The 72,089-nt window shown below is 41.4% G+C and overlaps 2 protein-coding genes across 2 annotated transcripts; both read right to left on the minus strand.

The window, feature by feature from the left end:
* Window positions 1-1,209: 1,209 nt before the first annotated feature.
* On the minus strand, window positions 1,210-2,229 carry MAGEB17 (MAGE family member B17; the record flags this gene model as incomplete). Its single annotated transcript, XM_084869984.1, has 1 exon — window positions 1,210-2,229. One exon carries the CDS (start codon window positions 2,227-2,229, stop codon window positions 1,210-1,212), a length of 1,020 nt encoding a protein of 339 aa, XP_084726110.1.
* Window positions 2,230-17,945: 15,716 nt separating this feature from the next.
* GRPR (gastrin releasing peptide receptor) lies at window positions 17,946-48,118 on the minus strand (the record flags this gene model as incomplete). Its single annotated transcript, XM_084869870.1, has 3 exons — window positions 17,946-18,335; window positions 20,661-21,012; window positions 47,724-48,118. The coding sequence occupies 3 exons, from the start codon at window positions 48,116-48,118 to the stop codon at window positions 17,946-17,948; spliced, it is 1,137 nt and encodes a 378-aa protein (XP_084725996.1).
* Between the last annotated feature and the right edge of the window lie 23,971 nt (window positions 48,119-72,089).

A 72,089-nucleotide genomic window follows, 5' to 3' on the forward strand; every position in this document is an offset into this window, starting at 1 on the left:
AGTACACAAAACACACAGCGCGCTGTGTCCTTCTGCACGGGAACAGAGCACAGGGGTCCTAATCCTGCCCCGAGTGAGTGAGGATTTCTCTTGGGTTCACCACGTCCCTGAAGAACCGTGAAGACCAGTTTTCCAGTACAGGCATCGTCTCTCCACTCAGACCCACCATCTAAGAGAACTGAGAGCCTGGCCCTTCTCACCATTTTAACCACCTCATCTAACCTCTGCAGCCAAAGCTAAAATTCCCCCCATGGAGGACTGGCAGTTTTCTACCTTCCCAGCCTGCCTTGTATTGGGGCATTGATGCTGGACTGCTCTTGTCTGGAGCCTCCTCCCTCCTCATCCCTTCTGCTCATTGTCCTTCAGGGCTGAGTGTGGATCACATCATGCTCCTTACGTGGCAGCTCCCCCTGGGCTCTCCAGTGTTATTGGCAGGGACTAAGCCTTCTTTGTCCACACATCCCCAGAACTAGCATGGCGCCTTCCAAAGAGCAGACACTCCATTCATGTTTGGGGAACAAAACAGACAGTGCTCAAGATTTCTCATTTATGATGTTTTAATTTCTCCCACACTCTTGACTAAATTAAACAGTACAGGTATATGTCTCTTTTAATTTCACCAGAAGAATAAAAGAAATGAGGACAATGAATTAAACACCTTTTACTTCTATGTTTCACTATATCATGATCCCAGCTATGTAACGGCGTGGTTCTTTCACATTTTAAAGAAAATGCCTATCCAACACTCAGTGTTCTGGTACTGGTTCACAATAAAAGATGCCAGGATTTTTCAAAATACAAAACTATTACTCTCAAACAGCAATACATGTGTGAGCCATGTGATTCTAACCTTAGATTAGGAATGCTCAATTAATATTTGACAAAGGAGGCACAAATATACAATGGAGTCAAGACAGTTTCTTCAATAAATGGTGTTGGGAAAATTGGACAGACACATGCAAAAGAATGAAACTAGATCACCAAACTTACACCATACACAAAAATAAACTCAAAATTGATATAGGAATCTAAATAAGCCTTTTTGAAGGGAACGCATTGGAAAAACAAGGAAAGGTAAATGCGTACGTTACTGAAGAAAACAGAACACAAAGGCCACACTGTGCTCTCTCGAGCTTCTCCTTGCCCCCGCTACTTAGGAGATTGACAGCCCTTTTCAACTTCAAGGTGAAGACTCTGCCTCGGACTTCACTAGCGCTGCTGGCAGGAGCCGCTGGGGGTGGCTCTGGAGTGGGCCCTCGCTGCTGCTTTGACTCGGACTCTCTCTTCATCTTCTCTCAAAGCCTCCTTATACTGGGCCTGGAAGGTGCTGGGGGTTGTATTATTGATTTTAGCCCAAAACTCTAAGACTTTCATCTTGCTGGTTTCAGCGTAGGCTTTGGAGCCCCACAGGAATTCGTAGCGTGGAGGATCACTGTGGGGCACCTGACGATACTCCAGGAACTTTTGCTGCACCAAATCTACGGTGATGAGCTTCCAGGGCTCTCCGAAGATGAAGTGCCTCTTCCCAGCGTAGACCCCCATCGTATTCAGGAATTCCCACATCTCTTCTTCGGTGGCGCGATTGCCATTCAGGAAGATCACGCTCAGGAGAGGCATCAGGAGGCCATTCTTGGGGAGGCTCCTGCCACCATCACTCGGATTCTTGTCGTTGTGAAGATCCATTTGGCTGACGAGAATATAACGGTGACGGCTGGGGTCAACTTCTTTCAGGTCGAGGCCAAAGGTCAGCTCCATGCGCTCAGAGGCTCTCTGGAGGATCTCGGGAAAGTGAGCCTTATACTTCTTGTTGATGACCTTCAGCATTTCCTCCTTTGTGATGGGCTCTTTCACTTCATACTTGTACAGCAGCGCCTTCACTAACATGCCTACTTTACAGGCCATAAGATCTTCCCAATCATTCCCTGAGGAGGGCGGGGCCTGGGAGAAGCTTGACCTTTCCTTCCTTTGGCTCTTGGCACCTTCACCGGAACTGGCACAGGAAACGGTTGCAGCAGGAGAATTGGAGGCCGGGGTGCTCTGAGACTGCTCGGGAGTGCCTGCAGCAGGGGAGCTGGGAGGACTATCCTCCGCCATAAGCGAGGGGGATGAGGGAGACTCTTCTTCTCCTGCTGCGGTGGTGTGAGCAATCCCAGCACCCTGGTCTTCACCCTGGGCCTGGCGGTGGCGTTTCTCACGGGCCCGATGCTTACTCTTCTTACCACGAGGCATGGCTGTGGTTAGGGACAGAAGGCAGGAGCGTGACAGAAAGATACGTCACACAGTCACCTGGAGAAGGAGGATAAGAGGGTGTGAGCACCTTCCACAGGGAGAAGCCCCGGTGGCTTTACGAATGCCCCTCTGGAATAGCCTGTGGAAAGGTGTGGTAAGGAACGGAAAGCTCTCTCTAGCGGGAACATAGTGAGTGAGGCAGAAAGCGCAGGAAGAGAAATGAGGCTGGAGGGGGGGGGTCACTGGGGACCAAACCATGAGGGATTTTGGGTAAATTATATTAAAGAATTTTGATTTTGCTCTAAGCGCTAAGGATACTTGAGAACCAGAAGAAATTGTGAGCAGGACATCGTATAAAGCAGAGGTTCCCAAACTTGTTTGTGCCGTAGACCCCTTGCCATGTTTTTCGGTTTTGGGTAGACCCCCTACTTACCTGATATTGATTTTTTTGTAAATTTCTAACTGTAGTGAAGTTTAGTGTTAAAATTTAATAAAAAATAATGTACCTACTTTTCTCCGGCATTCTCAAACAAAATAACACTGATTCACTATAATTTGTATGATAAACTACCAGTTTATATTTTTTAAAATATTTTCTCAGCACTTTCCTATTCAAGATTCAGGAAACGAATGAACGTATTTTTCTCACATTCATATTTATAGAGTGACAAACTGAACAAGTCGGTGCAAGTTCGCGAAGCTTTGAGACAAAAATTGGCAAGAATGTTTACTGCGCGTATGCTTGTAACAAAATGATACTGGTATATCATTATGTGCAGGTTTTTATCCTACAACTTACACAATTTTATAAACATATATAATAAATTTTTTACTTCATAGGTACTTTTATAAATAATTTATATGTTTTTATATTATAAGATAATATGATGTAAGTAAATAGGTACTATCAGTGTATGTTGAGATCCACTATTGTGGACCCCCATTTTCATTTCATGGACCCCCAAATTTTTTTTTTCGCTGACGTAGACCCCTTGCAGGTTGTCATAGACCCCTGGGGGTCGATATAGACCACTTTGGGAATCACTGGATAAAGATTGGAGAATTAGGGAAATGAATCAGGTGACTGTCATTACAAACCAGGCAATGGACAGTTTTTTTTTGTTTTTTTCAACAATTACATATTTTTTTATATATATTTTATTGATTTTTTTACAGAGAGGAAGGGAGAGAGATAGAGAGTTAGAAACATCGATGAGAAAGAAACATTGATCAGCTGCCTCTTGCACACCCCTTACTGGGGATGTGCCCGCAACCAAGGTACAAGCCCTTGACCGGAATCGAACCTGGGACCTTTCAGTCCGCAGGCTGACGCTCTATCCACTGAGCCAAACCGGTTTCGGCCAATGGACAGTTTTTGATCAGCAAAGTGGAGTGCCAGTGGCATTTCTCCTGGGAGGTAGGACTTTGAGATCATTAGGGGGAGGGAGAAACCCATCCACAATGACATTTGGGAAAACTGAGCAAATGATAGCATCATCTAAGAATTGAAAAGAGCAACAGAGAATTACCTAGGTGATGTGTATAATTTACAGAAAATTATGAAAACAGCAAAAGAGCCAGGACCGGTTTGGCTTAATGGACAGAGCGTCGGCTTGGGGACTGAAGGGCCCCGGGTTCGATTCCGGTCAAGGGCATGTACCTTGGTTGCAGGCATATCCCCAGTAGGGGGTGTGCAAGAGGCAGCTGATCGATGACTCTCTCTCATTAATGTTTCTAACTCTCTATCTCTCTCCCTTCCTCTCTGTACAAAAATCAATAAAAAATATTAAAAAAAAAACAGCAAAAGACCACTAATAATAATAATAATAATAATAATAATAACAACAGCCCTAGCTGGTTAGGCTTGGTGGATAGAGCGTTGGCCTGTGGACTGAAGGGTTCTGGGTTGATTCTGGTCAAGGGCACAGGCCTGGTTGCAGGCTGATCCCCAGGAGGGGGTGTGCAGGAGTCAGCCAAACAATGATTCTCTCATTATTGATGTTTCTAGCTCTCTCTGCTTCTCCCTTCCTCTCTGAAATCAATAAAAAATATATTTTTTTAGAAAAAGGAAGAATGTAAGGGGCAGAGATCAACCAAAAGACTTGTATGCATGCATATAATCATAACCAATGGACAGAGACAGCAGGGGGGTGAGGGCATGCACGGGAGTGGGGTTGGAGGCATTTGGGGGATAGAGGCACATATGTAATACCTTAATTAATAAAAAGGGGGGGGGAGGCATGTATGGGAATGGGGAGGCAATGGAAAGATATGTACACATATAATACCTTAATTAAAAAAATAAAATTAAATTAAAAAACAAAAAAAACAAAAAGAAAGAAAATGAACGTTGCAGGGGGCGGGGGCGAGTTAGAAGGGGTCAGTGGGGAAAAGAGAAAACCTATAACCCTTTCAACAATATACATTTTTAAAAGTTAAAAAAAGAAAAGGAAGAATGTCCCCCTGTAGGTGTCCTGCTTGTCACTGTTGTAGGACCTCACAGGGTCCTGTTCTCCTGGCCAGCCTGTCTCCCGAGGACCACGGAGGTGTCAGAGTGCACCTCAGGCTGGGAACTTACAGGCAGAAGTCCGTCCACAGCTCTGCTGGGATTTCTCAGAGCTGGAAAGAGGGGAGCCCTGGGTGGTTGGTTATGTGTCAGGCCGTATTCGGAGTCTCCCCCTTTATACTTGACTAGTCCTAGAGGTCCACCGTCAACGGACTGGATTTGGGCCCCACAGACCAAGATCGTCACCTTCTGGGTAAGTCAGATCCTGGCCAAGACGGCCCAGGACCTCCAATGGCTACCTGCCGAGGCTGGATAGGGTCTGAGGTTCTAGCAGCAGTGGCGGGACTGTTTGCGACCCCACTGACATGTATCAAAGCGTGGGACTCCTCCTTCTATTGACCTGGGTTCGTCAGCCTCAAACCGAAACTCGTTTCTTTTAGGCACTCGAGAAGAAATACGGAAACACTACAGTTGGCCATCCCTGTCTGCTCCTCAGTCCTGGCCACCCCTTTTGGTGACCTTAACACTCATGGTCTCCTCACCTGGAGTCCAGGTTTCCTCCTTCAACGGAACTACAGCCGCCCCCGACTGACTAAAGGCCTCCCCTCCATGATGCCATCCCCTCGGAAGTAAGCGAAATACTCGTGCTGGGGACTCCCACCGGTAACGGCTGGGCAGGGTTTGGGGGCGCTCACTTGGTGACGGGCAGGATGGTCACTACAGTTCACATTCAGGGTCCTTATCTTGATACTGACCAGTCCTTGAATACCACGCTCCACCAACGAGGGGTTACGTCTGTCAGAGCGAGCTCCCGGGCTTCGGGAAATTTCCAAGGCGGAAGTCAGCGAGCCACATCCGGGTCAAGGTTGCTAGGTGTCTCGAGGGGCGTCAGCGGGGGTCATTCTACGGAATCTCAAATGTACCAATCCAAGCCTGGGAGTCCTCTCTCCACTGACCAGAGTCCACTGATCTCACACCCTCTCTCAGTCCCTAGAAGGGAAAGATAGGGCTCATCGTATCTGACTATTCCTCCATCAGCCTCCCACGCCTGATAGCAAACGCATTAATCAACAGAGAGGCAAACCGCGGCTCGCGAGCCGCATTTTGCCGACCACTGCAGCCGAGAGGTCTTCTCTTTAGTATTATCCGAGTCCTCACCTGAAAGCCAATTAGGGTTTGAACTCCTCCCTCTGCATAACTGGGTTGGTCTCTTTCTACTTAGACCCTCGACAGCTAAGACCCTCCAGGCAGAAATGAGGGGCCCCTGAGCTGAGTACTCTGTCTGCCTTAGGCTAATCACAGAGCGCAGGGAATGCGTGAACCTCTCTGCTGGTGGAGTTCCTTCATGTCACTGGTTCTCCTCACTCTGAAGAATTGGGGCCCACACCCACTAGACCAAGGCTTTCCTCTCCCTGAAACCCTACTGGTGGAAATGAGGGGGCTTCTCAACCTGACAACTGTGCCGTGACCTCCCAGATCAAGAGGAGGGGGCAGAACTTTGTGGCGCCTGCTCTGTTTGATTATTGGTAATTTCTTCATTCTTCCCTAAAAATTCATCACCTTTTCACCTGACTGGTACCAGGATTCCACTCTCAGAGGACCTGAGGCTACACTCTTCAGATCAATGACCTCCTCCCCTGGGACTACAAAATGAAAAGTCTGTGTGAGCCGCATAGAGCCACAACTGTTCCATACATTCCTTGGTGGACAGCCCAGGCAGGACGTTATAGGACCCCATTGTTCTGGCTGGTTCCTTCCCCCATTTTTTTTTTTTTCTAAAACAGATTTTGTTTTCTCACAATTCTGGAGACTAGAAGTCCAAGATCAGGGTGCCGCTCTGGTTCTGTTCTGGTGAGAGCCTTTTCTGATGTCTCTCCCCCTTCTTACCTTTCTTTTTTTTTTTTCTTTTTCTTTTTCTTTTTTTTTTTCTGATCAAGCCTCGAATTTTATTGTTTTTTGTTGTGTGTGTTTTTTTTAATATATTTTATTGATTTTTTTTTTTGCCCCCCTTTCTTACCTTTCTTAAAAGGGCACTATTCCCATCATGAGGGCCCCACCCTCCTGATTTCATTATCTAAATCTAATCACCTCCCAAAATGCTCCATCCAGCTCCACTGGGGTTAGGGTTTAGGGAAAAACATTCATTCCAGAACACCATTTAAACAGGTTATCATCTGGATGACATTTCTCCCTCTTGACCTTAAGGCTGTGAGAGTCTTCATTAAGGTTAACTTTGGTTCTAATAGATTGATTTTCTACCAGGTAGAAGTGGAGACCCATGATTTTTTGAGTCCCTATATTTTTAGGTGATTTGACATTGCATATGTAGGTGATCATGTGGTTACCAAATATTACTATTTTTCTTTATTCATACTCCTGATTTATATTGATATTCATGTTGTTCTATGTATTCCAATCCAGTAATTAATATCCAGTTTTTCTTCTTACTGCTTGAGATACATTTTATCATTTTATCAGAATATGGAGAAGAAAAATGAATTAAGAGATACAAGGCTGGGATGAGTGGGATAGAGTGAGAGTAAACCATTTTGGGAACTGTGCATGAGGAAGTTTACTTTGTGCCTGCATGTCTTTTTTTTTTTTTTTTTTTTTTTAAACAAAACCTTTATTGTTGAGATTATTACAGATGTCTCTCCCCCCCCCCCCCAATTGCCTTCTTCCACCTGGTTTCCACCCTGCCCAAGTCCTTCACCACCCTATTGTCTGTGTCTTTAGGTAATGCATATATGCATATAAGAGCTTTGTTTAATCTCTTCCCACCCCCCTATCCCCTTCTTTCTGAGAATTGTCAGTCTGTTTCATTTCCATGCCTCTGATTCTATTTTATTCACCAGTTTATTCTGTTCATTAGACTTCTTATTCATTTATTTTGATTTTTAGATCCAATTGTTGATAAGTAGGTATTTGTTGCCATTCTGTTGTTCATATATTTTTTTTTTCTTTATCTTTTACTTCTTCCTCTTCTTAAAGAATACCTTTCATACATATGTAATACTAGTTTGGTGGCGATGAACTCCTTTAGCTTTTTCTTATCTGTGAAGCTCTTTATCTGACCTTCAATTCTAAATGATAGCTTTGCTGGGTAGAGTAATCTTGGTTGTAGGTCTTTGATATTCATCACTTTGGATATTTCTTGCCACTCCCTTTTGACTTGTATAGTTTCTGTTGAGAAATCAGCTGACTGTCATATGGGCCTTCCCTTATAAGTAATTAACTGCTTTTCTCTTGCTGCTTTTAAGATTCTCTCTTTGTCTTTTGCCCATGATGTGTCTTGGTATGGTCTTCTTTGGGTTCCTCTTGTTTGGGACTCTGTGCTTCCTAGACTTGTAAGTCTATTTCTTTCACCAGGTAGGGGAAGTTTTCTTTGCTATTTCTTCAAGTAGATTTTCAATATCTTGCTCTCTCTCTTCTGGTACCCCCCTAAAGGAATGTTGGTATGCTTAAAGTTGTCCTGGCTCCTTACATTATCTTTATATTTTTGGATTCTTTTTTTCTTTTTTCTTTTCCTGTTGAGTGTTTTTTGCTTTCTCATATTTCAAATCTTTGATTTGATTCTCACAATCCTCTGCTCTACTATTGAATCCCTGTATATTATTCTTTATTTCAGTCAGTGTATGCTTAATTTCTGATGGTTCCTTTTACATGTGTTTGGCATTCTCACTAAGATCCTTGAAAATCTCACTAAATCCCTTGGAGGGTTCTAGAAGATTCTTGAGTATCCTTATAACTGTGTTTTGAACTCTATATCCAGTAGTTTGCTTTCTTTCATTTCTTTCATTTGTAACATGTTTTTGTTTTTTTCTCTCTCTGCATTTTGGTTGCTTCCTTGTGTTTGTTTATATGTATTGGGTAGAGCTACTATGTCTCTTTGAGTTGATAGAGTGGCCTTGTGTAGTAGGTGTCCTATAGGGCCCTGTGACTCAGCCTTCCCAGTCACCTGATCTGGGAACTTTAGGTGCACCCCTTTGTGGGCTGTGAGCACAGTTTTGTTGTAGTTGGGACTTGATTGCTGTTGGTGTCACAGGGAGGAATTGACCTTCAGGCCAATTGGCTGTGAGGATCAGCTGTGACTACTGTGGGAGACTTGCTATGCAAGAGACACCCCTATGGAGCAAGACTTGCTTCAGTGATACTTTAGTGCTCACCGATTCTGTCACTTGAGTGTGTCACTTATGGATGTGTAGAGTTGTAATCTGGTATGGTCTGACACTTACCATTGGGTACACTGGCTCAAAGTCAGCCACTGCCTGGAGCCACCCAGCAGGAGCTACAGAGAGATCTGAAGATTCCTCCTCTTTGTGTTGGGTTTGGAAGAGGCCAGATGAGGCCCAGCTGTGAAGCAAGGCAGGCTGGTGCTAGGTCTTGGGCCTTTTATTGATAGGTTTGGGGCTTCCTGACCCAGCTGCAGCTTGTTTGAGATTTTTAAGGACAGGCCATTCATATGCAAAATCCACTGCAGGCAGCCTGGTTGGGGTTGCAAATTGGATGAGACAAGGTCTCCGGGAATCACCAGGGCAGAGCAAACAAATGGCTGCCAATGATCATCCCTGCAACCAGGGAGGTCCCAGCAAGAAACAATGATCACTGGGATATCCTACATCTGAGAGAAAGCTGTCTCCAAGTTTCTGCCCTGATGCCAGACAAATGTGTCCTCAAGAGCCTCGACCTTGTGCTGGAGCTTAGAGGAAGCAGGACCTTGTAAGTTCAGTTTGTGTGCTGGCCTTTTAAGAGGAACAGCTGGGTCTCCAGCAGCCTCTGTTTCCCTGAGCTCCTATCTGCACTCATTTTTACAGCCCATAGTTACAGAAACTTCTTTTCTCAGCTCTGAAACCCTGGGCTGGGGTCTAGTATGGGGCTAGGACCCCTTCTTCCTCTGGGTAGCCCCCACAGAGATGATCTCCCTCCCGATTAAAAAAGCAGCACATGTGGGTGCCAGACCAGCCTGTTCCATGCCTCTGCATCTTGTGCCAGTCTCTGCATGCTTTCTTCTTTACTTCTCTAGTTGTAGGACTTCATTCAGCCAGCTTTCTAGCAGTTCTGGATGGTGGTTGTTCTGTATTTTAGTTGTAATTTTGATGTGGTTGTGGGAGGCGATGAGTATAGGCCAGTGGTCAGCAAATTCATTAGTCAGCAGAGCGGTTTGCCGACCACTGGTATAGGCTTTTACCTATACCACCATCATCCATGCCTGCATGTCTTTTAAAAAACATGTATTTATTAATTTTTAGAGAGATAAGAACAATGATGAGAAAGATACATAATTGATCCACTGCCTTCTGCATGCCCACCACTGAAGATCAACCCCAAAACCTGGGCATGTGCCCCAACCAGGAATCAAACTATGGTTTCTGGGTCAATGCTCAACCACTGAGCCATACTGGCTGGGCTCTGCATGTCATATTAGAGCATATTCCCTAATTAAAACGAATCCTTATGCCACAGACTGAATGTTTGTCCTCTCCCTCCCTTATTCATATGTTGAAATCCTAGCTCCCAAGGTGATGGTATTAGGTGGTGGGGCTTTTGGGAGATAATTAGTTCATGAGGGTGGGGGTCCTCATGAATGGGATTAATGTCCTTATAAAAACAGCCCCAAAAAGCTTCCTTGCCCTTTCTACTCTGTGAGACAGAGTGAGAAGGTGCCATCTCTGAACCAGGATGGTCTCTTACCAGATACCAAATCTGCCTGTATCTTTTTTTTCTTTAAATAAATTTCTTTATTGATTAAGGTGTTACATATGTGTCCTTATTCCCCCATTCCCTCCCTATCCCCCCACTCATGCCCTCACCCCCCGTTGTCTGTGTCCATTCGTTAGGCCCATATGCATGCACACAAGTCCTTTGATTGATCTCTCCTCTTTACCCCCACCCTCCCCTACCTTTCCTCCGAGGTTTGATGGTCTGATTGCCTATATCTTAATCTTGGACTTACCAGCATCCAGAAATGTGAGAAATATTTTTGTTTATAAACTACCCAGTTGATGGTATTTTTGTTATACTAGCCTCAACAGACTAAGACACCTTACATGAAGTTTGACCACCACAGTAATGGATGTACATTAAGGAGGTCTCAGAAGGCTCACCTGCCTGTGATTATAGGTCAGGAAGCCATGTCTTTCATTCATGTCTGGAGGAGACATACTTTTAAAATAATGGTGAAATATGTAAACATTAGCCGGTGCTGCTAGTCAGGGTGAGAAAGCAGTTTGGGTTTGCAAATTGGACAGCTGCCTCTTACAAAAACTCACCTCTATTCAGATGCTTGCACCTTATAAACCTTCCCAAGATGCTCACCATCCCACATCATTGTAGAAGGGAATGCATTTCCAGCTGGAAAATTAATGCTGGCACAGAATGCATTTTCATTGTTGCTGAGTGACCCTGTGTACTACAAATAAAATTGTTTGACAATTCTATTCAGAATGACAAGTACAATAAATATTAATAGATGCCTAAAAGGCAGAATTGATAACTTGTCACTGAATACCTTTCTATGATTTCAGTTTTGAACCATGAGAATGGCTTACTTATTCAAAAGTTAAATACATATTTTTAAAGTTTAATTAAACAAAACCAGTGTTCTAAGGAATCACCCGAGGTGCTTGTTTTAAAATGCAGATTTTTAGGCCACACCCTCCAGATGTTCCAAGCCAATAAGGAATTGGGAAATCTGCATTTTTTAATAAGCAGCCTGGGTGATTCTGATGTAAATGGTTCCAGAACCAAGGAACTGTAGGGCAAATGACCACAGACTACATTTATGCAACAGATATATCTTTATTGAACACTGAATTCATGCATCTGTCCATTTCATAAATTATGCTTTATTATATTAAAATATAAAACACGTTTCTCATCTTCTGTGACTTGAATATTCAGCTTACTACACTGGATTTGACTTAATGTCGACCAACCATGTACAATGTGATAGAAGCATTGGAAACATTTCTTGAAAACTAAGAATACAATTTGTGAGCACACTTCACAGATAGAATTTTAGATGGTCACAGAATTAAGTTTGCACATTTAAAAGGATCTGAATCATTCATATTAATATTGTGAATTTCTTATAAATTATTCATTAGTGTAAGTTGTCTAGGCAAAGCCAAGCCATGACATTATTTATACTAAGTACCACACCTGGAACTTGTTCTGAGTTATTTAACACAGAGCACATTTTTAATGCAATAAATATTTATAGTTAGTAGTAACAAGTACAATGATAATTTACAAAATATGAGTCTAATATTTAAAACAGAACATGACATTAAACAACTTTGTACCACGTATTTTTACAACTCAATGAACTGATAATTTCAACAAATTTTATTACCTATAACCCTGCTGACTTGGGTGCAAGAAAGGTCATGCTTGAAATCAGTTAAGTGAGGTTACAGAAAAATTTTTTTTAAAAAGAAAATTAGTTTTGCTGAAACCGGTTTGGCTCAGAGGGTAGAGCGTAGGTCTGCGAACTGAAAGGTCCCAGGTTCGATTCCGGTCAAGGGCATGTACATTGGTTGCGGGCACATCCCCGATGGGGGGTGTGCAGGAGGCAGCTGGTCGATGTATCTCTCTCATTGATGCTTCTAACTATCCATCTCCCTTCCTCTCTGTGAAAAATCAATAAAATATTTAAAAAAAAAATTAGTTTTATCTTCTTAATGTTACACATTACCAATATCATTATATCAATATCAATAACTAAAACTGCAGCAAAGTAATGGAAATATTTGGATTCACAACATGCCCAAATTATATAATGTACCATGAACACTGAAATCCTGAGTTATACCAACATTTTCAAGCTTGTCTGGGAATTAATGAGGTGTTGAATGTGTGAAGTTTTACTGTCCATTAAAATGATCATTGTAAAAGACCATAAAATTATGTGTGTCCTTCCATGTCATTATATGGCTCTGGGAATTAAAAACAAAAGTGGAAAAAAGGAAAATAATCTTATCTCCTAGAATCTAGAGCATGAATATAGAGAGGGCAGAGAGATGATGGCGTCTGGGTTTATCATGGGGCACTTTGGGCTAGGCACTCAAACCTGAGCTCATGATTTGGCCCCTTAGACCAGGAAAGATTTTTCTGTTAGAAGCTATTCAGGTAGTTTGGGTCTCTGTCATTCACTGTCATATCTTACTCTTTGGGGGTAAGGGTGGGGGAGGGGGAGTAGGGGTGAATGCCTCTACCTCTTCTTGACCTCTTTTCTCCAACTAATCCTGATTCAAAGGACTGACTGTTCTCACTTGGGTCCTCCCTCTGCCCAAGATTTTTTTTTTCCTCTTGGGTTAGTCATAAAGGGGGAAAATTTTCTCAGGGCTTCTGGTTGCCACTAAATTGTGTCTCTAGAGGCAACTGAGCTAAGGGATTTCCTTGCCCACCTACTTCGTGCCTCATTTCAGCCTCTGCCTTCAGTGACTGCTTAACTTAGATGCTTAGAGACATCTTTAATGCCCTTTGTATATATTCTTTGACTTTATCACCAGTTCAAGCCTTATGACAAAATCTAGAGTAGGAAATGGGACTGTTAGGTATTGTGAACTTAATTGCTCACACGGGCTGGATTTGGGAAGCAATGCTGAGTAACGGAGGTCCACAGTAATGCTCTGCTATTCAGCTATGCCTTGAGATCATGAAGTGACCTCCCTGAGCTTCATCATCTGAATACTCTTCAAGGTACTTGGGAGGACGAATAGCAATGTGCTTAGTACTGCGTTTGGCTTGTCATTGGTGTTTGGCGAAACTGAGCTCCTTTCTTTTAGCATCTCTAGAGCCACAGAACTCCATTCGGGTTTCAGACCAATGCCATATGTTTTGAAGCTTGTGTTTTTGCTTCCAAGGACTCCACCCTTCTTATCTTACCCTTTTACTTCATTGTGACGCAGAATGCTGTTCCAACTAATATGCCTCTCTTGGGGCAACCAACAAGGACACCGTTCACCCCTTTGTGCCAAGTTAAACAGGCTTGCTTTGGGGATGACAGACTATCCTGTAGCTGGGAAAAGCAATGATTTGTTCTGTTCTTCACTATCACAGAAGGAGCCATGAGAATGAATGCAATCAGATTAAGTTGAATCATATGAAATCACCTTTCTGTAGGTCACATGTAGCTCAATATCTGCAGTTTCACGTGTTTCAGCCTTATAATTTGATAGGACTTTTAATCTAATAGTAGATGGTCACTAGTAAATGTCATTTGCCAATATCCATGATCAATGATGTACAGCAGCTCTTGGATCAGCAGGGCAGGCCTGGATTACATGAGGCAATGAGTAGAAAAGTGCTGAACAGGACACGAACACTAGTTAAATGCAAAGTATTTCTTGGATTAATTGTGGACACGTACTATTTTAACCCAGGAGTTGTTAAACTTTTTAAAAACCTAGATAAATTCCAGTAACTGCATTTTTAACATGAAATTTCACAAGAGAAAAGTCTCTTCTTGGTGTGCTAGTTGTTGATTGCTCTAGATATGTTCAACTGGAATACTACCCTGTTTCCCCGAAAATAAGACAGTGTCTTATATTAATTTTTTTCTCCCAAAGTTGAGCTAGGTCTTATTTTCAGGGAAACACGGTAGTATGCCCAGAGGAATATACATCCAGGTGAGGGCTGAGAGGAATGACCATCCAGATACAGAATAAAGTAGAGCTTCCTAGGGCTTGGTTTCATTGAATAGCTCATACAAAGCCTGGCCCCAGGAGAGTAAATAATTCCCTTGTCAGCTGTTAATCCATTTAGCAAAAAATTAGACAAATGTGCAAAATCTGTTCAGTTCCTCCCAGGAACCCAGGGTTAATTCTAAGCTACTCTCTAACAGTGGCTAACTCCTGGTACGGATGTGAAGGGCCCAAATGACAAGCAAGTTTGCATCCTTTCCAACTCATCACAACACAAATGCATACTATTCATTTTACTCTCAGATAGTCAGGTTCTTAGGGTGATCATCTCTATCTGGCTTCTGGGAAAGGTGACTTAGCCATTTTTTAATCCACAAATTGAGGATGTCATTCAACACGCAGTCCCCAAACAAAGCTAATCCCTATTACGGAAGCCATTTGGTGCACGAATCGACTTTGGAACCAATAACTGACTGCTACTTTTGGCATAAACAAAAAACTTTATAACTTAAGTGTGCCCGTGCCCCGTGGACAAGTTCATTTATTTTTGTTCAATGTGCACTTTCATAACAAGCTGATTTGGCTCATGTGAGCAGCCTCTAAATTGTTTATTTACCTACGTGTTCTTCACTCTTCAGGATGACACCAAATTGTTTATAGGGTAAAGCGGGAAATCCAGGACTTGTTAATGAGGCAGAAGGCCAGGTTCAGTGGGGGATTGAGCGCAGCCAGAACAACAGGGTTTAGTCATCCCCATTTATGGGGAATCATCAAATCAACAACAGGGAGGAGCCTTGTCTTCACCTAGCTGGGAGGATCATCTTGCTGAGGAATATCGCTCCTGCCAGCCGCTGTGCCTTCCTTGCCAGCAGCAGCCATTGGTGGGAAGACTGCTTTGTTTATTGCTTAATCTATCACTATTGAGCTGCCTGCCTTAGGGAGGCTCAATTTAAGATAGATTGAAAGGTAGTGTCTGTCAATTGAATAAACACAGATGGTTTTCCACAGCAAAAATTGATTTTTTTCCTTGCCAACGACATAAGCGCTAAATGTGATTATCTTTGGAAGCCAGGCGTGAAATGTCTTAGTTCCAAGCCTCTGCCACACTCCACCCTAGAAGAGAGGTGATACTACATGAGAGTGTGGGTATATCTCACTGTGATTGTAGGTTCTTGAAATGAAATAAAAAATTTGACTTCCCTAAAGAAGGGTCTGATTGAGTCCATCCCAATTAGCTTTGAGTCAATCTATCAGTTGATTCATACAATAGTTTTTCCAGTTTTAGGTCACTGGCTGGCAAAGGCCTCCTCCAATGCTTTAAGTCTCAAAGACATTATAGGATTGCCTAAAGACACACAACTAAACATAGACTCCATTCTCTTCACTGTCTGGCCAAAAGTTGGGAGGAGTCCAGGCACAATCCATGCCATGAGAGAAACTAAGGGAGACATTAAGATGAATCCTACTTCCAAAATGTCTTTGGGAGCAGGTAGATCAGAGACACTTAAACAAGTTATGCTAGGCACCCAGAATGCCTCCTTAACAACTACCTAGGAATGAAGTCACGTACACTCAAGAGTTTTGAAGAAAGCCAAGGGTAAAATTGTGGAGCAGTGGTTCAAGGTAGCAGGTGCATGGAGATTGAAGGCTGAACAGGAAGAGTGCCCTTTGTATAATGATCCTTTCATTTCATGAACATGAACATGAATGTGGAGTGAGTGGCAGTTCAAGGATTTGCCAAGGGTAGCAGAAGTGTGGAAATTGTAAGCATGTGAGTTCCATAAATACTTTCGACACAGAACTAGAAACAATGAGACTCAGAGACTTTTAGCAATAGAAGGGAACTTAACACTGTCCTCTCATTCTAGAGATGAAAAAATGAGTCTAGAGAAGAGATATTGATAGCTAAGGTCATTTAACTAGAGACAAAATTGGAATGTCAAGCTAAAAATGTTGGTTCTTTCCGCTACACTACCTGTCTTGATTTTGAAATTGTTCAGTGTAATTGTGGACTACCAGGAAAGCAGGCATGTCCAGTGTAAAAAGTTCATGCAGCAAACAGAAGTGAAGCAGTTTTACTCCAGCTAATATAACTGTAAACACACATCTTTACAACTGTCTTGGTCCTAGCTTCTATAGGTCTGCAGACAGTGGGTGCTTCCTTATATCAAGAGACAAAACTCTTTTAATACGTGTCATGTGCAAAAGAGAGCTGATTGTTCTATCTCACCTGGGTGGAGAAAATTAGAACTAAAATGATCTTGGGATGTAAGGGATATACATTAGGGCACATTTGCAGAATTTGGCTTTATCATTAGCATGTTTGCAATCTGTCAAATTGGTCTGTCTTTGAATAAAAAAAACTTGATTTAGATTTCTAGAGTAAGATGGTCAAATCATTTTACTCACTTAGAAAAAGAGAAATATTTAAAGCCACTATTTTTATGCACATGGGCTGTTTTGTGAATACTCTTACGTAGAAACAATATATATAATGTAGCTGTTTTTAATCAGTTCTTAAAGCTAGGTCCTCTGTAACTTTGTTGTACATATTCTGGTAGAAATAAATATTACTGAACGTGTATTGATTTCTCTCCACAGACTACAGGTGAATCACTTGTTAAATGTAAACATGTTTCTACTTTCACTCCGATATGATCCCTTTTTCTCCTATGAAGCTACTGCTTCTATATAATCTAAGTAAGTACATTTGACTGAAAATCCTATATACCAAAAATAAACACTATAGTTTATGCACTTAGAATGTTTGATGAATTGACAGATGATTAATTCCTCCCACCCCAAAAGAATTTCTCTTCTATGGTGGAACTGATTACAATTGAACAACAAAAAGAACTTCCATCAATTTAGAATTCAGAATGTGAGATATATTACTCCACAGCCACACATGGATCTTTACATGTTTCTATGTGTTTGGTTGTGTGTTTGCCTTAAGTGTTTCTCCTATGTCCTCAGTAATGCCCAATGCTTAAATTTGTATGAACCGGTTCCTAGTGTTATCAACTTGGGAACTGTTATTCATATATGGAACTCTTTCATAGGGCCAACTTTTCATATTTTTTTTCTTGCTTTGTGGTTATAATTATTCCTGAAATATGTCTCAAATCATATTTTTAAAGCACTAGCTCCTGCTTAAAGGAATGACAAGGTGAAGTCTTCCACGAAATGGACAGTCAATGTATAATTTCTCTGCTATATAAATTTGGTTCTTCATATAATTTCTATGACTTAATTAGCCACACCTGTATAACAGGGTTTGATGCTTAAAATAATAATTTTCTATTTGGTATCTTTTCTCAAAAAAAGGAAAGTTTGCTCTACAGCAGAAGAAGTATTCACAAATTGAAATGGAAAAGGTATGCCTTGATGGGCCTTTCAAACATAACAGTGACCCATTTAGGCATCTCCCCAACCTGCCTGTATCACTCCTGAGCCTTACAAAGGGTCTTTAGAGGGTACAGTGATAACAACAGATGTGAGGGTTCCTTACCAGTGACAGAGCAAAACCAGGGGGCCCCAGCAGGCCGGGGTCAAGGGTCAGTCTAGACATACCCCTCATGACAGATGTTTCCATTGATAAGGCTGAAGGTGGCTGCAGAGGGATTGGCACTCTTGAGGGAGGTCATGCAGGTGGTACTTCTGCCGGTGCTGTGAGATCGGGTTAATAGGCCAGGCTGGCAACAGAGGAGCTGGGTGTTGAACTGCTTTCTGAAACTCTTGCTCAGCAGGTAGAGGGCAAAAGGGTTGACACAGGAGTTGGTGAAGGCCAGGAGGCGGGCGCAGATACTGGCGACAAAGTGCAGCATGGAGGTGTCCACCTTGGAGTAGTGGTAGGAGCGGTACAGGTAGATGACATGGTTGGGGAGCCAGCAGAAGGCAAAGAGGGCCACAAACACTAGCACTGTCTTGGCAAGGCGCTTCCGGGATTCAATCTGAGGAGAGAGTCACACACAGAGAGGACAGAGGGACCAAGGAACAGTGTGGGAGGATTGTAGAGAAACAGAGATTCAGAGAAAAAAAGACAGGGAAATAAAATTAGGGAAAGAAGCAAGCTCATGAGGTCACGGAAAAAGAGTTTAATAGGAGAAAGGGGACAAGAGAGAATCAGATAAATCAGAGAAAAGGCACAGAAACAGACAGAAAAAGAAAAACAGTCAGAAACACAGAAATGGAAATGTCAGGAAGCAGAAATCCATGATGTAGAATACAGTTAGACCATGCCACTAAGAACAGATTTTTAACCAAAGTTGATTATATGCTTGGATGGATTACATACTGAAATTTTAGTAAATGCTCTGCTTTTTCTCAGGAGGGCATTGGTACAGTCTATCAGTCATATGACTTCATGTCTTTCTCCACAGTTAAAAATTTGTTATTCCCTTTGATCAGGGGTCCTCAAACTTTGATGCTCAAAGAAACAATTAGCTTTGTTCTTCCTCAATGGCCAAACCAAGATAATTATCTATTATTATTATTATTACTACTAGAGGCCCGGTACATGAAATTCGTGCATGGGGGGTGGAAAGGGTGTCCCTCAGCCCAGCCTACATTCTCTCCAATCTGCGACCCCTCAAGGGATGTCCAACTGCCTATTAGGATCCGGCCTAACCAGGCAGTCGGACATCTCTCTCACAATCCAGGACTGCTGGCTCCCAACTACTTGCCTGCCTGCCTTCCTGATTGCCCCTAACCACTTCTGCCTGCCAGCCTGATCACCCCATAACCACTTCCCTGCCAGCTTGATTGATGCCTAAACTGCTATCCTGCCAGCCTGTTTGCCTCTAACTTCCCTCCCCTGCAGGCCTGGTCACCCCTAACTGCCCTCTTCTGCAGGCCTGGTCCCCCCAACTTCTCTCCCCTGCAAGCCTCGGTCCCCCCAAACTGCCCTTCCCTGCAGGCCTGGTCACTCCCAACTTTCTTCCTCTGACAGCCTAGTCACCCCTAACTGCCCTCCCCTACAGGCCTGATCGCCCCCAACTGCCCTTCCTTGTAGGCCTGGTCCCTCCCAACTGCCCTCCCCTGCTGGCCTGATCACCCACAACTGCCCTCCCTTGCAGACCTGATTCCTCCCAATTGCTCTCCCCTGCTGGCCATCTCATGGCAGCGATCTTGTGTCCACATGGGGGCAGCTATCTTTGACCACATGGGGGCAGCCATCTTGTGTGTTGGACTGATATAAATTTACATATTACTCTTTTATTAGATAGGATTATCATTATTATTATCATCATCATCAAGTTATTTATGGACTATACTAAGGGTCTATACTTTGGCTCCCTACTCCCTCTGCTACTGCAAGGGGAAGCATCTTTCTCATTGAAGAATTTGGGATACAATATACATTTGCTATTGAGAGGTCTTTCAAGTTGGGGGACAGTTTCACTAAGAACTGTCACCCTCCTCTTACAATTAAGGCCTTCCCCTCCTCCAGAAAAAAAGCTATAAAGGGTGAAGCCTCCAACTAAGTCAGCTATACATTGAAATGGATGGGGCATCTTTATGTTTCTCCATCATTAGTACATCATCTACATTTGGAGTGTGAGGTAAGAACGGACAAAGAGGAGAAAGCGAGAGCCCCTGATTTCTACAATTCTTGCCTCAAGGATGAAATTATAAGGGTTTACACGGATGGGCAAGGGAATCTAACATATATAGAGGGCACCCTGCATTCTGAGCAGTCCAGGGTGTACATACGCTCTTTTGCAATTCTCCAACAGCCTTACAATATAGGGGTTATTACTCTATGCCATGCATAAAGGAATTGAGGCTCAGAGTAAGTCATAAAACCTGGATTTGAACTTCAATCAGTGTGAGCCAGTCTTAATCAAACTACTTCTTTTTCTTCAACAAGCCTCATCTTCCTGCCTCCTCTGCTTTCCCCCATGTGGAAATCCTCTTCCTATCCAAACAATGTGATTGGAATTTAAAGAAGTCACATCCTTGGGAGCCGGAATATTTTATTTTTTTAAACAATAAAACAACACTTTTTTTTCAGATATTTCTCAAAAAGAAACCCACACTACAAATCCTTCAGGTTCTCAACACTTCCCTAACTTATAATAAGAGAACAAGATTATAAAGGGCACCCGAATTCTGGGGCTTCTGTGGCTAGGAGTTTCCATTTACCATCTGGAAACCCATCTCCTCTAATTACAGAATCAGGTGACATGACCATGACAATACTGTACTGTGGAGTCCAAAAGAAATGCAAGGGATCAGACCTCCAAGGAGGAAATTAATCATTCCTAAGCACCTACCTGCTTCTTGACATGTATATTCCCTTCCACAGGCAGATTATAAGCACTCTGGATCAGATTTTTGGCAATGAAGTAGTAGTAGACAGAAATAATCGACAGTGGGATGATGTAGAAGATCAGAAAGGAAGCCATGGAGTGGATTTTGGGGTGCAGCTCATTGGAGTGTGGGTATGGGGCACAGCTGATGAAGGTCTGATTGGTGCTCTCCTCATGGAAAGGATGTAGATCAGAAAACACCGCTTCTGGAATGGCCAGGAGCATGGAGATGATCCAGATCAATGCGGCTTTGAGGCAGATCTTCATCAGGGCATGAGAGGCCTGGATATCCATTGGCCGGACGATGGCTTTGTACCTGGGGCAGGAAAGAGGAAGTGTTCTGTGTAAGTTGCCTAATATGATGGATACTAGGGCCAGGACTAGGGTGAGGCAAATGAGGTACTTGGGTGCAATATCCAAGGAGGTGCTCACTCTCAGGTTCATGCAAGTGTCCCCTCGGTACACAACCCTACAGTGAGTGGCACCCCAAGTACCTCACTCACCTTATTCTTTAAAATTTTTTTTTTAAATATTGATTTTTTTTTCAGAGAGGAATGGAGAGGGATAGAGAGCTAGAAGCATTGATGAGAGAGAAACATCGATCTACTGCCTCCTGCACACCTCCTACTGGGGATGTGCCTGCAACCAAGGTACATGCCCTTGACCAGAATCGAACCTGGGACCTTTCAGTCTGCAGGCCGATGCTCTATCCACTGAGCGAAACCGGTTTCAGCTGCCTTATTCTAGTCCGGGCCCTGAAGGATGCCTTCCCCTTTCTCCAGCAGTAGCATTCTGCCCACATTCTCTCTTGATTTTAAGATTAATTCTAAGGAAAGATAAAGCTTCTTTCATTTTTCTTCTTAAATCATAGGACTTAATAATAAAGGACACAGGGACAAGAAGGTTGACTTTTTAAATTTTTTACAAAGCCTTTAATTTGAGTATTCGAATGCAGTGTAGGGACCTTGAGTTTTTGAGTATTTACATATATATATATATATATATATATATATATATATATATATATATATATATTTTCCTTTTCAAAGTATATAGAACGAATAGTCTGCTGAAAACATTATACACAGGAGCATCCCTATAATTATCAAAGTCATCTTTCCCCAGCCCTCCTACTTTCAGCTTCATCTTCTCTTGTAGTATTTATTTTTTTAAATGACTTTATTGAGTAAGGTATCACATATTTGTCATCATCCCCCCATTCCCATCCCAAACCCCTTCCTACACATGCCCTCACCCCCCTGGTGTCCATTCCTGTGCCACACGTATCCCTGTGTTTTGGAAGCAGACACTAAGATGAAGTCAGGAGGACAAAGAGTTTTCTGGGGAGTAATACCTGTGAAAGGAAAAAGGGAAGGGAACAGGATTGGGCAGATGGAACTGTCAGACCCCGATATAGACCTGACAAGGCCTACACCAGTCAAGGTGACCAACCATCTTCACTTGCCTGAAAATTTCCCAGTTTTAGCATTGAAAGTCCTACATCCTGGAAAATCTCAGTCCCCTACATCTTGGGAAATCTCTGAGTCACCTAACACCAGTTCAGTGGGAAGCTCAGGAGCAAAGATTGTCCAATGGAGGAGTCCTATCTTTAATAGAATTGCCAGGCCCTTGTATCACCACCTTGCTTAGCTGAAGTCACACTCTTTTGGCCACCCAAAAGAGTGTGGTTCAGTCTTATGTGGTTCAGTCACTGGGCACGAACTGTCCAAGAACATGACTATAGCTTGAAAGCTGAAGTGGGCCTGGTTTAATTTCTTTTAACCAGTCTATGTCCTGTTTCTAAATTCTCCATCCCTTTCCTGTCCCCCTCCTTTCTTCATGCCCAGTCCCAGAGTTTCCAGTCATCTGAATCCTACCTTCCAAATTTCAGCTTATAAGTATCAACTTGATAAAGCTTTTGCCAGCCAATCTGGACCTCAGTAATTTCCATTCTTTCTCCTAACCTGTTTAATTTTATGACAGGATTATTGACTCTTCTTGTTTTATGCTTACTATGCACTACCTTGAATTGTTTTCCAGATTTCCATGGATATGTCTTTTTTACCTTTCTCATAAGTTTTCTGAAGTCATAAACTTGTATCTTCTCCTCTTCTCTTCTGTCTATAATTCTAAAAATATTCCAGGTCCCTTGTCCTGCATACCACTTATTTCAAAGTAGAGGTTCAGCAACTACTTACTAACTGATCAATAATATGTGACTTGCAGATGCGTCTCCTATTTCAACTCTTCACAAATGAGAGAGAACAGATCCACGTTTACATATTTAGTAAGCATCATTCTTCCACAGAGTGACAAATTCACTCCTGTAATAATTTGGGGCTCATGACAATTCTTTCCCACTTCTGAAAACATCTGTGCTTCATTTTTTAAATGCAAACATTGAAAAGGTCAAAAATGTTCTCTGCAACAAGATTAATGTTTGAAAGCTATTCTTGGCAAGTAGAAGTAGCTGGCTCCCACATCCACAGTTGGAAGGAAACCTTTGTCCACAGAAAGGTACGGTCTTTTATTCAAATATGGGCAGTTTGTTTATTTTTAAGGATCCAGTATTTCAGCCCTTATTTGTCCATAATCACCTTCTGAAGTCTGTAGGAATTGTAGAACAACAATGTTTTTAAATGTCCATTACAATCCTAATGCTCACTACCTAGAGAAGACTGAGGCGAAGAGAAAACCAAATGAACTAAATGAATCTCTAGGGTAATTGACACATTGTCAGCATTTAAATTAGAATTTTAATACCTAATAACAATTGACAAGACTATTGAACATTGGCTTTATTTTCTCATGAGGATAATACCAATAATTTCTCTTAAGAAATGTGAGGCAATTATTAGCTGGCTTATAAAATGACTATAATCCAGAGCAACGGAATCTTTTTTAAAAAAATATTTTTTACTGGCTTTGGAGAGGAAGGGAAAGGGAGAGATAGAAACATCAATGATGAGAAAAAATCACTGATCAGCTGCCTCCCATATGCCCCACATATAACTCACTTGTATTCATCAAAACAAGTCAACATAATTTAAAAAAAAATTTAAACCTCACTTGAGGATATGCTTTCATTGAGTTTGATAGAGAGAGAGAGAAGAGAGAGAAATGCGCTAGAGAAACATTATTCGGTTGCCTCCCATAGGCACCCAGACCGGGGATGGAACCCACAACCTAGGATCCCACCAATTGAGCCACCAGGCCAGTGCAGTCAACATCATTAGTTTAGAAGAATGCAAGGGCGCTATTGTTTTACCTTAAAAAGATTAAAGAAATACCATGAGCAATCCTTTTGCCAATATACACTTATATCAAATCATTATGTTGTATACCCTAAATTTATCCAATGTTACTGGGGGGGGAAAGAAAGATATAACAATAAAATTCAATAAATATGCTTTGATTTGATCCTAGATTAAAAAAAAGCTATAAAAGACATTTTCTGGGACAATGGGGGAAATTTGATTACAGTTGCCTATTAGATGGCATTAAGGAATTATTGTTAATTTCATTAGGTATGATAATGGCATTGGGATTATGTAGAAGAGTGCCCTTGTTCTTAGGAAATACATACTGAAATAAATACTTAGGGATAAAAGGTCAGAGTGCTCCTTACTTTCCACAGTTGAGCAAAACAAAAGAAACACACACACACACACACACACACACACACACACACACACACACGAGAATAAAATTCACCTTCTTGTAAATTGCAATTTCCCTTCCATTGTGTTCTCTCCCTGTAGGCACCCATTATCTCCCTGAGAGCAACCCTTGCTTTGGGAAGGTGAATGCATATCAGTCATTTGCTCTGTAGTATGGGCTGAAGTCAATGTGATCCCCTTCCTGTATGTAAAGTCCTACTTCTAGTTACAATGAGATACATTTTGGGGTGCAAATTGTGCTCCCCTTCACTGATATTGGGATTAAGAAAGAAAACCAAGTAAATAATCAGGATGCATGTTTTGCACCTGCTTTGGCCATGGTGAAAGTAGTGTGTTTCTAGGCAAACACAAAATTCCTGTTCTTCCTTGAGTCTTTTATACTAAATCTCCTGCCTCTTTCATCCCCATATACGCACCCTGAAGTTCAAATGCAGCCTCAGGCTTAGAGTGAGGTCTGGACTCCTTCATATATTCAGAGGCCTCAGGGCCTAACGAGGCCATGAGTGAGACCTTAGAGCCAACGTGAAAAATGGCTTCTTGCAAGGGCTAGAAAGCAGAGGTTGAACAAGGCTAAAAAAAAGAGCCAGTGACATGAAGAAGGTATCAGAAATGCAGGTACTGGTTCTGGAATATGAGGGCTATAGAAGCTGAGGTATAAAATGGGAAGAGAGATGCAAGCCATTGTTGGACATCTGGTGGTGCTTCGGCAGAAGAAGTTGGGCAACTATTGAACCTTGGGCCCAAAACGAGTCTCAGCAGGATGAGCTCATTCTGAAGCTCAGTGTTAATGCTGTAAGGGAGCCATCAGGAAGGGCCTCATCAAGATGAAAGATTACAGTTGCCAGTGGGTATATTTAAAATGACAAAGGAGAGCAGTCACCCAGTGAAATTTCAGTAGGTGTGCGGACAACTTGGCACAAGTTGTTCCTAGGCCATTCCTCAAAAATGTTATGAAGGGAAGAACATATATTTATAACTCGCTGGACTTTTTTTTTTTTATATATAGCAATTTGTGAGCCAAAAAGTTTGAATAATGTTTACAAATCCCATTTCCAAATTGTAGTTAGACATGGCCTGCGTTTATTCTATTGCATAGCATAAAAGATACACAGAATGGGGAAAAATCACTCATGCTCTCGGGTGGAAGGTGTAATAGCCTCTGAGTCATAAACTGTCTTCATAAATTGTCATTCATCCCTAAACAGATCCTGAGACAGGATTTGGGTGCAAGTAGTTTTTGGAGGCAAGGGAATCCCAGAAAGCATAGCGAGAAAATAGAAGGCAATAAAGGTGACCAATCTGGCCAACTTGAACACAGGCCTGCTGGGCACTTCCCTGAGAGACTGAGCTCATCCCGGAACTGTGCCATCAGGGGGCCAGGAGGCCAGGCTGTTTACCTATCAACTCCCATTGCTTTGGCCCCAAACTTCCCTTGGCCAGATATCAACTCGGGTAAGAAAAACATAGGAAGCCCAGGTCCACTAGTGTCCCCCAATGTGCAAGGGATATGCACAGACCACCAACAGCATCAGCTATGTAAATTCTTCTCCCAGGCCAAGCAGTTAATCACACATATCTATAGAAAATGAAATATCAGAGATAATTTCAGTTTTTTTAAAAAATTTCTTTATTGATTAAGGTATTACATATGTGCCCTTATCCCTTCATTACCCCAACCCCCCACTTATGCCATCATCCCCCTGTTGTCTGTGTCCATTGGTTAGACTTATATGCATGCATACAAGTCCTTGGTTGATCTCTTCCCCTTCCTCTCACCCTCCCCTTCTGAGGTTTGATGGTCTGATCGATGTTTCTCTGTCTCTGGATCTGTTTTTGTTCATCAGTTTATGTTGTTCATTATATTCCACAAGTGAGTGGGATCATGTGATATTTATTTTTCTCTGACTGGCTTATTTCACTTAGCATAATGCTCTCCAGTTCCAAAACTGTTGCATAGTCAGTTTTTAAATATACTTCAAATGATTGGGGATAAAAAACAGAATTTCTGAATTATCTCAATGAAATGCATTTTCTTTCAAAATAAGAATCATTAAAGCTCAAACATGCCATTATGGCATATGAATCACATTGTGTAGTTACAAAAATTTAACAGAACTATATTTAAATAACCTTTTGTGAGAGGTTTAATACATGGTAAAATCATGACTCAACTTTGTAGCTTATTGGGACCTCTAGCCCAGGAGGCTCATCCTGACAGTGTTGGGGTAGTATCACTAAATGGGATGGAGACTGGGAGCCACGCATTCTGCTCCCATTTCCATAATGAGCTATTTTTGCCTAATTGCGCTGTCTTGATTTCTTTTTATTTTATATTTAACAGAAACATATAGCACTTAACTAAGTGCTTAGTATAGCTCTCAACACTTTTCAAGAATTAATGTTTTGAATCCTACTATGAAGTAGGTACTACGATTGTCACCCTCTTCTTACAGATGAAGAAATAGGCACAGTGAGGTTGCATAACTTTCTCACACAGCTATCAAGTGGCAGAGCTAGGGTTTGAACAGAAGTAGCCCGGCTCCTGTGTCCAAAGTTAAACCACAAGACTTTCATGCCTTCATTTTCTTCATCTGTGAATCAGAACTATTGCTATTAACCTTACTTTCTATGAAGACCAGCTAAATGAGGTATTTCAAAAGTTTTTCCAAAACTAGGAAACACTATTTAAATATAAGGTTATTATTGCTTTTCCTAAAAAGGAATGACTGTCCACTAGAATGTCCAGTGGTCAAGATTTCAACAGTACTCTCTCAATTCCTTATGAACATAAATAACAATTATGCCAATGGTGTACCCATTCTTTGATCAGGAATTCTAACATTTCATAAAGAATGTAACACACAAAGAAAGCCCACTGAATGGAAGAACATATTTGCTAATGCTATTTCAGATAAGAGTTTAATCTCCAACATTTACAGGGAACTCATACAACTAACAAAAGGAAGATAAACAATCCAATAAAAAACTGGGCAAAGGATCTAAATAGGCACTTTTTGAAAGAGGACATACAGAAGGCCAAGAGGCATATGAAAACATCCTCAAAGTCACTAATCATCTGAGAGATGCAAATCAAAACAACAATGAGTCACCATCTCACACCTGTCAGAATGGCTATCATCAATAAGTACTGGAGAAAAAGGAACCCTCCTACACTGCTGGTGGGAATGCAGACTGGGGCAGCCACTGTGGAAAACAGTATGGAGTTGCCTCAAAAAACTAAAAATGGAACTCCCATTTGACCCAGTGATCCCACTTCTAGGACTATATCCCAAGAAACCAGAAACACCAATCAGAAAGGATATATGCACCCCTATGTTAACAGCAGCACAATTTACAATAGCTAAGATTTGGAAACAGCCTAAGTGCCCATCAGCAGATGAGTTGGATTAAAAAACTGTGGTCATCTACACAATGGAATACTACACCTCTGTAAAAAAGAAGGAACTTTTACCATTTGCAACAGCATGGATAGAACTGGAGAGCATTATGCTAAGTGAAATAAGCCAGTCGGAGAAAGATAAATATTACATGATCTCACTCATATGTGGGATATAATGATCAACATAAACTGATGAACAAAAATAGATCTACAGACAAATGGAAGGGATGTGGGGGGGGGGGTTTAAGAACTCAACCAAAGGACTTGTATGCATGCATATTAGCATAACCAATGAACACAGACACTGGGGTGATGGGGGCTTGTCCTCAGGGGTGGGAGTGGCCAGGGGGTGTCAATCAGGGAAAAAGGAGACATATGTAATACTTTAAACAATAAATAAAAAAATAAATGGGAAAAAAGTGATTAATGTCATTACTGGTATATTCTAAGAAATTAAAAATGATTTTCAAAATGCAAAAAAAGAATGTAACACATTATTTCATTTCATCATTACAAAACTTACAATAGCATTATGATATATTAAATGTAAATATACTTATTCCCATTTTACAGAGCAGAAAACTAATGCTTGAGGGTGATTTTCCCAAAGTCACACAGTTGGTAATTAGAAGAATAAGGCTAAAACTCAGACACCCCTTTAAATTGAAACCATTCAAATTTAATGCCTCATTATAAATAGTGCTCTATTAAATGTCACCTCCAAAAATTGGAGAAAGGAAGGAAGGAAGGAAGGAAGGAAGGAAGGAAGGAAGGAAGGAAGGAAGGGAAGGAAAGAAAGGAAGAAAGAAAGAAAGAAAGAAGAGAGAGAGAGAGAGAGAGAGAGAGAGAGAGAGAGAGAGAGAGAGAGAGAAAGAGAGAGAGAGAGAAAGAGAGAGAGAGAGAGAGAGAGAGAGAGAGAGAGAGAGAGAAAGAAAGAAAGAAAGAAAGAAAGAAAGAAAGAAAGAAAGAAAGAAAGAAAGAAAGAGAAAAAAAATTATTGTTCAGATTGGGAAGATGAAAAATATTTTGGAGATGGATGTTGGGTAATTACTGTGCAACAATATGAATGTACTTAATGCCACTGAACTATAAACTTAAAAATATATAAACTTAAAATATAAACTTACCAGAATAAAATTAAGCAAGAAAGAGAGAGAGAGAGAGAGAGAGAGAGAGAGAGAGAGAGAGAAAGAGAGAGAGAGAGAGAGAGAGAGAGAGAGAGAGAAAGAGAGAGAGAGAAAGGAAGGAGGAAAGAAGGAAGGAATCGTTTGTAAATTTGTCAGCATGCAACTCTGAGAGTATCTTAAGAACGAATTTAAAAAGTTCGTTTTAGTTTAAAACAACTGAAGCATAACATGGAGTAAATCTAATCAAAAATAATATTTACTAAAAATATTTCATAGTTCAAAAAAACGTGCTAACAGCTCATTGTAAACTGTACAGTAGAAAATTCTAAAAACAAAAAAAGAAGCAAATCATCCATGTATTACATGTGATGCTTTGATATGTTTCTTTCCAACTTTCCTTTGTCGTTTGTATCCTTTTCATCTTCTGTATCTTTCTAATAGGACCTGTAATCTAAGCATTTCCATCTACACAGATGCCCATGACCTTCTAGCCAGCAGGGGGCGCTCTGCAGGTGCCAGCCAGCCTCTCCGGGCACCATGTCCATTCAGCTCCAAAGAGCCCCAGTGGTCACTAGAGGGCAACGTCCGTGCGTTTACAGATTCTTCCTAGGATTAGCTCCAGACAACACATGACGCCCACATGGAGCAAAACGCCCAAACTCCTCAAAAACTGGCACATCTAGCAACCAAAAAGGTTCCTGCATCCTGGTTCACAGAACTCTGCGTTTCTTAAAAGTTGAGCCTATGGTTTATTCATTTTATGCCTATTTATTTATTGAACAAACATATAATTAAAAGTGAGAATCTAGAACTGTGCACCCAATTTGGCCTGCAGCGTCTTACTCTCAGATAAGGAAAAGGGCTCAAGATGCTCAAGATAACCCATTCCTCCCTGCCACCCTCCTAGCCAAATACTCCCCTCAAACCTACCTACCCCGAATCACTCTGGACATCACTGTTGGGCCTTTCGCTAAGAGATGTCCCATGGCTTCAGCGCTTCCTATTTCTCTAACCATTTCAAGCCAGAATAATTCTTGGGGGTCCTGAGGAAATGATTCTCCCTGAGCACAATCCCCCTTTTTAATAATGTTAAGGTAAATTGCTTACATGAACTTACGGTGAAAAGACCTTAGAAGAGGCAGCCTTATGTGTGATGGTGAAAGCTGGGGAGGAGGTAACGGGAAGTGCAGAGCCTGTTTACATTTTATTGCCCCAAGAGCAGCAGGAAGTCTGTGTTCCCATGCCCACCACCCATGGGAGCTGGAATCCAGCTGAGTCTTGATTTAAAACTCTCTCTCTCTCTCTCTCTCTCTCTCTCTCTCTCTCTCTCTCTCTTCATCTAAACAACTATTAATATCACAGAGGACACAGGGAATTCTGGAAGAGACATATTGCTTAAAGATGAGGGCTTGACTCTCAATTTTTGGATGATCCTAAAGCTAATGTGCATGATATGACAGTGCCTCGTATCCGAAAGGATCATACATCTGAATGGTTTGCATTGATCATGTCCCCTAGGAAGTCTCTCCAGGCCAAGCATGTCAAACTCAAAGGCGAACACAGGCCAGATAAACAAGGTTTAAGTTTATGTGGGCTGCAAAAAAAACAAAAGCTTCCATTTTCATAGAAACATAGGTTTATTCTGATACAGACATGCTGAATGCAAAGGGCTGAAATAAATGAGTCATCGTTAACATTAAATAATAGAACACTTTAATAAAAATTAATATTTTTCTTGAACATTAACTTACCAGACACTGAATAAGCGTCATGCAAGTAAACCTATTTTTCTTGTTCTCCGAAAGTGAAATATTTCCTGTTGCTCACACCAAATAAGTCAGTCCAAGACTAATGATGTGGACATTGGCTTTAAAATATTTGCTGCTGGTATTAGTGGGGAGAAATGGTGCACCTGCGTGGAAGGCGCAGAAGGGAAATGAATGCAATACGATTATAGTCATCAGTCATTAGCGAATGCTGCAGGTTCATTAATAATTATGTATAAAGGATATTGTAAAAATTAAGTTACAAAATTTTTATTAAAATGTTTTTATATGCCCTTGTATTGGCTGGGCCGCAAAAATATTCCTTGTTGGCTGTGGGTTGCGAGTTTGACATGCTTGCTCTAGGCCAGTGGCTGGCAAACTCATTAGTTAACAGAGCCAAATATCAATAGTACAACGATGGAAAATTTTTTTGAGAGCCAAATTTTTTAAACTTAAACTTATTACAACGCCACTTCTTCAAAATAGACTCGCCCAGGCCGTGGTATTTTGTGGAAGAGCCACACTCAAGGGGCCTAAGAGCTGCATGTGGCTCACGAACCTCAGTTTGCCAACCACGACTCTAGGCTAACTGGACAGGGCTCATGGATTTCCCTAGGCCCCTCTTCATTAAAATAGGAAACTCACTGCTAAATGACCATCTCAGCACATGTCTCTACATCAGGGTCAGCAAACTAAGGCCCACGGGCCAGGCCTGGCCCTCTGTCTGTTTTCATATGACCTATTAGCTAGGAATGGTTTTTACTTTAACTAGTTGTAGGGGGAATAAAAAGAATAATAATATTTTGTGACATGTAAAAATTATATGAAATTTTCACATTTCAGTGCCCATAAATAAGGTTTTACTGGAACACAGCCATTCCCATTTGCTTATATAAAGGCTATGGCTGCTTTCACCCTATAATGGTAGAAATAAGTGGCTGCAATAGAAACTTTATGGACTATGAAACCAAAAATATTTCCTACATGTCCTTTTAAAGAAAAAGTTTATCAGCCTCAGACCTATGTGCACTGAATGTGTGAACATGGCTAACATTTCCGTTATTATCTGCCTGTCCACACCAAAGCTGTTGATTCCTCCTGTAAGTGGAGGAAAGTCCATCTGCCATTTCACAGTTCCACCTGTTAGTCTTATTAATTTGTGATAATGAAGACACCAGGCCACTGACATCTGCCCCTGGACTTCCAGTATTAAACACTAATTGTTCAGGATCCTCAGCCAATTTGTCAGCACATTTAAGTACAGCACTAATTTAGTATCTCAGGCTTTGCTTGGCAGTATGGATATAAAAGACCATGGCCATTAAGGATTTAAAATCTGATTGGGGAGGTGAGATATACCCAGGTAAATCCCTTAAAGAACAATAAAATGATACTTATATATGTACTAGAAGCCTGATGCATGAAGATTCATGCCAGAATGGGCCTTCCTTTCCCTGGCTGCCAGTACTGCCTTGGCTCCGTGCCAGAGCCTCCTTTCTACTTTAGCCTGGACCTGCCTGTCTGCCTTCCTAAGCTGCTCAGGGGCCTGGAGCGGCTGGGGGATGCTCACATCCGTGTATGCAAATTAACCCACCATCATTGTTGGGCTAATTTGCATAGCTATTCCTCATTGGCTGGTGGGCACCACAAAGGTATGGTCAATTAACATGTTACTCTCTTATTAGGTAGGTATTCCCCTTTGTGAGGTACTCTTAGAATAAATGATGCTAGACAAGTATATGAGTGGTTGTTAGCATGGTACAAACATATGAGCACATGTTTAATTACAAATCTACTTTATTTAATAAGACTGGGAGACCTTCCAGATGTCCTTCTAGACAAAATCATGGTGGAAGGGCTGAGGCAGAGGCAGTTAGTGGTGATCAGGCCAGGAGGGGAGGGTAGTTGGGGGTGATTAGGCCGGCGGGGTGGGGGGGGGGGCAGTTGGGGGCAATCAGGCCAGAAGGGGGGGCAGCTGGGGGCGATCAGGCTGGTAGGCAGAGTGGTTAGGGGTGATCAGGCAGGCAGGCAGGTGAGCGGTTAGGAGCCAGAGGTCCCAAATTGTGAGAGGGATGTCTGACTGCTGGTTTAGGCCTGATCCCACAGGACATTCCCCGAGGAGTCCTAGATTGGAGAGAGTGCAGGCTGGGATGAGGGACACCCCTCCCCCATGCACAAATTTCGTGCACCAGGGCACTAGTGGAATATAAGACTTAAAAGTCATCAAGTCCCATTTCTTTAACTTAAAGAAGGGGAAACTGGTGCCCATAGAGGTTCCACAGCTGGTTAGCTGAGAACCAAGACCAGAACCTAGGTCCCCACCTCAGTTATATTTGACTATCACTTCGGATTCTCAGGTGTTTTAAAAGAACAAGTAAATCATGCTTAAAACTAAATATTTACCACATTTAAGCGGTATCTTGAACCTCCCATTTCACCTCTGTTGGCAGTCTAGTAAAGAAAAGATGCCAACTTCTGATTGTCCTGCTCTTCTGTGATAGTTTCCAATCATTTAAAATGGAAGCTTAACATAATGAAAATCTTAAAAATCTATTTTGATCACCATTTATTTAAAAATAAATAAGCATTTCCCATATGTTCTCATGGAGAAACTACTGTAATTTTGTTTTTACATTTTACATTGTTCTTAAATTCTGTTTAAAGTATTTCTCATAACAAGAGGCCTGACCATGGTATGAAATTGCCTGACAATAAAACCACCACCAAAGGGAAAAAAGAAACCTTGAAGAGCTTAAAGTGGCTTGTAGTTATTCTACTTATATATAGACAGCATAAAGAAATAAGTGAGTCACAGGGACATATTATTATCCTAGCAAATTCTTCTCAAACGGAAAGTACATTTTTTTAATGCGTTGCATTTCTCATTTCCCCCTGTTGCTTTCCTGTGTAACTTTTAACTATCACCGCTGGTCAATTGGTTCAGACCAATTGACAATACAATACTAAAAGAGTCATAAAGTAGTCAAGTCTTAGGAATATTTTAGCTCTTCCCTTCCCATGAAATTTCAGCTGTTATCAATCACTGCATAACTAAATGTCGGCTCTAGCTCCTGCTTATTGAGGCTAGGAGACCTGGCCTAGTTGAAAGATCCCAGAGCTTTGATGTACCTGTAACACTTGGCAGTGTCCACTACCACAGGCCTCAGCTGAGATTCCTGACTTCCTCACTTTGAGGTTAGCCAGAGCTCCATTCTCTGAATCTAAATCGCTGAGATAATTTGAGGCTTTGAAGGCTGATCGCACAGGTCTGACCAGGTAGCTCTGTCCTCCTCTTTGAAGGAGCTGTGATGTGGATAGCTTTGAGGGTCAGGCCTATAAGAGAGGCGGTGTAGGATTTCCCAGTTCTCATCATGGCAAACTAGCCTGTTGCTGATCAACTCTCCTGAAATGAAAAGCTCGAACACCTCTTTGAAAACATCAGAGAAATACCAAGGCAGTAAGGATGTCAGGGGCCAAAATCCTGGAGAGAAGGGAAATGCAAAGAGGTGAAGCTGTTATTTAGCATCATTTTCCCCTGGAGGCATTTCCTAAATTTCATCCAGCAGCCAGAAACTAAGAGCTGAGCACAGCTTCTAGCAGTTTTAGGAAAAAGGAGGACAATAAATGGAGGTCAGAGCCCACCAAGGAGAGGAGCCAGGTAAACGATCCAGGCTTTCAGCTGAAATGCACAAAGAGGTACATCAAGGTAGTAGAAGTGCAGAAACAGAGCCATTCTCTCAAAGACCCAAGCCCCGCCTCCAATCTGCTCCAGCCCTGATTGGTTTAGATACATAGTCATCTCCCAACTGCCTAAAAGAAGCAAAAGCTAGTCTTTTCTAGAAGCTAGTACCATCCAGAGCCTCCAATTATGTACAGTTCTTTATATTCAAAATCAGGCAGTCAAACAAAAATTGCCTCTGATACCAGGAGACAAAACTAAATGACCAAAACACAAGGAAAGAAAATATATTGATATAATAGAAACAGACTTAGAGAGGTTTTCTATTAAAGTTACCAGAGAGGAATTTTACAGCATATTGGAACTAATTCAAGAAATTAGACGACCAGATGGAACCAAATGGAAATTCTAGAATTGCAGTATACTATAACTGAAATTAAGAAGTAACTGGAAACTTCAGAAGCAGACTAGACACAGCTAAAGAGAGGATTAGAGATCTGAAAATGGCCAGACTGAATACAGTAAGAAAAAAGAATGGAACATACAGAAAAGGGAGTAGGAAATTTGTAGGCTACAGTGAAATGGTGAAACGAAATTGTGCTTAAAATAGTTTTCTGTAACAGAGGCCTGACCTTACTATGAAATTTCCTGCCTCCATAAAGCAAAACAGCCACATGGGGGAAAAGCTTGAAAAGCTGAAAGTTAACCTATTTATATGTAGACATAATAAAGAAGGAGAGGAAAAAAAGAATGGGGCGGAAGCAATATTTGAAGTTGTATGGTTGAGAACTTTTCAAAATTGACTAAATCTTCAAACCACAGATTTAATAAAAGTCATGAATCTCAAGCAGGAAAATACAAAGAAAACCACACCTAAATGCATTATAGTGATGCTGCTGAAAGCCAAAAATAAAAGAGAAAAAAATGTTAAGTCAGTCAAAGAGAAAAAAAAATCAATAATTTCAAAGGAGCAACAATAAAACTGATATCTGACTTCACGGCGGAAATCAGAGAACAATACTTTAAAGTGTCAAAGATAAGAATGCCAGCTTAGTGTTCTATGCTCAGTGAAAGTATCTTCCCCTAAATTACATGAAATAAAGACATTTTCAGACAAAAACAGAAAATGTATCTCCCTTAAATGTACACTAAATGAAATACCGAAGGGCATTCTTTGGGCAGAGGTAAAATGATCTCAGATGGAGCCAGAGAAGCAGGAAGTAATGGAAAACAACAGAAAAGGTAAATAAAGGAATAAGTCTACATCTAAATGCAAATATGTAAATGTAAAGTATATGAAAACAATAAAGATAATATCCTGTGGGTTTTAAAATATAGAGATAATTAAAATATAGAATAACAATAACCAAAAGGGCAGAAGAGAATGAAAATGAAGTTAAAGTGTTCGATTATCCTTATACGAGAAGCCCAGCACACGAAATTAAAGCGTGGATACGGTCCCTAAGCCTGGCCTGCGATCAGGGCCATCTTCCTTGGCTCCCCACAGCTGGCTCTGCCCCCTGCTCCCTCCCACCCCCAGTTCCTGTTCCCCATTAGGCCATCGGAGCCTGATTGCCATGGTAAGACCAAGAGATCAGCTGTTCTCTGGCCCTGCCCCCACTCCGGGTCGCCCTCTGTGTGTGGGGTGCCTGGTGGGGTGGGGGCCTTGGCCTAGTTCCACTCATGTCCCCTGCCACCCACCCTTGGATCCCCATTCACCATTAGGCGATCAGAGCCTGCTGGCCAGAGAAAGGGACCTAGAGGTGGTCAGTGTACCTCATTGTGACTGATCAAGTGGTCGTTCTGCCATTAGGGTCAATTTGCATATTACCCTTTTATTATATAGGATTGTCTGGGAAGTAGGAGAGTTCCAGTTTATAGTAAATTCCAATTATCCAAGGATACATGTTGTAAATTCCAGGGTAGCCCCTAAAAGAATACTAACAAGAACTTGTATAATTAACAATCTCATGAAGGGATAGGGAATAAAATAATTAAAATATTTAATTAATTTAAAAGAAGGGAGAGGAAAAGGAGTATGAAATAGGTGATAACAATAAAAACCAAATAAAAAGATGGTAGATTTAAATCCAAATATATCAGCAAAATTGAGTTTATTATGTCTGTTACAGGCCAAGAACCTTTAGCCAAATTACAAATGGCAAATACATTTGTGTAAAGTCACTCATGTTTTGTATACCTGCAAAAATACTAACATTAATAAAGATAACTTCAAACTCAATGTGGTGACATTCATGACATATAGGTTAATGAGCATTATCAATTAAATGAGTAAGATTACTCAAGGCACAGGAAAACTTGAAATGCTGTGAAATTTTACAGCTCATATAAGAAAGAAACTTGAGCCCTGGTAGGCATGGCTCAGTGGTTAGAATGTCGGTCCATGCCCAAAGGGTCTCAGGTTCGACTTCTTGTCAAGGGCACAAATCTGGGTTGCAGGTTCCATCCCTGGCCCCAGTGGAGGCAACCAATCGATGTGTCTGTCTCACATTGATGTTTCTCTCTTTATGTCTCTCCCCTTTTCTCTCTCTCCCCCGCTTCCTCCCTTCCACTTTCTCTAAAAATCAATGGGAAAAATATCTTTGGATGAGGATTAACATAAAAACACACCAAAAAGCAAAAAAGAAAGAAACTTGATATTGACTTTCTAAAATAATCCTAAACATTTGATAATAATCTTAAACATTTATAAGACATTACTAATAATGAGTGAAATTTTCCTAACCTGTCATTAATAAGCTAATTTTAATCAAGCATGATAAAAACTGGCTTATCTTTCTAATTTCTCTATAGAAAAGGATATTTCCAAACCATTGTCATTTTAAGAGGAGATAAATAAGTATGAAGCTAAAAATGTTTAAGAAAACAAGTATCATAAATATATATATCAGGCAGTTAATGGATATCATGTTATTTTTCTGGATTTTGTGATGTTTGTGGAATTTATCAACTTATTTAAATTTGTAATTTATTAAGATTTATAAATCTAATATATGATTTCTAAATATTTTAATACATTCACTTCTCTACCTAACTTTGTATTCATAATTTTATTTTTTCTGAAAATTATTTATTTATTTATTTGTTGTCTTCTTTTTTAAAAATAAGTCTTTATGGTTGAAAGTATTACATATGTCCCTTTTTACCCCCATTGCTCTCTCCCCCTCTCCCCACCAAGCCTTCATCACCATATTGCCTGTGTCTTTGGGTTATGCATATGAGTTCACTGGTTGATCTGTTCCCCCCTCCATCCTCCCCTGCCTTCCCTCTGAGGTTTAACAGTCTGTTCTATGTTTCTATGTCTCCGTTCATCAGTGTATGTTGGTCGTTAGATTCCACATATGAGTGAGATGAAGTGATACTTATCTTTCTCTAACTGGCTTATTTCACTTAGCATAATGCTCTCCAGGTCCATCTATGCTGTTTCCAAAAAAAGCACCCCAAACAGTCCTCATGAAAACTGGTTAAGGTCTTATCATCAAGAGTTGAAATCAGTGTTCTTACTATAGTCACTCTGCTAACCATCAAAGGAAATAAATATGATTTACAGCCCTTAACCCAATATTATAGGTGCACAATAAAGCCTACCAGAATTCATTCATTTTTTTTTAATTCCTTCTTTCATGTATCCATCCATTTGAGGCAGAATAGTAAGAAGTCCGGAAAATTCCTTGGCAAGTGATGGTGAAACTGAGATAGACAGCTGATTCAGACTGGCCTCATCCAGCACCCTGACTCGCCTGCCTCCTTCTCCCTCACTTGTCAACTCGCTTAAGCATAAAGCCCGCAGGACAATGAGCTTCTGATAAGCATCAAATAATCTTAGGAACAAAGCCTCAGGTTTATTGACCACAGAGACAGAGTTTTATCAAACTAGAAATAATATGTAGGCTTTAGTTGTGTTTCAGCTCCAGGCCCAGAAAAGCAGCGAAACCAGATGAAGCAATGTCATGTTGGCATCAGGACCAGATACAATGATCAATAACCCCCTACCCTAGCACTCACCAATTAGTAGAGATCACAAACCTCACCCTATATGATCATTTTGATGAATCAACATATTAAAGGAAACACCTGGAAAGCCAATAATTATTCTATTGAGATCCTCCCCTAAAATTCTTGTCTTTAGAAAACAGATAAGAACCCTAAGACAAAGGACCCAGCACACACACTCTCTGGAGCACATCCAGGCCTCTTTCCTCTGGCCTGTATCTTTGTTTTCTTTCTCCTAATGTCTAAAGGTCCCCATGAGGCTTGCAACCAGGGGAACAGCAGACAGAGGCAACTGGTCCTGGATAACCCCCTGAACCTGTCTCCAAGGGGCCTTTTTTTGTTTCCAGAGTCCACACAGCCCAGCTGGCTTACTTCTTCCACCTCTGTTACTTTTCTTCTAAAAGGCTAACACAGCTCTCTGAACAGCCCTCTGGATTATTCTCTTCTTTTGCTTTGCATGCTAAATAAATTTCCTCGTGCTAGAATTTGTGGCTCTGAATTCTTTCTTTGCCAAACTCAAGAACCAAGGATCCACATCACTGGTAACATATTCATGTATTCCATGAACACTAACCAAGCACCTACTACAGGTTAGAAACTGTTCTAGTGCCAGAGAAGTGATAATGAATGACCTACCCTCTTATTTGTGGTGGAAAACAGACAGTAAACAAATGAACAAAATAATTATCAGTAAAATAATACTGGATGTTTACCTAGAGAAATAAAGATAAACATACATATAAAATTGTATGTGAATGTTCATGACAGCTTTATTAATAATCATCCAAAAACTGAAACAAACCCTAACATCCATTAACTGATGAATATGTAGATAAACTGTAGTGTAGCCATGCGATGGAATATTACTCCATATTTTTAAAAAAGAACTACTTATATGTGCAACAATATGAGTTGAAAGAAGCCAAACTCAACTAACTACATACTATATGATGTTATTCATATAATATTCTAGAAATTATTAGAAGCAGGGATAGAGGAAGGGGGCAGACAATCAAGGACATGAGCAAATATGTCCTTGTTTGGGGGATAATGAAAATGTTCTGTATCTTGATTGTGGTGGTAGTGGTTTTATGACTGTATAAGTTTATCAAAGTTCATAGAAATGAAGACCTGAAATTTACTGAATGTAAATTATACTCCAATCAACCTGCAAAAAAGAAATTGGGTGATAAAATGATGTTGGTCATTCCTTTGGTTTGAGTAGCCAATAAAGACTTCCTAAAGAAGGTGACCTTTAATGTGTAAAATGAACCAGCAGCTTCTTAGCCATTTTGAAGAAAATCAAATCATTTTAAGTAGCAGCAAGAATTTAAAAGATGACTGTAATAATAATAAAAAAATATCTCGGGAGGTAGAAAAAGAGGAATGGAGAATTTTTTCTCTCTTATTTCGCAAATCATGTGTTAAGAGAGAATTTCTGCAAACCCCACATACCACGAGGATTTACAAGTGCAAATATGCAAATGTAGTCTATTCTCAAAGGATGTTATTGACAAGCACAGTTCAGAAAAACCACTAGGAAGCCCTTTCAAGCTATGGCCTACGTCTCATGATCAAGTTGGTGTTTTTTTGTTTTCTCCAATGCATATGAAGTTACCAGAAATGGTCATTAATCACATCAAAGTCTAACACTTCACAAGATAATATGTGAGAAACAAGGTCAAAGTTCTCTGCTGCCCTTCTCTCCACAGCAAAGATTGAAAAGGCTCCAATGAAAAGAGCCTTTCTGGGAAACCTCACTTCCATTGCACCTGCCCTCTGAGCACTCCCAGAGTCTGCCAGCAGCTGTGACAGATCCATCACTACGGGCAGACAGGAGTTGAATTTCCTTCTAGAGAGGCAACATATGCTCCAGAGAAATCATAATATAGACAAAGTATGAGTTGGTAGCTCATGTAATCTCGCCAACAGAGGAAGAACTTAAATTGCCTTCTCTCCCATCTGACTGTTTCTGAGTTATATCCTTTTATAATAAACCGCTAATCTAGTAAATAACATGTTTCTCTGGGTTCCAGGAGCCATTCTAGCTAATTAATGGAACCCAAGGAGCGAGGATTCTGGGACCTTTTGATTTATAGCCAGTTGCTCAGAAGTATAGGCAACAACCTGGATTTGTGACTGGTGTCTGGTGTCAGGGGGAGAGGGTGGGTGGGTGTTACAGCCTTATAGGATTGAGCCTTCAAACTATTGTATCTGATGCTATCTCTTGCCACATAGTGTCAGAATTAAGTCAAATTCTCAGATAACCAGCTGGTGGTTTTAAAGAATATATTTTTATTGATTTCAGAGAGGAAGGGAGAAGGAAAGAGAGATAGAAATATCAATGATGAGAGAGAATTATTGATTGGTTGTCTCCTGCACGACCAACACCGGGGATTGAGCTTGTGCCCTGACTGGGAATCAAGCCATGACCATTTGGTTCATAGGTCCACGCTCAACCACTGAGTCACACTGGCCAGGAAACCAGCTGGCATTTTGAGCATTGCTTGTTGATGTGAGGACCGCACCCCCCCAATTGGAAATTGAGTCTCAGAACAACATTTTCATGGATTTGAACTTTATTTGTAGCCATTGGACTTTATCATTTAGTTACTGCTCAAACATAAACCAAGCTGCACTTATTATCTTCTTACTAGATATAAAGTGGGTCTGAGTGTCGTAGAAGACAGAGATCCCATGGAGCTTCCCATATGATTAAGGAAGAAGAAAACACATCTATAAAAAGGGACCTAGTAATACAAGATAAGATCATTTGGCATTTAACGAACAGGTAAAAACATCTTGGGAAAGGGGAAAAATCAGTGAAAGAAAAGATCCAGAGAATGGTTCATAGAAGAGAAGGGATTAGGAGTGAACCTTGAAGGATTGCTAGGATTTGGATAGACGGAGGAAATAAAGCCTGGCCATCAGGGAGGGGAAAATGAAGTCAGAGAGGGAAGAAGTCAAGAGACAATGAGAAGCAGACTTTAGCTAAAGCAGTGTTTGTTCTGGTGAGTCTTAGTATAGGAAGGTAGACAGACAGACTGGGAGGTGGAAGAGGACCTGGCCAAAGAGAATGGAAGGATCAGACAGAAGTTCATAATGCAGAGACAGAAAGCGATCTCCACATGCATTATTCAAAAGGTCTCAAAACCTCACCAATGGAATGTCTAAATTCTCCAAACCTGTGGCTGGTGATTGTATCGGGCAGCCTGTTTCTTCTCTCTTCATTTTTTGGTATCTTCCAATAGAAAATATAAATCTATTTTTTATTGATTTTTTACAGAGAGGAAGGGAGAGAGATAGAGAGCCAGAAACGTCGATGAGAGAGAAACATCGACCAGCCGCCTCCTGCACACCCCCTACCGGGGATGTGCCCGCAACCAATGTACATGCCCTTGACTGGAATCGAACCTGGGACCCTTCAGTCCGCAGACTGACGCTCTACCACTGAGCCAAACCGGTTTCGGCAGAAAATATTTTTTAAGACCGGAAGAGCCTGTATATCTGGGAGGCATTTGATATTTGCTTATTTGAGGAATTCCTGATATCCTCAATGAGTAAGAGTAGCTAACATGGATCTTAAGAGATTTGGACCCAAAGGCATGTAGCAAACTCTCTTCTGTAGTGTCTAGTAGAACTTTCTGCAGTGATAGACATGCTCTGTACCTGTACTGTCCAGCAGAGTCACATAGTGCTACTGAGCACTTGACATGTGCTTTGTGTGACTAGAGAATGAATTTGTTTTATTTAAGCTAAATTTAAATAACTATAGCCCTAGTTGGTTTAGCTCAGTAAATAGAGCATTAGCCTGTAGATCGAAGGGTCCCAGGTTAGATTCTGGTCAAGGTCACATCTCTGGGCTACAGGCTTGATCCTCAATAGGGAGCATGCAGGAGACAGCTGGTCAATGATTCTCTCTCATCATTGATGTCTCTCTCTCCCTCTCCCTCTCCCTCTCCCTCTCCCTCTCCCTCTCCCTCTCCCTCTCTATCTCTCTCTCCCTCTCCATTCCTCTCTGAAATCAATAAAAAATATATTTTAAAAAAACCCACATGTGGTTAGTGGCCAGCATGTTGGGCCATCCAGCCTTAGGTGTCAGGAAAGGCTGAAAACTACATTACCTCATAAGTCCCTGGCAATAAATTCAAAGAATATGTACTTCAAGAAGTCTGCATAAATGTAACATTTTCCGATTTCTTTGCACATTCCAAATCACAGCAGAGGGGGAGCTTATGAACAGTCTTCCGTGGGATTGAACAAGGACCACATCACAATGGAACTGCTACATCTGTATGTCCTTAGGATTCATTCTGCCAGCTCCATTCTAGCAGAAATAACACTGCATAATAATACTGAAGCAGGCACAACCTAACTTGGGCATTACTAGTATAGGCTGCCAACCTTAAATCCAGCTTTAACCTTTATGCTTCCTGGAAAAGAAAACACAAACTCTACTTACCCTTTTCCTGCTTAGGGTCCAATTCAGGTCTAAAATTCCATTACACAATACTGAGGCACCTAGTACAGAGATGGGTATCTAGTAGGAAAGATCATTAAGTAAAAATACATCCATCTATCCATCCAACCATTCACCTATCTATCCAACCATCTGTCCACCATCTGCCCATCCACTTATCCACTCATCCATCATCCATCTTCTCCCCCATCTACTTCTCATTCCATCTATCCAATTATCTATTTATTCCCAGAATCTATTCACTGACTCGCAAAGAATAGCTTTTCTCTCATTTACCCAAATAATGAGAGCTTAATAGAGAGGAACAAATAAGAAGCAGGTGACTGCATGATACATATTTAAGAGCATGCTTTCAGATAAATTCCAAAAAATGGAGAATAATAAGAATGAGAAGAAAAAGTATGCATTAATGAACCACAATTTTAATTGATAAATATTGACCACCCACTTAGTACAAGGAACTGTGTGAGGCACTGTGGAAGATACAAAATATATAAGAAATCCCTGTCCTCAACATTCTTAATAATCTACTTGAAAAGTTAAAGCAATGAATATATAAGAGGCTAAAAAAGACAAATTAGTGAAATATTTCAAAACAGAAAGGTGAAAGACATCACAAGATAATTTATGTCTCAGATAATAAGTCTCACATTTAGAAGAGGGTTAGGAAATCTGGGCTAGAATTGTCCAATTTAGGGCTTAAAGGAAGAGGCTTAAGCCAGATTCCAACTGATAGGCAAAATGAAAGATTTAAAAAACCTCATAAGATTTTAAAATTTGGAGGGATCTTTGAAGTAATCTAGCTAGACTCTACTATTTTATGGGTAATTCAACTAAGGTCAGAGAGTTAAATGACTTGGTCCGACTCCCTCCTAGAGGAAAGAATGGCAGAAAAAGGCCTAAAGTGCAGTGCTACCAATGCCCATTCCAAGCATACATTGCATGGGATGGGGAGTGGAATCTTCTATTTAGGGGAGGAAAACACATTCTTGAGAGTGGGTGAGACACAGCATAAGCAAGGAAGCAGAGCCAGGAGTTCAGTATAACCACCGTGTATGAGGACATCGGTGTGTATGTAAAGGAAAGAAAGCATGGAAGGTGAGAGAGGGCAGGGACTAATATAGAATTTGAGTGCAAATCTGCAATTGGTTGGCCATACGAAAACCAGAATTCTGGTTTCTGGGACTGCTTTGAAGTCTCCCTTTGACACAGTGGCAGCAGTAGAGACTTTTCTAGAAAAATGTTACTCTTTTCATGTTAACAAAGACTCAAGTTCATCTGGAGGGCTGCAGAAGGGAGGTTGGGATAAAAGTAATGACATTGCTAGTCAACCTACAGGGAGCAGGGATGGGTGATTATTAGTGTCTGTTCACACCCCAGAAGGCCTGATTCAGTAGATGTAGGGTGGGGGGCAAGAATCTGTACATTTTTAAGCTCCCCAATGACTGTGATGATCATAAGGTTTGGGGGGGGTCTTCTGGTTCACCCATTTTACTAATCTATCCACTGCAGACTAGAAATTTAGAAAACTCTTTGACAATATTTACTAAGTATATGACTCTTATGATCTAGCTATTCCACTCCTAGGCATATACCCAAGGGAAATAAACACATATCCCTCAGAAGGCATGAAGAAGAATATCCAGAGCAGGTTATTACCAGCTCTAAACTGGAAACAACCCAATGTCCATCAACATTAGAACGGATAAATAAGTTGAGATATATTCAATACAATGGAATACTACGTGATGATTAAAAAGCACAAACCACTGCTATGTGTACCAAGATTGATGACTATCACAAACATAATGATAAGCATAAGAAGTGTGATTCCACTGAAACCGGTTTGGCTCAATGGATAGAGCGTCGGCTTGGGGACTGAAAGGTCCCGGGTTCGATTCCGGTCAAGGGCATGTACCTTGGTTGTGGGCATATCCCCAGTAGGGGGTGTGCAAGAGGCAGCTGATCTGTGACACTCTCTCATCGATGTTTCTAACTCTCTATCTCTCTCCCTTCCTCTCTGTACAAAATCAATAAAAATATATTTTAAAAAAAGTATGATTCCATTTACATCAAATTAAAGAACTGGCAAAAATAATCTATGATAATTAAACTCAGGATAGTGATTGTCTCTTTATAGGGGTGGGTATTACGTGGAAAGGAGCATAGAAGAAACTCCTAGGTGCTGGTACTGCTCCATACCTTCATCTGGGTTGTGGTTATGTTGTTGTATAGACATGTGTACAAATATATCGAACTGTACACTTGTTCAGTTTACTGTATGTAAATTATACCTTTTTGAGAAAAAATAGATATTGTGTATGTGTGGAGATATATATTTGCTCTGCTAACCTCATGAGGTTGTTATAAAGCTCCAACATCTTTTAAAAATGAAACCAATAGCCCTAGCCAGTTTTGCTCAGTGGGTAGAACATTGGCTCTCAGACCAAAGGGTCCCAGGTTCGACTCAGGTCAAGGGCATGTACCTCACATCAGTTGCAGGCTCAATTCCAGCCCTGGTCAGGTTGCTGTTCAGGAGGCAACCAATCAATGTGTGTCTCTTACATCAATGTTTCTTTCTCTGTCTCTCCCCCTCCCTTTCACTCTCTCTAAAAGTCAATGGAAACATATCCTTGGTGAGAATTAACAACAAAAATGAAATCATGCCGAAACTAGTTTGGCTCAGTGGATAGAGCATCAGCCTGCGGACTGAAAGGTCCCAGGTTCGATTCCGGTCAAGGGCACGTACCTGGGTTGCGGGCACATCCCCAATGGGAGGTGGGCAGGAAGCAGCTGATCGATGATTCTCTCTCATCGATGTTTCTAACTATCTATCCCTCTCCTTTCCTCTCTGTAAAAAATCAATAAAATATATATATTTTAAAATGAAATCATTAGGTAGGTACACTCATATTATTTAAGTAGCTCAATCCCTATGCTTGTTGAACGAGGATAGAAGCACTACCTGTGATTCAGATGATCCATCAGCCTTTTTAAGCCACAGCAAAACACAAAAAGTTAGTTATAGGAAAGCTCAGAGTAATGACTTGGGAAGGATGCACAGTAACGAACTCTAAACTCACTGAAAATACAACGGAGCTGACAAAGCATGCAACCCAGCTTTGAAAGCGCTCTTTTGCTGATAGTGAATTTGGTCTGCTTTGAAACTCTGGGGAGGGATTCTGTGCAGCTACATCTTTACATCCCACGCCCTCACTTTCCGCCCTACCCACCAACCACCTCCACCGCAAAGAGACAGTAAACGTCATCTGTACCACTGCACTCACAACTCAGAAACAAAAATCTCATCTTCCCATCAAGAAAATCCCCCTCCACTTGAGGTGTCCTCGGCTATTGGTAACGAGCCCAGACCCTCTGCCGGCTCCAGAGTTTGCCTGCCCTGGATCAATACTTGAAACTACCTGTGGCCATTAGTACCTTGTGGGCAAACGTTCAGGGTCATGGAAGGCTGGAGGTGAGGAGCAGGAATGGAGAGACCCTGTCCAGCCGGTGCGATATGCAAACCTCATTTCTGGGCTGTTAGTTTTCAATCTTTGAAAACGTGGTGTGTGCCGAGCAGTGTACTTCAGGCGGCTGAGTATAAACACATGTCTACAGACACTGATAGCATTATCTTATTTGCCCATTACTCAAAGCCAGATCACCTGAGGACTATTTGTTCCTCTGCAAAATGAGAAGCCAGCGCCACATGTATTACAATGTGGGGCATTTTCCTTGGAGCACACATTTTCAAGAGCTGCTTCTGTGCCTTTCCCGGTACGCGTTCAAATCCTTAGGTACCTTTAACACCATCACAGACAGCGGATTTGAAAATAAAAAGTTCTAGTCTTTGGTTCACTCTGCCAATTTTTCTTAATCTGACCATCTGGTCTACGAGACGTCTGGAATCTATTCATTAGCGTGGCCAGTTTCTCGAGCTCAGAAACACATGACATGCACTCAGCAATTTATGTGAGCACCCTGCAGGTATTTCCTGACCGGTTAATTCAAACAGGTCTTCAAAGAGGGAGTTCATTCAAACAGTTCATTCAAACAGGCATTCAAAACTTTTAAGAATGAATACATAGATGTTGTTAAGCAGTAGGTTCACACAAGCAATGCAGTTCACAAATATGCATATTTCCCAGAATAATTGGAAAAGATTTTTGTACTGACTCCCCACCCCAAACATTTCACTCGAAATGAAATGTATATGGAAGGACATCATCAAAGATATTAAAATTCAAACTCAGACTTGAATGGAGCTTCCTCAAGAAAAAAAAAAATCCAAGAATGCTTCATTTCACTAGTTAGAAAAAAAACAAAAACAAAACCAGCACGCAAACTGTTCAGTTACAGAAAGCCAAATACAAACTCAGCTGCGAGGAAAGTTCAACTGAGGAAAATGAATTGCAAGGGAACATCCCTCATTTTCCCCTGTTGGTCATTTCCGAAAGGAGATTTTGAATTCGAAATGCAGTGGGGCTTTTCTGAAGATTTTCAATGGCTTCTAAGAAGCGTTTGCATGGGGTTGAGACCCTATTCGTTGTGATTTGTTTTTCTTAGTGGACAATTAATTTTGCCCGGGGGGGGGGGGCGGGAAGTTAGGGAAAAGCCACGCTCAATGGATTTGTGTCCAGAAAGTGCACCTCCATCTTAAGCTAATTATTTTCTTTATCCCCCCTCCCTTTTTTTTGTGCCATCCATTCCCTTTTCTTTCTTAAACCAACAGGTAAAACTCCAGAAGTAATCCCCAGCACAAAAAAAGCATGCCCGGTAGGGAATCTGAGTTTGAGCAAAACTTCCTTTGCTGCAAACAGCTCTGCCTGTCCCATGCAGCCACTCCCCTCGGAGAGCATGCGACGGTCCCCCCGGACTTACCTGTCTGCGGAGAGAGCCGTGAGGGTGAAGACAGACACCCCCACCGAGGTGAGCTGTATAAAGGGGATCAGCTTGCAGCCGACCCTACCAAACAGCCATCTGTCGGCCAGGTACCGGCTGGCATCCACGGGAGCACAGGTCACCAGCAGGAGCAGGTCTCCCAAAGCCAGGCTGGAGATGAAGAGGTTCGGCACGTTGCGCATGGATTTCACGGTGCAGAAGATCTTGATCAGGGTGATGTTCCCCACGAGGCCTATCAGGATGATGACCCCGTAGATGGCAGGGATGACATAGAGGACCCCCGGGTGGAACCAGTCCTCGCTCACGGGGAGCTCCAGACTGTGATTGGAGAAGTTGCAGGACACGCTCTGGAGCCAGCAATCGCTGAGAGCCATCCTCTAGGTGCTTGCCCACCGGACAGGTGTCCTCAGCTGCCGCTCCTTAACTTTGGATGTAGCAGGTGGGGGAAGCTGAGGACAGAATCTCTGCTAGGCTCCTTCTCTTCTTTACTAAAAACACTCTGAGTGCATATAGACCATGGCATCCAAACCCTGTCACTATGTTGATGCCGGTACTGCTCTGATCTTCACATGAACAGTGCAATACAGTCCTAAATTCAGTCCAAACAGGGCTCAGCATGAAACTCTCTCTGCATCAACTCTTTCTACCCCCTTCCAGGCTGAGCCTCCCTCGCTGCGGTTAACTGAGAACTTTTGGGCTGCTGTTTTCACTCGGCATTTCCTGCCTTCCCTGATACTTGGACCCTGAAGGTTTGAAGTGGGTAGAAAAAAACGGCACTGAGCAAGCCTCCCATCCCATAGGCAGGATGCTTCGCTCGTCACTGGCTTCCCCAGCGAACGGCAGCTCTGCTGAGCCGAGGCTCTGAAGAGGAACCGGGGCTACTTATAGACAGAGAATGCCAGCCCCCTGCTGGACACTTCCATCACTGCCCAGCGCCTGGCTCCTCCAGCAGCCCGGCTCACCGCCCACAGGGCTTTCACAGACACCTCTGGCTTCTCCCTTAAGCGGCAGGTAGTTCATGGGTGGAGATACTGCCTATCTTCCTGGTGCTATGCTCACGGATCCACATGGAACTCACATCTATTTTGTCATCTTTTCCAGTACATTCAAATAACATGTTAAGGTTGCTCTAAAAGGGGGTCTGTCTCTGAATGAGATGCACCCAGAGGCGCAGGGTGTCTGGGTGTAAGCTGTCCCACTGAGCCTTCCCACTGCCTTTTTGAATAGGGACATCAGTGAGGAAAAATAGGCACCGGACTCATGCCTCAAACCTTCAGTAACTGCCCCTGGGAAAAACCAGAAGCACAACACACACATGTGCTTTCCTGTGGCTTTGCCAGGCCACCCTCAATCCCTCTACAGGGAGAAATTAAATCAGGAGCCAGATGTATTCTTAACTCAGATCTTTTCCAGAAAAATGGATATTTTCTCACTGGACCTCAACATGACACGAGTTGCCATTTTGATGCAATTATTTACTGAATGCTCGCCACGTGTTATAGCAAATTTTCCTTTTAAGTCCTGAGTGAGAAATGTGCTGTCAAAATACGGAGGAATTAAGGTGTGGAAAAAAATCACAGAGTGGACAGGGTGCCAGGAAAGGCTCTCTTGAGGAGGCACTATTAACTGGAGCTTAGATAGTTAGCCAACAATTTATAAATACATTACAAGGGTGTAGCTTCAAGACTTATGTGGAACCAGCTCCTTCGCAGGGACATCACAGGAAGTGGTTGCCAGCAGATGCTGCCATTGAAGGTTTGTTTTTCTCAGGGTCCATAGGAATAAAAGAACTTGCACTATCACCATGCCGGGGGCTCAGCAAGAAAGCCTCCAACTACGTTGTCATGGAAATTTCCAGTGGGAGGTTACAATACTGAAATAGTCGATATGCTCCTTCCGTAAGTCCAAAGGACTTGTGCTCCTCTCAGCCAGCCGTGGAGAGGTTGAAGAGCTTCTCAGTGGAGATCAGCATCACCAGTAATGAGTCAATAACCATGAGCCTGGTGGTGTTGATTAGTTGACAACAGTATACACTGAGTGGCCAGATTATTATGATCTCTGAACGCATAATAATCTGGCCACTCAGTATATATCTAGAAAGGCCTGGTGCATGAATTCGAGCATGGTTGGGGTCCGGCCAGCCTGGCCAGAGGGAGGGGACATGGGCAGTTGGCCGGCCTGCCTGCTGGTAGAACTCCTGGTCGAGGGGACAATTTGCATATTAGCCTTTTACTAGTGACCCGCTGCATGAAATTTGTGTACATTAAAAGGGGATTAATTAGAGGAAATAATTTAATATTGCTATTTGCCCTTTCTCTATAATAGAAGTGTCAGAGATAAAATAAAATTAGTAAAATGCATATGAAAACCTTCCTCCGATCAGAGTCTGGGGCACACCATGAGACCCAGAGTCAAGTCCCCGCCCACCCACAATGCACCTCAAAATCACATGAGACCCAGACCCGGCCAGCCCACCCCCAGTGGGCTAGATCCAGACCCGGCCAGTCTCACCCTGGCCTAAGTTCCCCCGACCCAGCACTGGAAGTGCACCTTGAAGTCCCCTGTCAAGCCCCACGGGGTAGGGGGCATGGCCTCAGGTCCCGTGGCCTGGCTCTGGGGTGGGGAGTGAGGCCTGAGGTCCCCCAGCCTAACACCAGGGTGGGGGGCGTGGCCTGAGGTCCCCTGTCAAGCCCTTGTGGGTTGGGGGCACAGCCTGAGGTCCCCCGTGGAAGACTCATGGGGGCAGAGAAGGGCGTAGCCTCAGGTTCCTGCTGATTGCTCGTTAAGGCTCCTTATGGGACTTGGCTTCAGCTGTGGGTGCAGCATCTTTGTGATGGAGTGATGGTCAGTTTGCATATTCTCTCTTTATTAGATAGCATTATATAGTATATACACTGAGTGGCCAGATTATGCATTCAGAGATCATCATAATCTGGCCACTCAGTGTATATTAATGCAGTATATGGACCCTGTGATTAAATCCTGGCTTCCTCATTTATTACCTTGGCAAGTTATTTGGTGTCTTAAGCTTTAAGCTCTTTGTCTGTAAAGTGGGAATAATTTGTGAAGTTAAACAAAATTATTCATGTTAAGACTTCATAATATTTGGCACATAGTAAGTGCTCAATTAGTATTAGCTGGTATTGCTATAACTATTATTGTTGTGACTGAGAGAAATTTTAATTTAATTTTATTTTTATTGTGATTTTACTTTAGGAAAGCCCAATAAAGTCAGAAGAGCAATTGACCTTGGATCAATAGGCAAAAGGGCCTATCACACAGGTGCATCAGCAACTCATACATTTACTGGAAACACATTTATCAAACATCTACCAGTTTTCAGGCACTGCAAAGGCTTGAGAAAAATAACCTGAAGATACATTTTATTATAAGATCCATCATGATCCCAACTACTCAGCTCCTAGTTAGAGGACTTGGTCTCAAAAAATAACACAAAAAGGGTTTTCACATAGATTCTGCAAACAATTCTGTTTGTTCTATACTGGATTAATAATTTTGCTTCTCAAAATTGCTGTGGTGGCTTTTTTCCCTGATAATTTACCTCTCTTCCTCTCAATGACTATGATTGCTTCTGGCATTGTTTTTTTGTCGTCATTACTGGAGGGATAGGTTATATGAATCGTGCCAAAACTCAAAGGAGTTCACCACTCTTGAACTAGAAAAATTAGCGAAGCGTTGAACTGCCCAGGATCATCTTGAGAATTTTGAAACAGAGGCAGCAACAGCAAGCACCTGGCTACGATATTATATTAAACCTGATATCCTTGAGCCTTTTAACCTTCTGAAAGTTCCTTGAGTATTATTTATTTGTTTTTTTATTTATTTATTTATTTATTTTTAAAATATATATATTTTATTGGTTTTTTACAGAGAGGAAGAGAGAGGGATAGAGAGTTAGAAACATCGATGAGAGAGAATCATTGATCAGTTGCCTCTTGCACACCCCCTACTGGGGATATGCCCGCAACCAAGGTACATGCCCTTGACCGGAATCGAACCTGGGACCCTTCAGTCTGCAGGCTAACGCTCTATCCACTGAGCCAAACCGGTTTCGGCTCCTTGAGTATTATTTAAATAAAAATAAACTGGGGTTTCTTTTAAAAAAACTACTTAGACCCCATCCCCTCTCTAGGACAAAGCAACTACCTTTTCTCCAGAGAAGATGACATTTGATCTCAAAGGTTAAGTGTCTGGCAGAACCTTTTGAGCAGAGAAAATAGAATGTTCCTGGGGCACAAGCATAAAGGAAAGAGCATGGCATTGGGCAGGGGACAGCTACCAAGTCCAGAAAGGCTGCCTAGATTGGAAGAGAGGGAGTGGGGAAAGAGCAATGTGAAGTGCAGCTAGAGGCAGGTTTGGGGGAGATTGTGATGGATCTTGTTTTTGTGGTAAGAAGTTTGGTCCAGAGCTTTGCTTCACAAAGAGGACTTCTGGATGTGGTTTCTGTTATTCCTTTAGATATGCCTCTATGTTGAGTCGGTCTCGCTTCTTAAATCCAACTCGGCCATGGGTGTTTCTTCCCATGTAAGTTAAACTGATACGGGTAGATATTTGTCAGGGCTGGTGTTAGCCTTATGTGTTCACAGCCCTAGAGACTTGTTCTAATGATATTTTAGGAGTGGAGATATATTGAGGTTCAACATCTAATATTTTCTGGGAGCAAGATGTTTCAGAAAACCAATTAGAGAATTTTTATGTCATTTCAACTAATTGGCTGTAATGTCTCTTTCCCTCCACACTATTAGTGTCACCTTCCAGCAGATCACAAAAAAAAATATTTAGACATTTACTTAGCTTTTTATTTAATGGTGAGCATGAGATGCCTTTGACTTATGAAAATAACATAGAACAAATATAATACAAAGTCCTTGTCCTCAGGGATTCCATTTTCCGAAGAGAATTGGAGTGTGAGTCAGCGTCCTTTTGTATGTGTCAGGGAAGGAGTGTCACTTCTCGTTCTATTTCAGTCCAGCAAGTCACATTTTCCATTCTTCCAGAAAGTGGACTTTCTGTGGGATTTGAATATGAGGGGACAATGACTTGGTAGAATTTGGGAGAACAGGCAGACTCAACAGGACCAAAGACAGTGGAGATAAAGTCTCTTCCCACCAGCTATGTGCACAGCACTGTGGCTTCCAGGAGTTCGTGTACTTGGTAGAGTGACAATGAGTGTATGTAGGCATCATAAATTATTATGGAGTGGGTAGAATTTGTAAGTGGAACCAGAGTTAAGAGAAGGGGATATTCTGGGTCTGTTTGAGAGACAGTTTGCCTTGAATAAGGATTTTAAGGGGAGAATGAATGAGAAATAAATGAGATTGAGTCAGCTGGGGAAGACTTTACATTAAGGTTTCAGTTGAACTTTTTAGTCTGTATGGCACTGACTTCTAAAAAAATCCTTGATTGCCTGGGGTGCTTCTTTAAAATATAGAACCTCAGGCCCCACCCCACACCTCCTAAATCATAATCTGCATTTTAACAATATCCCCAGGGATTCACATGAACATTAAAGTTTGAGGAGTGCTAATGCACACATTAGGGAGATCTGACAGAAAAGGTTACGAAACCAGGACAGGAACTGGGAACAGATAAGAGACTGGAATCTCAAGTTCAGAATGGAACCAGCAACTGGACCAACATGACATGGAATGAAGAGCCACTTGGGGCTTTTTGATATCCCTTATAAAGGCTGGGAATTGTCCCAGATGGTGTGGCATGTAAGGTGTTTTTGCCATAACATCAGCGCACGAATCCTATTACATGTGTAGGGAATATAAGCAATGGAGAAACCCAAGATGGTGAATTCTTTTTTTAGACTCATGACTCACAGAATCAAGAGCAAGGGTGAGAGGGAAGCCACTCTGGAGGGAAATGGTGAATCTGGTTTTAGGCATATGGAGTTCACTATATGAACAAGGCGAAGTAAAGAAGTCAATGGACAGGAGAGCTGAAATCTGAAGGCAGAGAGGTAAGTAATTAAGAGGAGTGCCTGAGAACCAGAAGGCTAACTGGTTTAAATGTATAGGGAAAGGCTAACAAAAGATCACGTGATGTTAGCCTTTGGGGAGAAGGTCGTATGGTGAGAGTCAGTGGGTACTGAGCATGATTTCAGCATTATATTTGAGATGGCACTGTGGAGAAGCTGCCGAAAACATTGCCGCATCTCTTGCTTGAGAAGAATCACAGATGTTAAATTTTAGTGCTGCAGCGGAACAAAAGAGACAGATCACTCTATCCAGATCCTGTAACACTGGGATCATTTCAAACCCCCTTCTCTTTTCTTAGTCTCTGTGACTTTTCCTGGGCTTGGGAACTTAGGAAAGAGATGAGGGAGTCTACTGAGAGAGTCACGTTTCATTTTGAGCCTCACCAAGCTGCAGGAGTAAACATAGATGCCCAGAAATAGCCTGGAGTGAAAGACAAACTCTCAGTCAGACCAAAGATGAAGAAAACACCTGGTATGGTGGTTTTTAAATATAGCCACGAGCTCTTGATATTCTTTCCTTCAAGAGGTGGACATAAATTTCCCCTCCCTTGGAAGTGAGCTGCACTGAGCCATGGCTCCTAACAAATACAATGAGACTGCAGTGAGAATGGGTAACTTTCAAGATTAGATGACAAGAGACATTGCAACTTCCTCCATGCGTTCTCGCTTAGATCGCTTGCTTTAAGGAAAGTCAAACACTCAAGTGACTCTAGGACAGGCCCACATGGTGAGAAACTGAGGCCTCCTGCCTGCAGCTAGGATGTCATTTTGGAAATGGATTCTCCCACCTCAGTCAAGGTCTCAGATGCCCAAAGCGCGGGTCGACATCTTGAATATAATTTCAAGAGACAGAACCACCAGTCATACCCAAATTGTTGACCCACAGAGACTGTGAATTGATAACTGTGTTTTGTTTTACTGTACTATTGTATGGTAATTTGTTATGCAGCAATAGATAGCACCTGGCAAGCAGAATGATGGCGAGGGGAAGAAGAGAAAACCACCAAAAGATATATAAAGCAGAAAAGAAATAACGGAAAACCGTTATAAACCAGAGTTGAACCTTAAGTGGTTAGACAGGATGTGAGAGAAAGGAAGGTGTGGCCAACTCGAGGCAAGTTATGGAGGCTGAAATAAAATAGATGTATTTTTTAAAATATTCTAAGTGAGCTGAATTTTCTTGCCCAGCCACCGTATACCTGGATTTGGGGGAGGAAAAACCATAGAGGTGAGGTGCTCTTCTCATCTTCTTCTCAAGGGGAAGCTTAATTACTTAGCCAAATGCAGGCTGCATCATATCCACAGGGTTTATCAGGAGTGATGTTACTTTGATCACTTGGTTAATGTGCTGTCTGCCAGGATTCTCCACTGTCACGTTATTGCTTCTGTAATAACTTGCCATAAATTTAGCGGCTCACAACAACAGAAATCTATTCTCTTATAATTCTGAAGGCCAGAAGTCTGAAACGAGTCTTACAGGGCTAAAATCAAGGTACTAGCAGGCCTTGTTCCTTCCGGATGCTCCAGGGAAAGTTGTTCCTTGCTTCTTCCGGTTCCTCGGAGCTCCCACCATTCCATGGCTATTGACCGAATCACTCCAATCTCTGCTATTGGCATCACATTGCCGTCTCTTCTTCCAAAGTCAAATCTCTCTCTGCCTCCCCCTCCTATGGACTCTTGGCCCCATCTCAACTGCATCTGCGTCATCCCTTTTGCCACATAAAGTTTGCCATATAACATAGTCACAGGTTCCAGGGACCAGGACATGGATATCACTGGGAGCTATTACTTAGCCAAATGCAGGCTGCATCATATCCACAGGGTTTATCAGGAGTGATATTACTTTGATCACTTGGTTAATGTGCTGTCTGCCAGGATTCTCCACTGTCACGTTATTATTTGAGGGGAAAACTTCCTTTTTAATTACTAGAAATGCGACTTCTCACAACAAATGTAATGATGTTAACATTATGTAATGAGCATTTAACAGCACTTACATTAAGTGCTACTACCTGCCAGACACAGTTTTAGGCTCTGGAAATACAAGAATTAACAAGCAATGGTACCATTGTCAAGGAGTTCATTGGCTAACTAGGAAGCCATTTTAAAGAAAGCCAATTTCTGCCAAAACTGGTTTGGCTCAGTGGATAGAGCATCGGCCTGCGTACTGAAGGGTCCAAGGTTCAATTCTGGTCAAGAGCATGCACCTTGGTTGCCGGCACATCCCAGTAGGGGGTGTGCAAGAGGCAGCTGATCAATGATTCTCTCTCATCAATGTTTCTAACTCTCTATCCCTCTCTCTTCCTCTCTGTAAAAAGTCAATAAAATATATTTTTTTAAAAGAAAGAAAGGAAGGAAGGAAGGAAGGAAGGAAGGAAGGAAGGAAGGAAGGAAAGAAAGAAAGAAAGAAAGAAAGAAAGAAAGAAAGAAAGAAAGAAAGAAAGAAAGAAAGCAAGCCAGTTTCTAAACATAAATAAGCTTTCCTTTTAAACAATCCGGACTCACCTTCAGAAACGACCTTTGATTGTGCAGGCTTTCAGGTCACGCGAAAATGGAAACTAATTTTCTCATAGTGCAATTGGATCTTCTGTGACTATTTCTCACTTTTATATGCTCTCCTGGATTTTTCTCCCCGAAGGTGGAGTAGCATTTCTCGGGGAGACCAATAAAAATGCCATCAGGTTTCTCATGAGGAAGTCTGGCTTTTATTTTGTTTCCAGACAGCTTTATGGGATAAAAAAGCCAGGATGCACTTCCAGACTCCGGGCCCTGAAGTGCATCTCCACCCCTCACATTTCACCCTTCTGCTTCAGCCTGTAAACTAATACACCATGTTCTCCTCTAAGGAAGATTCTAGGAAAATGGTTTACCAGTAAGTAGATTTTTCTCCAGATGCCACTATAGCCACTTCAAACTCTGAGTGGTTCCAGGGGAACACTCACTCAATATAAAAACTCTTATTTTTACTGCCTGAACAAGGTTCACCCTAAATTAACTCCAAGTCATGTCTGAAATATAGATTCCCATACCAGGTTCTTCAAGTCAAATACTCTTGAAATGGAACACCTGAGAAATAGACAGGGAATTGATTGTTCGCATACTGTAGAATTCAAGCTTCTCCCTATCCTGCCACAATATAGTAGAGGCAGAATTTTATTCAAATTGCTTAGCAGTTGCCTGTCTTTGATGAAATCGCTTTAAAACTTTCTATGCTTATATTTTTCTTTCTACCATAACAGGGATTTAAATGACATTAAGTGCCAGAAACAAATCAGTTTCACTGAAAAAGAGATGTGGACAGGAAGCCAGGAAGGCTGGTCAACAACCTTAATTGCTCTAACCCTCACCCTTTAGTTGAGACATTGTTAGCTGAAGCAGCCTCCACCTTGTTTGTCTGTGTAAGTTTCTGTTATTTCCTGCCTAAGTGCTACATGTACATTTCTGTTCATGTTGCCTAAGATATTTTCCCCAAAGCCTTAATAAAAGGGATGGCAGGGCCAGAGCAGGGAGTAGTTCTCCCACTAGAGTTGGACTACTGCCTGGTCCCCCATATCGCCAAATTGAATTTCTTCAAGTCTCTTTTCATTTGTGTGCGGCCCTTCTCCAGAACCTGAACCCTGCATTGGAACCCTTTCCATGAGGGACGTGAAAGAGATTCCAACAATTAAGGTTTTCCTTAACGACACTGAGATTCAAGTGAGATAACAAATAAGAAGGTATATTAAAAGGTATGAAGTCCTGCCGAAACTGGTTTGGCTCAGTGGATAGAGCGTCAGTCTGCGGACTGAAGGGTCCCAGGTTCGATTTGGGTCAAGGGCATGTACATTGGTTGCGGGCACATCCCTGGTAGGGGGTGTGCAGGAGGCAGCTGGTCGATGTTTCTCTCTCATTGATGTTTCTAGCTCTCCATCCCTCTCCCTTTCTCTCTGTGGAAAATCAATAAAATATATATTTTTTAAAAATTATGAAGTCCTAAACAATTTCAAGTTACTGTATTGTAAATTATTGTTAATTTTGGAGGTGTAATAATGCTATTTGTAGTGTGTCTTTAAAAGTCCTTATCCTTTAGAGCAGTGTTTCCCAAAGTGTGGTACTCTTACCCCCAGGGGTACGGGAAGAGTTTGGTGGGGGTACGCGTTGCACCAGAGTTTGGTGGGGATATGCACTGCACCGTGCTTAGCTGCACCTAATTCTACGTTCTCATGAGTACGAAGGGTACTCAGCGTTACGAAAATTATAGAAGGGGACACATATGTCAAAAGTTTGGGAAACACTGCTTTAGAGCAAGGGTCAGCAAACTTTTTCTTAAAAGGGAAATAGTAAATATGTTGGGCCTTGTGGACCATAGGGTTTCTGTGGGAAGCAGCCAGTAGACAATAGGTAAGCAAATGGGCATGATGCATGGCAATAAACTTTATTTGTAAAACAGGAGGTTGATTCCTAGGCCATTGTTTGCCAACATCTGTGTCAGAGAAGCTTATTGAAATACTATGGATGAAATGATACGATAGCCAGAATTTGCTTCAGAATCACATGGAAAGTAGAGAAGTAGGTAGAGACAAATGAACCAAGCTTGGTACTAAGTTAATAATTGTTGAAGATAGGTGAAGGGTATGTAGGGGTTCATGTTATGCATCTATTTTGTATATTTTAAATCCTCCACTATTAAAAGGTTAATTTATTATTAACAGGATTAATAATGCCAACACATGTATCTTTGAAGCTTTGACTGACTGGCATAAAGAGGAGCCTTCCAGAAGGGTGGCACCATCATTCTAGCCATTCAAATATGCATTTCCTCTTCTCCACATTAATCGGAGGCCCAAGTTAAAATGCTATGGAGCCCAAATGTTTTGGGGTGGAACCAATTTCACACTGGTCATTGGACTGTCAGAGTAGGAAAATGTCTCTTTGATTCAGCGGGGAAATGAACTGATTTGCTTTTCCCCCCTACCATCTCTCTTATTTTTCCTCATGGCCATACTACCGTGTTTCCCCAAAAATAAGACATCCCCTGAAAATAAGACCTAGCGCATCTTTGGAAGCAAAAATTAATATAAGACACTGTCTTATTTTCAGGGAAACAGGGTAGTATATTTTAAGTTCTGCTCGTGTCCTACAGAAGCTAAAACCTCTGAGATCAATTTTTTGTCCAAATTCATTTTTAAGACTATGTGTGCTAAATGGGTCCCTTTGTCACAGGTGTCAGAAAAATTGGAAACAGCTATGCTTATATCCTTAGTTTTCTGTATGAGTGATATAGGCTCAAATAATGGTTCTAGAGCCTTACACAAAAATTCTTATACCTCAACAACAGCTAAATGCTCCATTCTCCCCCCCAACCCCAACCAGAAAGCTACTATTAGCATTCACCTTTCTGTTTATCTTAACCAATTTTTTCTTTCTTTTCTTTAAATTGCTAGATAAGTAGTACAGAATCCAGGGGAAAGGGGTGAAGACAGATGATATAATATTAGAAAGAACCAATGTTGGTTTAAATGTTTTATATATTTTCCCTCATGGGGTACTTACAACCACCCTATGATATAGAACTATTTCATCTCTTTTACAGCTGAGAAAATTAGGTATAGGACAGGGAAGCAACTGGCCTGAATTGACACAGTTAATAGTGTGTCCTGATAAGTGGATGCTTAACCATCAGACCACATTCTTCTCAGGGGACAAATGGTGGAAGTAGAGAGACACTCATACCTTGGCGTTTTCCTGGGAGGTGAAATGGACAAATAGGAAACAGAAAAAAATGTGTTGGAACACAAGTAAGTAGAAGGTAGGGATAAGTAATCAGGGAGCTGGAAGACCAGTGGGGAAAAAACATGGGGAGTCCAGCAGCTGTGATTTCTATTTCTTCCTTGGCAATGGTGTCCTGTGTTTTGTGTTTTTCTGAGTTTTTATTTGTGTTTTGCCTCTAGGGAAGTAAACAGGATGCTCAGTTCCTGTTTCATGTCTACAGTCACATTTCTTTAATATCAAAGTAATTTAAGATGCAGAGTAGAAAGAACTCACTGGTTCCCAGTGGTGACAAGAGCTCAACTGTGCTTCCTTTTTTTAATAAACAAGATGAAACATCCGCATGAAAACATGAGGCAAATTATGCACTATTTTGCCGAAAACACTGCTAGGCTTCAGCATGACTCTTACAAACAATAAGCATGCCCCTGCTTCTGGTCTCATAGCAAAGAGGCAACTCATAGAATCAGAGCAAGGCTTGGTGCATTATATTTTATTTCCCTCATGTACTCCTATCCCCTGTCCTAATTCCACTCCTGTATCCCTTTGCCAACAGGGAAGATGCCACCTTTCTAAATGAACAGCTAAACTCTTCTGTTGGAATTAGAAAGACCTCATGCCAGTCATTCAACAACATCCACTGTTCTTTGGGTCTTGTACCATTGGAATCAATTTCCGAAACTCATTCTCTTTCCTTAGTCAAAAGCTTGACAATGTAGAAACCCTGCATTTGAGAAGAGATTAGCTGGACTTCCCTCGTGCCTCCCCAGCTGAGAGGCTCACTTAAGGATGACACCTAATTATGGCTATAGCAAAGAAAGCCTACTTGTCAAACATCCAAAATAAATAACTGAAAGCAGGGAAGTTAATAACTCTGAGCAGGCTGTGACGGACGATGATGTGTGTGGACTTCTGAAGCATTCTGTCTGAGATTCAGTGACTTCAAATGGTCAGAGGAGCAGAACTCAATTAACAATTTTTTAAAAACCTTCAATAAAAAAACATTGTTCAGGTGAAAACAATCAGATCATCAAAAGAATGAGGAGAGGCTCCTGTCACTAGGCAATCCAGAAGCAATGCAAACTGCACACTGAAGAGAGATGCTTTTTTTCCCTTTCTCAGAAATGAGGATATACAAAAAGTAGGGTTAATGTTTTTCTTTAGATATAACCGCTGCTGAGCATAACCTGGGCTCACTGGCCCTTTAAATTCTCACTCTCAGCTCCAGGTCCTTTCAAGAGTATTAACGCATGGGGACATGTGTAGGTAGGGGATGGGAGTTTTAACTAGCATTTGCTGGGTATTCACTATATAGCAGGCACGATTCTAAATGCTATCTTCTCTTTCCATGTGGAATGCTATCAGGTAGATACTAGTAGCCATCTCATTTTAAAGATAAGAAAACCATGGTCCAGAGAGATTTTATAATTCTCACAAGATTACACAATTAGTGCTAAAGCAAACTCAGATTTCAAACTCGGGCAATCTGGCCCAGCGTCCATGCTCTTAATACCACTGTAGTTCCATGGGATTTCTAAAGAAGAATTCTTGCTATCTATTGATAGATTCAAATATTTCTCCCATTTCATTAGACCCCACCCCCACGACCACACATATCTTCTTAGCTGAGAAAACTGAGACCCAGAGAAGTTGAGACTGTCACAGTAAACTGATGTTGCACGGGGGTCAGAAACCAGTCTCCTGTGACCTTACCTATTCTCTTCCTCTATCTTTCATCCATGGCACTCTTTCAGGAGACATTTCATCAGAGGAACCATGGCAATATGAAGATGCACTTTGCAGATCTTCCTTCCAGGAAAAATGTGTTGTTCAGCTACAAGGAGCATGTGTAGTTGAAAACCTGCAGTTGTTAAGTGCTTTCAAGATCTACCTTAACTTTTGAGCTGAGGCCATACTCTTCCTCAGCCGTGCCCAGCCAAAGACCCAGCATGGTTAGAACACTAGGGTCATTTTGCCCAATGGTATAGGAACTTGATTTCTTCCTAATTTTTATTGCTGGGTGTCCATGTATATATCCCAACATGGCAAGGTGCAAAGAGCATGGGTCAGAGCAATGTAAAAACATTGGTAAATTGATCAAAACAGTGCAACTATCGATACTGTTTCCCACATATGTGAGACATGCAATCTGGGGCAAGATTCACAGCCTGTATGTATTTTTATCTTATCCTATATAATAAAGAGGTAATATGCAAATGGTCATTATGCTAAGACATGTAACGACCGAACAGCAGGAGGGCAGAGCAGCAAGCTACGAGCCTCAGAGAGCTACAGGAGGGTGGGGCAGAGAGCTCTGTGCAGTGGAGAACTATGAGTGATGGTGGGCCAGGCAGCCAGCTGAGGCAAGCAGCAGCAAACTACTTGAGCATGGATTTGTGTGCAGGGCCACTAGTCATTTATATAGTAGGAATAATAATCTCTAACTCACAAGGTAGTTGTGAGAATTAAATGATGCTCAATAAATAGTGGTTCCCTTTCCCAAGATCATTGCCAAATTTTGTGCTTGATATTCACAGTCAGCTCCATTATAGTCTCTTGTACTATCTCTCTATATAAAACCCTATTATGCAAATAGACTGGACAGTGGAACAACTGAACAACTGGTCACTATGATGTGCACTGACCACCAGGGGGTTTGTGAGAAACATGGAGGGTATTCCCACCATCAGTGGGATGATGGAGCAGCTGAGCGGGGGTACCAGACCAAGGCAGGGCACTGGTCACTGTCATTGGGGCGAGCCTCTGGTGGTTACTGAAAATTCTTTGCTCTCATGAGCTGCCGTCCTATCCGGCACTCTCACCTGCTGCTGGTGCCGGCCCTGCTTGCACCTGCTTCCAGCACCAGAGCTCACCACTTGTACCTGCTACTGGCTTCCAGTGCTGGCCCCAATTGCTTGGCACCAACAGCAGGTGCAAGTGGTGGCTGCCAGCCCTGATCGCCCTTCACAGCTTCTCCACCTTCCCTTGCTTTTAAGGGACGATTGAGGCAGCTGCTGCCTATCGCACCCGCTGCCAGCGATGGCCCCGCTCACACCCACTGCTGGTGCCAGAGCTGCCGTTCACACCAACTGCCAGCCTCAGGCCTGCTCTCACTTGTAGCCAGCACCAGAGCCACTGCTCACACCCACTGCTGGCACCCAGCCCTGATCCTGACTGCTTGGCACCATCAAGCAGTTGCCAGCTCCAATCGCCCCTGAAGGTTTCTCCACCTCCCCCTGCTCCTGAGGGGTGATTGGGGCAGCAGCCACTGCTCACACCTGCTGACAGCGCCGGCCCTGCTTACACCCGCTGCTGGCACTGGCCCCAATTGCTCCACATTGTCCGTGGGTGCTAGAGGGGATGGTACCATCAGCACGTGGGAGCAGTGGTGGTGGCAAGAGTGGGGCTGCTGGCAGAGAGGGGACTGGAGGTCATGATGGGAGAGGCCAGGCGGGGGCATGAAGGATGGGCTGAGGCCCGCCCCTGTGCCCACCTCAGCCTCATGGCCAACAGTTCCTTTCAAGGTGCATGAATTCATGCACTGGGCCCCTAGTATTTGTATAAAATTAGCTAATTTCCATCTTTTTGTTGAAAGACTTGATTTTTCTCTATAAGCACACTGCCTTATGTGACTAAATAATATCGTATATAATATATAAAATAAAGTTATATGTCATAATCAATATGCTTATATTTTTGGACAAATTTATTTGATAAAGAAGCTAGTATAAATTTTACTGGGAGAAGTAAATTTTGAGTGGGAGACATTTTGTTCTAATTCATGATATGATGGCAAGAAATGTCAGAATTTTAAAAAGGCATGGAATGGTAAAAGGACTGTTAATTGAATGGAACTCCTGGGTACTTTATGACTATAAATTATTGACTATATTAATTTATGATGATATATTACTGAAAATTCTTTCATTCACAATCCATTCCACTGACCCACTCAAGGTAGTAACATTGCAGTGCATAGAAACATATATAAGAAATTATCTTTATCATGTGGGAACTTTGCATGTAATAGGGGAGAAAATAAAATAAGAGGAAATACAAGATAAAGGCTCCTGAGAGTTGTATAATATGCCTACACATTTCCAGAGCATGTGAAATCACATCTGACAATAGAAAGACACATTTCTTTAATGGAAGAAACAGAATTACTTTGGACTTTGAAGATTCATGAAGAATTGGTAGGATACCATAAACAAAAGAGAGTGTATTTTAGGCAATGAAGTTGGAAAGAGGGGAAGTGGTAATTCCAGGAATGGTGACTATTTTGGTTAGCTAGATGATGATGATAGAAGATTAAATCTAAAAAGTGGGTTGGAGGTTGGTGGATCATGGAAGGTCTGCAATAATGGTCTGGGAAATGTAGTGGTGCTTTGGTAGGCATATGAAGACACAGACTTTTAAGTAGTAGACTGATACATGCCAAATATTTTTAATTATTTTAAACATTCAATTAGCTATTTAATAGCTACAATATAATAAATCAGACACTCTGTGTCTCTGTAATTCTTCCATTGGATCTCTAGGCCAAATGAGATACTCAACAATTCCATTTACTAAATAACTTATTAAATGTTTGTATCCTAAAATCTTAGTAGCCATTTGAATAAAATAATGCATATTTATAAAAGCATGTATTTTTAAATTTCATTCTTAATTAACCACAATTACTTCCCAATGGGATGTGTGCACCTGCTGGGCATTGTACAGTTTCTCAAACCTTGGAATCAATTTCTTAAACCACCACCCTCATTTCCTGTTCTCCATTGATTTTTCACTTGGTATTTGCTTTTTACCACAGCAGCTGCTGAATACCCAGCTTCACAAAGACATCATGTAATCAAAAGTAATATCACCATATCTAATGCTCAAACTGTGAACTACAGCAAACTAATAGTTTGCATAGTGCCCAAAAGATGTTGGATAGCCCTGTTTCTCCCTCAAAATTAAAAATACCCTATGGATCCCACTTCTGGCTATATATCTAAAGAAAAAGAAATCAATCTCAAAGAGACATCTGCACTCTAATGTTCATTGCAGCATTATTCATAATAGTCAAGCTACAAAAGCAATCTAAATGTCCTTTGATGGATGAAAGGATAAAGAAAACGTGGTACACATGCACAATGAAATATTATTCAACCATAAAACAAAAGGAAATTCTGCTATTTGCCACATGGATGGACCTGGAGTGATTATTCTAAATGAAATAAATCAGACAGAGACAAACTGTATGGTATCACTTATATATAGAATATTTGTTTAAAGGCTGATTTCTTAGAAGCAGAGAGTAGAATGGTGGTTACTAGGGGCTGAGGGAAAGGGGAAATGGAGAGGTGTTAGTCACAGGTTATAAACTTTCAGTTAGAAGATGAATACGGCATGGTGACTATAGTTAATAAAGTGGTATTGTATACTTGAAATTTGCAGGAAGTAGATAGTAAGCATTCTCACACACACCCCCCTCCACACACACATACACATACACAAAAGAGTGAACAAAGTGATGGATCTCTTAATTATCTTGATCTTGGTAATCATTCTACAATGCATCTGTATATCAAGTCATCATGTTGTATGGTTTAACTATATACAATTTTGTCAATTATTCCTTAATAAAGCTGGAAATAGATAGATAGATAAAATATTCTGCTGCACCCTTGTGAATTTACTGCAGTGCCCCAGGATACATGAATTGGGAACTCAGTATTAAACCATTGATATTTGCCAGGTACTATATAAGCATTTTATATATGTTGTTCATTTAATCCTCACAATGGGGGTAATTACTATTATCATCTCCGTTTTTCAGATGATGAAACTTAGGTCACAGACCTGGAAAGTGATGGAACTGGCCAGAGACCCTATGCAGCACCTCTATTCATATATATCAAAGGACAATGTGCTGCCATGCTCAACCCATCTTCCCCTACTCCATTCTAAAGAACCCAAGAATAGGGGCTGTATCCTACATATCTTTGTATTCCCAGTGTGCAGAGTATACTACTTGATGCTGTTATCAGGGTGGATGTGTGTCTTGATTGTGTCTAATTGGTTTAATCTCACCAGAAGCAGACCTTGAGACACAAATTTTAGTGTCAATAACTTGTGAGATAATATAGGAAGTTCTGTCAGATGAGTGATGCAGGGTGTCAGGGAAGGGAAGGAGCAAACAGGAGCAAACAAAGGGTGCATTTCCAGTCCCCTTTCCAGAGTGAGCAACTAGAGCTCAATCACATCAAGAAGTCTGGGAACCAGTCCAGAATACATGGCTCAGAATACTCCTACTAGAAGGGCAAGGGAGCTGGGGTATTTCCACACCAATTCCTATCTCACATTGGTTGAAGACTGCTGGGGGCAGGGAGGGTATGAATTTCTTGCCTGTCTTGTCCATAGGCAGATAGGGCTTCAGTGCCAGAGAATATCCCAAGGAAAAGAAATGAGATTTTGACATCTACAAATTATATCTGTCCACTAAAATAGTAAAGCCCAAATAGATATTGGTAGGCATACACCGTAACTGCTTCACTGGTAGGGTCTAGGACAATGCTAAGAAAAATAATTGGAGGAGAGCCGAAACCAGTTTGACTCAGTGGATAGGGCATCGGCCTGTGGACAGAAGAGTCCCGGGTTCGATTCCGGTCAAGGGCATGTACCTTGGTTGCGGGCACATCCCCAGTGGGGGTTGTGCAAGAGGCAGCTGGTCTATGATTCTCTCTCATTGATGTTTCTAACTTCTCTATCCCTCTCTCTTCCCCTCTGTAAAAAAATCAATTATATATATATATATATATATATATTTAAATGATTGGAGGAGAGCAGTGTTTTTCTACGAGGGTGAATCAGAATATCTGGGAGGCATATATAGTTTGTAAAACCACACTTAATAGAATATACGTAATTTTATATTTTGAAAATACAATATTTTTTTTTGTCTTTATCTCTTTGGTTGGTGAATATAAAGAGAAGATAGTAATTTTCAGGAGAGTACAGCGTAAGAATACAGGATTGGGACAGATGAAATCTCAGAAGAGTCTTGTGGTTTAAGATATTCAAGAAGGGCCAAGCCAGATCCTTCATGACAAAGCAGTGTCTAAGGAGGAAAGCATTTGCTAACATGATCTTTCCATTTTGTTTTTCTAGCCAAAGGGAAGCAAGGTGCAGATCTCTCAACTAAAAAAGAAAGCTGAAATTACATCCACATCTTTAGGGCCATGTTGAGAGTTTATCTCAGCAGAGAAAAATGACCGTTGGGGATATGCACAAGCATTTAGCAGAAATACTCAAGTTCTAAACGCATCCTCAGCAAAATTAAATGGGGTTTCCATGCTCCAATTCAACTTAGCTATGCCCCATGAAACTGAGAAGTTTCCTATAAATCGCATTTTAGAAACTATTGAAAATGTCAAGTCATAATTTCTAAGGGGAAGTCAGAGAAGTACAAATCAAGTCACTAAAATCAGTTATTCGTCATTAATTTCTTTTTCCTAATGGAAATGACTGACTCACACCTTTGCTGAATTCCTTTTGGGCAACAGTATTTTTTTATGCTAATCCGAAAGTTCATCTTTCAAATGTGCTTCAAATATATCTGGTGAACCTATATCTACAAACGGGTTTACATAAACATTCTTGGCTGAAGGAAGAGAAATTTGCTTTACCACCTAGGGAAGAGTGAAAATGTTCTTTTGAATATAGGTCCCTGGCCTGGCCCTATATACTTATATATGAAGTATCTGGAAAGATGGATAAACTTAGGGACCCATTTTCATGAGAAATTCTGAGTCAGCAGGTCCAGGCTGCATTGTCCTATAGCTCTGCTGAGGACTGTGAACAGAGGCTGCTGGGAACACAATGTTGCAACCGGAGGGTTCACAGTTGTGGAGCACCTGGGACATTGGCACTGTCCCAGAGGGGCTGCTTGTGATAATGGACACACCAAGTAGCGGATATTCTTGAGATGTTCAAGGGGAAGAAGATGAGAAGACTCCATGAGCCACAAAAAGGAATTTTGCAAAACCAGTGAAATCTTCCAGAGAGATATTTAAAATATATCTATTGCATGCTTCACTGAGTGCCTTATTTGTTTAATGAGAAAAGCCGTGGATGCAAGGGATGGGGTGGGGCGGATCAGGATTTAGTATCTAATTGAGCCATTATGTAGCTTTTTGACCTTAGACACAGTTTGTATGAATGATTAATTTATTGGCCCGTCTTCATCTCATCCTCAATTCACACCTTTGGAAGGGCCTCATTGTGGGCAGAGGGTATTTCCCTGTCCCTTGACTTTGGCTATATCATTTACTTTGGCCAATGACATGTGGATGGAAATAACATTGTTTTAGTTTTAATCATAGGCCATAAAGGTCTTCTATACATCTACTTGCTTCCTTGTTGCTCTACCATCACCATAAGTACAATCTTCTCTAGTTGGCCCACTGGTTGAAGCAAGATAAGAGTCATTTGGAGCAAATCCAAGGACCTAAAAGGTGAACTAGAACTTCCCTAGTCACAGAAACCTAGATCAGCCAAACACAAAACAGCAAATGCCCAGAGATGCATTAGCTAAACAATGCTTATGATGAACTGCTAAGATTCTGTAGATGTTTGTTATACAGCAATAGCTGACCAATATATCTTGTTGTCTTTTGGGGTCTATGTTTTCTTATCTATAAGCTGAATAAGTTTACTATAGAACCTCAGATCTCTTCTAGATTTAACCTATTTTTTTCTAAAATAAACTTTTATTCATTTCTATGTAGCTAAACATTTTTCTTTATTTTTTCTTGTACTTTTAAAGCACAATGATTTTGGCTAGTGCTGCTCCTATGAGTGGCTATGTCAAGTCTGTAATTTAATGACATTCACTGGGCAATTTAAAGTTTTTCAACCAAAGCTAAAGAGCCACATGAACTGTGTAGAGATTGAGCTTCAGATAAACAGTATATATTTAATTTCTGACCTCCCAAGTAAAAGTTTCAGAAAGAGACCCTTGTTTCTTTATTGGCTGAAAATAAGTATGTCTCCTGGACAGACAGGCATGAGGGAAAGAGAGGTCAGCATCTCCTAGACTTCCAGGGCATTTATATTTTTGGCTTACAGAATTCCAGCTGAAAGGGTTCAATCAAGTTTTACCTTTGGAGACCAGCTATCACTAGCTTCCTTCCTGGTACGGTAACTCTGTAGTAGTCATTTTTTATACAACTTCTTGGATATATCATGATTTCTTCACAAAGCAAAATGAAATTATTCAACCTCTTTCAATATGGAAAGTTAACTTGGTCTTTTGATTTCCTTTGCTGCATTGAAAGGATCTACAAAAACCTACTTCATCAACAAGAAAAGAGGAGTCAGACAGAGAAAGAGGGAGAGGTGTGTGTGTGTGTGTGTGTGTGTGTGTGTGTGTGTGTAGATAAACAAGGTGAATCCTGGAAGGACTAGAAGTGGAACAAGATACGGAGTGTGGTAGGCTTTAAAATGCCTACCAAATATATCTGATCCCAATCTCTGAAACTTTAAATATTACTTTCTATAAAAACAAGATCTGTGTAGATATTAAGGATCATGAGATAGATTATCCAGGATTTCCAGGTGGATACTAAGTGAAATCATATGTATCCTTATAAGAGGAAGGTAGAGGAAAATTTGACAGATGAAAGAAAAGGCTATGTGACCACAGAGGCAGAGATTAAAGTGATATCCCAAACCAAGAAAGCCTGTAGCTACCAGCAGCTGGAAGAGGCAAGGACTGAACCATCCCTATTGCCTCCTAAGGAAACCCAGCCCCACTGACACCTTGATTTCAGCCCGGTGATACTATTAAGACCCTTAGCCCAATGATATCTGTAAAGATCCTATTTCTACATAAGGTAACATTTCTCTCTCTCTTGTCTGATACCAGAAGACATACCAAACTGGGGAATGAGATAATGGTTTCTCCTAATTGTACGTTCCCCAACCTTAGAAATTATTTTATCCCTCCCTTTCACATTTCATATAACTTGTCACTATATATATTTCTCTATGTAGTATATATTCTGTATATATGATATATTTTTTATTAAGTCATATTCAAGTCATATTTCCTAAAACAAATTTGAGAATATAGGCATATATGTTCATCAACTAGTGGAATTTTTTTATGCAAAGATACATTTACACTTTTCTGTTTTGAAGACCTAATACTCATGTCCTAGCCTAAAGATGTTCAAGAGATCTGGCATAATCTGTTTTTTCCCATTGTCCCAGTGGCTGAGAACATTGCTCAGAAGTCAATTCAGTTCTGCATGGTTTGTTTAAGGAAGATGAGCATTTAGGCTGATCTCCTTTATCTCCCTAATTGTTGGAGAGCCCCAGGAGTCCCGAGGCTGGCCCCAAATCTAGCAATCTGCTTCATAATCATTCCTCCTCTGCTTCCGAGCACTTCTGAGGGAGGAAAATATCAGTCTCTATCATACTAGTAACTAACTACTGTGTTATTGATTTGTTATCGTAGTCCCTTCTAAGCACTCAACCAACCCTGAGATACAAAAAAAAAGATTTGTCAAGTTAGAGAAAAAGTTCTATAAGCTGTATGTTGTCGATAAAATTCTACTGAATTCACTTTCTTCTTCTTCTGCTTGTTTTTAAAATTCCCAATTGATTTTCCCCAAAATTCACAGTGGCACCCAGAAAGGGTTGTTTCTAGTTGTTGGCAGAGTTCTCAATGAATTAGCGATTATTTGGTGCTGCTTTTGCAAATTCAGCAAGTATGTCACAAAAGGGAAACCCTTTCCAGCAAAGCTGTGTGTGTGTGTGCTTGGTCAAATTAATTTCTCCTGCTTACTCCCTTTTGATTGTGCACCTGCAATTTGATCATGCACTATATAACTCATTTTGCTTCATTGGATTATACTTGACTGAAAATAATATATTGAAGACTTTGTAAGGGGAAACTTTTTAAAATTTTATCAGACTCTAATAGTTTAAACGCAGGGTTTCTTTGCCTTATCACCTACTGACATTTTGAACCGGATAAGTCTTCGTTGTGGGAAGAATGTCCTATATGTTACACTGCACATGTGTCAAACACAAGGCCCACGGGCCAAATCCAGCCCGCCAGGCCTTGCAATGTGGCCCGCACCGCACTGTCATCACTGCACTCCGCTGTCAGTTTATGACATTGTCAGTTTATGACTGTTCAGTAAACCATTCGGCCCGCGATTTAGGCTGGATTTTAGATTTTGGCCCCTTCTCCGATTGAGTTCGACACCCCTATGTTACAGAATGTTTGCCAGCACCCCTTGGTTTCTACTCACTAGTTACCAGTAGAACCCCTCCCCCACTTGGGACAACCAAAAATGGACATTGCCCCATTGCTGGGGTTGGGGAGGGCTGCAAACCACTAATTTAAACTGTAAATCCCTTTGAGAGCAGTCTAAGAAGATTGTGTTGAAAAGGTGCATTAGAAAGTGTGCTAGCCAGCCTCTGAGATGGCTCCCAATGGTTTAGTATCTTGCTATTCATGCCCTTTGGTAGTCCTACTCCACACTAAGTAGAGCTCACCTATGTAACCAATATGATACTGTGAACTGACAGAGTGTGATAGTTTAAAGCTAGGTCATAAGAGACATTGCTTCCTTAGATTACTTACTCTGGGGAAACTGGCCACCATGTCATGAGGACACACAGTAGCCCTAAGGAAAGATGCACATGGAAAGAGCCTTATGAGGAAGCCATCTTGGAAGTGGATCCGCCAGCCCCTGTGCAGCCATGAGATGACTACGGCCCTAGTATGATGAAGGCCTGCGGTGGGGTTGGGGGAGGGGGGGGTGCTGGGCTGGACTAGAAGGGGCCAATGGGGAAACAAGGGGAGATATCAGTAATACTTTCAACAATAAATTTTTAAAAAAGATTAGAGTACTATTGATCATATCATAACTAACAAAAGAAGGATAGAAGCATATCAAAAGAATAAAAATAGAGTGTTTGTTCAGAAGGAACAGAAAGCCTACTTTAACTGCCTAATTTAGGAGAATGCTTAATTCCTGAAATAATGGAATTAGGCAAATAGATAACTAATGGATAAAAACATCTTATCTGCCCAAACCGGTTTGGCTCAGTGGATAGAGCATCGGCTTGCAGACTGAAGGGTCCCAGGTTCGATTCTGATCAAGGGCATGTACCTTGATTGCGGGCACATCCCCAGTGGGAGGTGTGCAAGAGGAAGCTGATGGATGATTCTTTCTCATCGATGTTTCTAACTCTCTATCCCTCTCTCTTCCTCTCTGTAAAAAATTAATAAAATATATATTTTTTTAAATTAAAAAAAACACATCTTATCTTTACAAATCTTAGCTTTTATTTATATTAAGTAAATTGAGGCCCACTTATAATGTCATTGTAGGAAATAAAAATTTTTGTTAAAAACGTTTAAATAACCAGTTATTTTGTGAGATCATGCTGTCAGGGTTTTGTATAAGTTAGCTATTGTCATACCAACACTGCCCAACAAACCCAGTGATGTATAATTACAGATATTTATTTCTTACTCATGTGTCCTGGGGTCAGCTAGAGTTTGTCTGATCTTGGCTGGG

The sequence above is a fragment of the Pipistrellus hanaki genome (assembly GCF_964339955.1).
Source record: "Pipistrellus hanaki genome assembly, chromosome: X".
Lineage (NCBI taxonomy): Eukaryota > Metazoa > Chordata > Mammalia > Chiroptera > Vespertilionidae > Pipistrellus > Pipistrellus hanaki.